Source organism: Eptesicus fuscus, chromosome 2, assembly GCF_027574615.1.
Source record: "Eptesicus fuscus isolate TK198812 chromosome 2, DD_ASM_mEF_20220401, whole genome shotgun sequence".
NCBI lineage: Eukaryota > Metazoa > Chordata > Mammalia > Chiroptera > Vespertilionidae > Eptesicus > Eptesicus fuscus.
In genome coordinates, this window is record NC_072474.1 from 92785051 (window position 1) to 92857139 (window position 72089).

The 72089-nt window shown below is 43.5% G+C and overlaps 1 protein-coding gene across 1 annotated transcript; it reads left to right on the forward strand.

Moving 5' to 3' along the window:
• Positions 1 to 3679: 3679 nt before the first annotated feature.
• On the forward strand, positions 3680 to 38907 carry RBM47 (RNA binding motif protein 47). The gene is made up of 5 exons (XM_028143702.2): positions 3680 to 3736; positions 27060 to 28231; positions 29131 to 29337; positions 32011 to 32210; positions 36124 to 38907. The coding sequence occupies exons 2-5, from the start codon at positions 27091 to 27093 to the stop codon at positions 36361 to 36363; spliced, it is 1788 nt and encodes a 595-aa protein (XP_027999503.2). The 5' UTR covers positions 3680 to 3736; positions 27060 to 27090; the 3' UTR covers positions 36364 to 38907.
• The last annotated feature ends 33182 nt before the right edge of the window (positions 38908 to 72089 follow it).

Consider the following 72089-nt stretch of genomic DNA (forward strand, 5'->3'; position numbering starts at 1 on the left):
GAATTAGTAATTTGTATTTATTTTTAAAATTCTGTTTCTATAGTGTGAATGTTAGTATGTTCCTTTCCTTTGCAACTAAAAGAGGTAGGTGATTTTTTAAAATGTAGCAAGAAAGAATAGTCTGATTAGAAATTACTGACTGAGCGGTAGAAAGTGAAATTGCGGGCTCTGCTCACTCCTTTCGTGGGTCTCTGTGATTTCTCAAACGCTTTCCAAAAGGTGACAGGTTTTGCAAGAAGCTGGGGAACAAATGGGATAACCAGGGATTTCTGAATCTGTGATATTACGAGTCTCCGACATTCTCTACTCTTCAACCAAAAAGTTGAACTCCTACATTTCTAACCCAGGTTGAGAATATCTTTTACTGCTTAAAGGTGAATTCTGGGACTCTTGAAAAAAATTCTTAGACGGTAGACCTTGAGTCATAAATGACTCCGAAGCTGCCATATAAATTCATAAAAACTCACCATTTTTGTTACAGCACGACTTCTACTCTTCCAGACTCGGGTGCAGCAGCAAATGGATTCTTCCAAAGAGCAGAATAGCTAAAAGCATAGAGTCTGGCCTCAGAACTCCTGGGTTTGAATCCCAGCTTTGTCACTTACAATGAAGGGACCTTAGCCAATGCGCAGCCTCCAGAATGAAAACAGCCTTAGAATTTGCTTCATGGGGCTGTGGAAGTGTTTAGATAAGACAGTGTACGAGAAAAGCATAATAAGCACTCACTGAATGCCGGCTGACATGAACACTATTAATATCATTAAAGTGCGTAGCTTGTGAAGAAGCCTAACCTACCACATACATCAACCCAACTTGGTTTAGACTTGGTCTTTGTTCTGTCCATTTCATGGGGGACGCTAAATATGGCATAGTTGGATAAGTTTTAGGATGCATTCCTTTTGAATATCATGGGGAAGTGTACTTTAAAACTCCTGTTGCAAGTCTAGCACTCTTTTAGATGCTATCTTTTCCCCACTAACTGATTTGCTGTTGCACGAAAAAGCTGTAAAAAGAGAGACATCCAAACCATCTGGTTGCCTTTCTGAGTTGTTTTCATTCTGCCCTTCAGTGAGAAACATTTGAGTTTTAAAAAATTCATGAGTGATACCACACGAGTGGGCTAATTTTATCCCTAATGATGTGTATTATACTTACTAGGATTCATGCTTTCTAGAAATGCCAGAAATGAAAATCCTAAAAAGTTATTTTTTTCATTCCATTTCTTCATTTTTATTCCTTGACACTTAGAAGTAGCATTTGAATAAAAACATAATTTTTACTACCAATGACAATATAAAAGTTACATTGCTTAGCATTAAAAAGGTAGTATAACATCACACATTAATTTAAAAATTAAGCACCTACTGGGTGCTAGGAAGGGCGGTGGGACACAGGGTTTATAGTAGTGAGTCGGAACTAGATTTTGCCCTAGTAAAGTTTACAATTGACTGGAAGGGACCACTATTATACCAATTATTGTAAGGTTAAACCACATAAAATTGCCAATAGGCTAGCATTTCTTTCCTCCAAAATGGCAATTTCACGTGATTCAACCTAGTGTGTAATGAGTGCTATGAGGGATTACATGACGTTACAGGAACGTGTCTCGGGGACTCCAGGGATGACTTCTGAGGTTAAGGATGAGTGTAAGCTGGGTAGGTAAGGGGAGGAGGGGAAGGTATGGGGACTAGCAAGGGTTTGAAGAGTTGGGAACAGCATGTGCAAGATGAGGCTGACAAAAGGAGCCAACGTCTTCCTTATAAGAATATTGGACTTAATGCTACGTCAGTAGGAATATTGTTTAGAGGTTTGAGCAGGAAGGTGAGATGACCCACATTATAGATTCAGAAAGTGAGGCTCAGAAAAGTTAAATAAATGTGTCTGAAGTCACTTAGCTAGTAGATGAATAGTGCGGGTGTCTAAATTTTATTTTGTTGCCTCAGCAGGGTAGGATTAATTTCAGGAGCAGCTTGTGATTTGCACGTTTATTTTGACTTATCAAACACTGATGTTGATCATTAGGTGTTATCCAGGATACAGACGGGGGTGTAGGTCATATAGTTTAAGCAGTAGCTTAACAGCTGTTACTCTATGATTTATTTGAGGGTGTGGTAGTTCCTCCCCCCCCCCCCCAGTAAATCATTGATAATAAGGATTAAAATCAGCTCCTCATTTTGTTTTATTGCATGTGTTCCCATCAAGGTATGAGTCCCACTGAATGCTTGGCCAGCCATTGCAATATAAAGATAGGGCAGAATCATTTTGGAGCGCGAATGTCTTCAGAGGCCATTTAATCGGCAGGTTCCAAACTGTGCTCTCTGCAGTCCTAAAGGTCCTGCGGGGTCCCCTCAGGGCTCCCGTGGATGATGGAGCAGAATCGGTGATGAGCTGGAGGGGCCTCCCCATATCACTCCTGCCTCCACTTCAGCCAGCCCCTGCTTTCTCGGTTTTGTTCCTGCATCTAGGCACATGTTTGATGGAAGAAAGGGTGCTATATCTAAAGAAATACAACAAAACAAAAGCTAAAAACAAGTTTGAAAACTACTGGTCACCCAACTCCTTATTTTCTTTAAGGGAACGAACTTTGGCTCAAATAGGTGAAATGATTGACCTAAGGACACAGAAAAAGTCATGGCAGAGCTCAAATTAAAACTGTCAGACCATCATGTTCTACATTGATATACAATTATATTTATATACCATTATATTTGTCAATGAAGTTGGGAAAATAAAAAAAAAATAAACATTAAAAAAAACTAGCCCTTTAGTTCCCAGTCTGGTGCTGCAGCCGCTGTGCCATATTGAATCTTATGCAGCTCAAGGAGGGCTCTCAGTTGTTGGAGGGAACATTCTTAAGGTTGGGCTGATTATGTGTCCAGATGTGGAATAAAGGGAAAAGTTTTGTGCTTAAGATATATTTTAATGTCTCACCCGAAATAACCCTTATCTTGAACTTAAGTCTCCTAAATTTGAATATTTTCTGTATCGTGACTTTAAAGTCGTTTTTCTTCAGATCCCAAATCCTGTGGGACTCTCCATGCAAAGAACATAGTCAGCAGCGTCTCAACTACACATTTAGGGCAGAATACCAAGTCACTTTCACAGCAACTCTCATCAGTTGGCAGTGATGGTGGTTCTTGCTTCAGTGGTTCTGAGATCCTCCCTGGATTCAACAGGAAAGAGTGTGATGATCTGTCAGTGATGAGTAGCAGAGCCCCCCAAAATGAGGAGGGGCAGCCCATGAGCTCGATTTACCAGCCCTGTAAAGTGAACCACCTCACTTTTTAAGGGTCTATAAGCATACAGTGTAGGCTATATCTGTATTCCTTCCTAAGCATATACTGTTCATCTTGAAGTCATGGGCGCTCTAAAGAAGGGAGAGGGGAAAATAGAAGAAATGGAAGAAATTGGTCATTTTCTTATTATGGTTCCCTATTCAAGGACAGGAAGAAGAAAAGCGTTGCATTTCTTGGTTTGTAGATAACATGATAGAAAAATGGTAGTCCATTTTCTTTTGAAAGAAAAAGGGCCCCCAATTTGTAATGCATGTATGAAAATTGTATTGACATAGAAAACATTTCTAGCAATTTTTTCTTTTTTTTTTTACCCATAGGATTTGCTCAAAGAGCACTCCAAAAATTGAACTGAGATATCCCAAGCAAGCTGCCTGAATTTGCCTGAATTCTTGTTCTACATCCTGTAAAGGACCAGACAAGTCAAATTGGTGGTGTTTTTGGTGAGTACACCAGCTGGTATCCTTTTCTTCTTAAGGAAAACCATACTTTTTCACTCCTATCAACAAAGGTATCTGCTGCTTAGACAATGTGCACCTGGTATACCGTTTTGTGGCAACACGAGTGGCTATACACAATACGTTATTTTGAACCCACTAATATAAATCCTTATTTCTCTGTTTAGTTTATATCTTTGTGGCCCAGGAGGAAAAAACTACTGCTGCTGTGTGCATGTGTGAGCATCTGAGGAGAGATGAGGAACAATTATGTATTGCTTATAATTTGTCTTTTACACCCACAAATAGAGGTCAAGGACATGTCAATCAGCATTGTCTTTCAAAAGGGTTGGGCACAAGGAAGGGCCTTGGTACAAGCTAAGGAAGATGATTGTATTTTCTTGAATAATTCTCATGCCTTTTCTCATTTGTTACCTCACCTGTCGGATGATGTCAAAGTAACTATCAGAATCCCTAACTCATGGCAATCCAATGAATTACAACATATATAAATACACTTCCACAACTATATAATTCACTACAGATAGGAGGCATTATTATTCTGTGGGTGATAATTTTATGTACGCTACTGCAGGGGTGGGAAACAAAAGAAAGAGGTAACTTGTACCTTCACCTGGAGCCTTGCACGGCCAGCCCTCCCCAGTTGCAGCCACAGCCCTCACATAGATCTGAAAGGTAGGGGCCGTAGATCCTTGTATGTCAGGGAGGAGTCCTGGTGACACTTAGGTGCCCAACAACTCCTCACCCCCCCCAACCCAACCCAAAGTCCCTTCTTCACATATCCTCTAGGCTGGACAGATCTGGACTGAATTCAGTGACTTGGAGAGCCAAATTTTTTTTTATGGTAATTTTTTTCTTTTTATAAAAGCATATTTATTAAAGGAAACCTGGAAAATAAAGAAAAAATATAAAATGACTTAAAATCCCACATTCCAAAGAAACCACAATTAACATTATGGCAAATGTATTTCTTTTTTCCTTTTTTTTTTTAAAAATTATTTCATATATATTCTAAAATATGATTTTACAAGGTAAATATAGTAGAGAACATGAAATTAATATTCTAGCCTACAACTATGGCATAATTTATTTAGCCATTTTCATACTGTTGAACATTATGTTTGATATATCACATATAAATATATACTACTAGAGGCCCAGTACATGATTGACTCATGCACGTGTAGGGTCCTCTACACGCTTTTGCTTTCGATCACGGGGGAGCTGGGTGCCTGTCCGCTGGTGCACCAGGCCTTTCAGAAGCCTCCAGCGCAGCGGAGGCTTCTGAAAGGCCTGCTGCCTGAGCGGACAGGCACCCAGCTCCCACGCTTTTGCTTTCGATTGTGGGGGAGCTGGGTGCCTGTCCGCTCAGGCACCCAGCTCCCCCGCTTTTGATGGTCTGCGGTGGGACGTGAGCTCGCTGCCCCAAAGGCCCCTTCTGTGCCGCAGCACAGCCATGGCGCAGACGCTGAGCTCAAGCCGCCGCTGGCGACGCAAGCTCAGCATCCCGCCAGCCCAATCGGCCATCCCGGCCACCCCGAGTCCCGCCCCCCGTGCCTCCTGGCCAATTGCGGGCATAGCGAAGGTACGGTCAATTTGCATATTTGTCTATTATTAGGTAGGATTACGTTCATTACATTATGTTACAAATACCACTGTAGTGAACAAATTTGACTATAAATTTTACTTGTGTCTCTTGATTATTTTCTTGGGGTAAATTACCCTAAATGGAATCATTGGGCTAATGAGAATGAACACTGTAAAGCTCTTGATATATTCAAACTGTCCTCTAGAAATGAGCAGCCCATTACCTATTATACTTGTCCTCCCAGTACATATGACTGTTCATTTCACTGCACGCATGTAATGATTGAGATCTATCATTTTAAGAAGGTTTAAAATCATAAATATTTCTACAGAAGTTCAGGAAACAAAAGCCTGTTCCCTCCCCCTGGCACACCCCAGTCTTAGCCAATATCAAGACTCTGAAGTAGAAGACAGTGTCATTTGATTGACATTGTACATCAGCATCAATCTCTCAGATCTGTTATAGGGAAAAGCATACGCGAGGCTTGCATTTATCTGGTGGGTATTATCACCACTTTTGTTCATTTCTATACCATGTGCTTCAGGGGAACAAAAGATCATCTTTTCATTGTCTCTGAGAAGCTTAATTCCGTTGGGAGTCCAAACAGCAAACTTAAAAATGCTTATCCTTGGATAGGTCACTTACATTCTCAAGGCCTGTGTCTTCTTTTACAGGAGAGACTCAATTTGTCTCTACCTAAAGCGTATCTGAAGTGGTTATTAGTAGACAGAGGTGTGTACAATTAAGGCCATTCATCATCTAGATGTCTAAACTTAACTGTGAACACCATGATGTGTTTTCTCACTTCTCGGGCAATGGAAGCACATCAGTTTAGGAGAGAAAGTTTCCCTAGGAAAATTTTTCAGTATGGCCTCTAAGGTTTCCTCTAGCTCTAACATCTGTAATTCCTAAATAGCAGATAAACTACCAAAGGATGAGAACCCCAAAGCAAAGGAATGGCCAGTGGGCTTCACAGAAAGGTTTGTAGAATCATGACCAGAATTTTAAAGGTGATAGATTCTACAGTTCTGTCTAATCTTCATCCTCATCCTGGTACCTGTTGCCTCCCGCCCCACCCCAGCACACATACACTAAAAGTCTACATTTGAAACATACCAAACAGGTTTAAAGGGTAAATAAGTTTGTGAGCCCTGGCCAAATAGTTCAGTTGGTGACAGTGTTGTACCAATACGCCAAGGTTGCAGGTTTGATCCCTGGTCGGAGCACCTATAAGAATCAACCAATGAATGCATAAGTAAGTGGGACACCAAATCAATATCTCTCTCGCCTCCCCCCCTCTTCTCTCTCTCTCTAAGAAAAAATAATAATAATTGCATGAATATTTAGCTATCCTTCACCACCTACACCTGCCAGAAATGTTAAAATTGTGTGACTAAACTATTAAGCTATACTGAGCAATTTCAGGGAGATGAGGCCAAACTTGGTGTGAAAGTCTGCCACTTGCCAACTAATCTTTCTCTCTGAGGTAGACTGTCCCTTGCATATTAACATAGAGTACATACTTCATAAATATTTTTTGGATTCCTCTCTACTCAGATTTTTTTGCCACTTTGTAATACCGGTTTGGCTTTGTACTTTAAAAATATATATTTACATATGTTGGGACAACTTCCAAAACCTAAAAGCATGAAGGAATTGTAATAGTTCCCCAACCGGCTGTAATCTCAATCTTGGAACCACACAGACACTTTTTGACTATATTTCACAGTTAAAAAGTCTCATTTGCTAATAATATATTGGTCATTTGTCCTGCTTTGCGATTTGAATTGCAAACATAAAGAAAAAGCTGTATAACCTAGAACATCATTTTTCTAATTGATTTTCCCATCTTGTAAAAATCTGCATTTTTTAAAAAAATTTCATACTAGAGGCCCAATGCATGAAATTCGTGCAAGAGTAGGCCTTCCTTCCCCCGGCTGCCGGCACCCGGCTTCCCTCTGGCACCCAGGACCCAGGCTTCCCTCATAGCCCCAGCTTCGTCCTAAAGGTCGTCCGGTCTAATTAGCATATTATGCTTTTATTACTATAGACTAGAGGCCCAGTGCACGAAATTCATGCAAGGAGATGTGGGGGTCCCTCAGCCTGGCCTGCACCCTCTCGCAATAGGGGACTGCTGGCTCCTAACCACTCTCCTGACTGCCTGCCTGATCACCCCTAAACACTCTGCCTGCCTGCCTGATCACCCCTAAACACTCTGCCTTACTGCCTTATCGCCCCTAACCACTCACCTGCCTGCCTGATTGCCCCTAACCACTCTGCCTGCCTGCCTGATCACTCCTAACTGCCTCTGTCTCTGCCCCTGCGCCGCGGCTTCGTCCGAAATGATGTCTGAAAGGTCGTTCAGCTGTCCGGTCTAATTAGCATATTACACTTTTATTATAGATAATCTCTGCTGGTTTTCCATGACTTTCTTTTTATTGTGGTAAAATATGTATAATATTAACAATTTTAACCATTTTTAGATGTACAGTTCTGAGGCATTAAATACATTCACATTATTATATAAATACCACGATCCATCTCCAGAACTTTTTCATCTTCCCAAACGGAAACTTTTCATCTTCCCAATGGCGACCACCTTTCTACTCCTTGTCTCTATGACTTTGACTATTCTAGGTTTCTCATTTAAGTAGAATTATACATTTGTCCTTTGGGGTCTGCCTTATTTCATTTACATTAATGTTTTCATGGTTCATCCATGTGTCAGAATTTTCTTCCCTGTTAAGGCAGAATAATATTGAATTGTGTTTATATTCCATATTTTGTTTATCCATTAATGCATTTTTTAAAAATATTTTTATTTCAGAAAGGAAGGGGAGGGAGAGACAGAAACATCAATGATGAGGGAGAATCATTGATTGGCTGCCTCCTGCTCACCCCACACTGGGGATTGAGCCCACAACCTGGGCATATGCCCTTGACTGAATCGAACCCAGGACTCTTCAGTCTGCAGGCCAATGCTCTGCCCACTGAGCCAAACTGGATAGGGCCATTAATGCATTGATAGACATTTGAGTTACTTCCACCTTTTGGCTATGTAGTTACTAATGCTTTTATCATGGGTGTACAAATATCTGTTTGAATCCCTACTTTCAAGTCTTTTGGGTATATACCTTGTGGTGGAATTGGTGGATCATATGATAATTCTATGTTTAAGTTCTTAAGGAACCACTGTACTGTTTTCCATACCAGCTGCACCATTTTACATTCCCACAAGCGATGCACAATTGTTCCAATTTCTCCACACCCTTGCCAGAACTTGTTATTTTGGGGTTTTTGTTTGTTGTTTTTTAAATAGTAGCCATCTTAATGGGTGTGAGGTGGTATGTCATTGTGGTTTGATTTGTGTTTCCCAAATGATTAGTGATGTTGAGCATATTTTCATTTGCCAGTTGGCTATTTGGGTATCATCTTTGGAGAAATGCCTACTCAGCACGTTGCCCATTTTTAAATTGGCTGATTTATTTTGTGAACAGCATTGTAGGAGGTCCTTGTGTATTCTGAATATTAATTCCTTAGTAAAGGTTGCCTTTTCACTCTGCTTATAGTGTTCTTTGATTCACAAAAGTTTTTCATTTGATGTAGTCCAGTTTATCTATTTTTTTTTCTTTTGTTGCCTGTGCTTTGGGTGTCATATCCAAGAAATCAAAGCCAAATCCAATGTCATGAAGCTTTTCCTCTATATTTTCTTCTAAGAATTTTATAATTTTAGCTCTTTCGTTTAGGTCTGTGAGTCAATTTTTGCATATGGTGATGGTAAGGGCTAGGATTATTATTTTTTTAAAATATATTTTATTGATTGTTTACAGAGAGGAAGGGAGAGGGATAGAGAGTTAGAAACATCGATGAGAGAGAAACATCGATCAGCTGCCTCCTGCACACCCCCCACTGGGGATGTGCCCGCAACCAAGGTACATACATGCCCTTGACCGGACTCGAACCTGGGACCCTTGAGTCCGCAGGCCGACACTCTATCCACTGAGCCAAACCGGTTAGGGCTGTTTTTAAAGAGGTACTTTTCAATCCCACTAAGTCTCAGTGAAGAAGTGTGCCAGCCAGTTAAACACATGGCACATGTTGACATCTAATGTTCAACCTATTTTTCTCTCTAGCGTTGGCTTTGGTGGTTTCCCAACAAACAGGTGAGACAAAGCTGAAGCAATCGGGGAACTAAGAGCTGTCTCAGCTCTTGTAACTAGGATACAGCAGGGAGGCCGTGGCTGGGATCGGGACGCATTTTGATGTAAACATGCTTGATGAAATCCCCAACAAAGGAACAGCAGAGGTCGATAACGTTTTAGACTAAAAAGAAAAAAAGTGTGTGTGATATGTATGCATATCTGTGAGGACACACCACACTGGATGTGGCTGTGCATTAGGGGCTACAGTCAATATTTATTTACTTTTTTGTATGAAAATAAAAATCCGTTCTGTTTTAGGGAAACAGGTCTAGATTCGCCGCAGTTACGTTTCCAAACAGTTTTTCCAAAACAGCTATCCTAGTTCTGTTTTATTGTGGACTCTAGCCTTCACTTGCAGAATCAAAGTGAGCAGGAACTACCGGGCTGTGTGAACTGCCTCTCCTAGGATCTCCAGTTCCAAGGTCTGCGCTGACTGGCTGCTCTCCGATGGGTTTGGAGATAACAGCCCAAAGAATATAACTCAGAGCTGCAGGATTCTTCCCGTGAATTAGATTCTCCACATTTGAACATGGTATTAACAGTTGGGTGTCCCAATCCCAGACGAATTAGAGTTAAATCAACTAAGACTCTGGCTTCAGGACCTATGAGAAGCACACGGGATCCAGGCCGCCCCCGCTTGGTTTTCGTGAGGACAGGCTTATGAGGGATAAACTCTCTTTGCTGCTGTAGGTCCTCATTTTCTCTTTGCCATAAAAGGGGATTTGGAGAAACAGGAAATAACGAAGCCACTTAAATTTTCTGATGCAGGTGGGATAAGATATACTGTGCTTTCTAAAAAACATTTTGCAAGACTGGCGTGGCATATTGTATTTCCCTTGAAGCATTAAAGTCATTTCACACTTTATTAACTCAAAGAATATCCATTATTTCTCTGTGAGACTGGGAATAAATGACTAGCTCAAATCAGGGACATGTTTACTGGTACGTTAGTTTTTCAACTGAAATGTTAGCTCAAATGCACACAGTGAAAGGACAGAGTACATAAGGCGTGAGCAATTGTACTCCAACCCTAGTCCCAGGAGTTCATATACCTGGAAGCTCATAAGCTTCCTGACGCTTGAACATTTCATTCTAAATGCTCTGGGTTCGGCAGGACTCTGGATATCCATTTAATTTCTAATACATTTCATGAGCATCTTCCATTAATCTCGTTGTGCTTTCTATGTAACTTTTATGTAAATTTTCAACTAACTTTAACTGTCTAATTAACTTATAGAGACTGGGAAAACTGGTTCTCCTCCCTCCTCCCTCCCTTTCTTCTTTTTAAAATAAACGTCTCACCTCTAAATAGAACAACTTGGTCTTTGCCAAATATCTGCAAATTCTACCTCAAAAATAATTATGAATTTAGCACTGAAGTAATTTGTAATTGACAAACTCTTTTCCCTTCCCTAGATTGAAACTATATTACTACTACATTTTGTTCCAATGGTGAATGCCTGTTAAAAACGGCAGTGTGTGTTTTATTTAAACAATGATTAAAGCAAACGGCTAATCAGACAGGAGCATTGCTCTATCCCTATACATTACTCTGGGTACTTATTAACCAAGGTCATTACATGAAAAAAAAAACCAGGGATACTAAACGAGAATTTAAGATGAGAAAGAGAAAGGAAAAAAAAAAAAAAGGTGGAGGAGACGAATGAGGAGGAAGGACGACAAGCAGTAATGCTTTTTTGCCCACTGAAAGGTGGGGTCTTCCCGTCTTTCCCCTCTGCACACGAGGTTGCTTCCCTGGTGGCACGCTCCCATCGAAAGCGGAACCACAGATAAATGAGTGACTATTGGATCGAGAACCTTGGATTTCATAGACAGACATTTGTGAACTTCGCTATTACGTTGTTAGTACCAGATTAATTTGTGATCTCCTTTCCACCTCATCAGGACCCACCACTGCTGGCAGAGAACTAACTGCCCAGGAGGAGAGAAATACCAGGGACAAAAGGATCCCCTCCCAACGCCAGTGAGTGTGCACAGCTCGAGCGCTATAGCACCCAGCTTCCAGAAATGCCTGCACGTAAAATGGCGTTTGGAAGATGCCTTTGGTCGCTGTGCCTCTTTCCTGTGGCCTGAAACCGCTACCAAACCCCGAGACAGGGCAGCAGAAGCTAAGCATATGGACTAAGGCCAGGGTCCTGGTGTTCTGCAGCTGCCTGGCCGGTGCCTGCTTTGCCAAGGAGGCTCCGGGGGGGTTCACATCTGCATCCAATGTAGTCCCCTCGGTGGTTGGCGTGGCTTTCCCCAGACACTGCTGGGGTCCGAGCTCAGTGTTAGGAACGCCAGCTCCCATACAGAGCTGGCCTATCCGTTCTTTAATGGGCCCCTTTTGGTCATACAGACACACTGCTGGGCAAGACTTAGAATGACGATGTGTACACAGTTCTGGATGCAGGTGAACCGCACAAGTTAAATAAAATTAGATACATGAAAAAAAATTTTTTTTCAAAGCAATTTACTGGTAGTTAAAATGATGACAACATTATTTTTGTAATTGGGTCCTACCATGTTTTTTATAAAAGACATTGCTCATTCATTGGTTCTTTCATTCCTTCCTTCCATTACTGAAACATTCTTTCCTTCAGTGCTAGCCACAGGGGATACCAAAATGAGGGTCCCTGCCTTTGAAAAGCTTCGTGCTTTCATTTTCTGATACAGTTTAAACCATGCAGAAGTGGAAATAGCCTCAAATATCTAAAATCACTTCATAATAGAAGATGAGTTTTACCTTTTCTGTTATTAAGGTACCTCTCTCAGATGGCCCCACTTCTAAGAGAGTCCTTTTCAGAAAAGACTGAAAAACAAAGATCATTGAGAAAACGTGCCAAAATATTCACAAATACCTGTCACAAGTTTCTTCTCAGACCAATGAATTTATAGTCTTCCATTCTTTTCCATGTTTTTACATTAAAGAATTAAGTTATTGGGTATTAGCCATCCTTTTGCTAGAAGGACCTACCAGTTTGTTTCTCATTAAAGTCCAAATAGCACCAGGGAACAAAGCTGGAAAGCTAGGTAAAGGGAGAACAATACTTAGACATTTAATGAATAATAAGCAAATGTACTTCCTGGATTCTTTTCAAGTTGCATCTTAATGCATATTGTCTTTGTCTCCCACTGGAGAGTAAGTTTCCTTTCACATTTTTTCTCATAAAGAGCCTATTATAGTCATATAGTCATATAGAAATATTATTGGGCTATTTGAAAATATTTTTAACTTCAAAAATACCCCACTATCAACTTAAACAGTCATAGAAGAAAGTAACCCATGAGTTATTCAATGTTGAGAGTATTCCTGACCAAATGCTCTTTCACTGTAACTACTGCCCTGAGGTGTACTTGTCAATGAAATACAAGGAAATCACATTAAATAGGATCTGTTTTTTCTATGGTAGCAGATATTGTTGTACAGTCACAACTGAAATGACTAATGTTAACCAATGCAAATCTGAAGGTCACACCTAGAACTGTAGCCAATATTTGACTGTGTCACTCTATTTCAGAGCCTTTGTTTGAGGGCAGGCAATTTGTCATTTTTCTTACAAAGAGACCTGTGATATTCTTGTATACTACTATTTGACACTGCCAGAAGGTAATAAAAGAACATATCCTGTAGAGTATGTACTCATGTATAACATGGCATAGTAATAATAGATATACTAATACTATATTACTACTTGCAAACTACCAATACAGTTTGCAATTGGGAAGAAGAGCATTTACACATCATAGAGACTGAAAACTTATCTTGGGGAAAGTTCGCTTTCCAAATCTGTTTTGGCATAAATTCAAGAAATCAAACAAATGAAAAATACCCTTTACATACAAAATTTTAGAATTTTTAAGAACCTACTTATAGGCGGATCTCTACTCTATATGGACTGTCAGAGTTTTGTTTTGTTTTGAATATAAGCAGACTCTACTGTCAAATATAAGTTAAACTAGAGACTATCACCCCAAAGATGAAGCTTCTTTATTAAATTATAATCCCAACTTTACTATTATCTAGTTGTGATTTCAGCTAAGCACACGATGATCACCTTTGTTCTCAGTTTCTCCATCAAGAAAATGGGACTGATACTTTTGCATAGTATTGTGGGTATATATAGATATACAGGCAAAGTATATACTGGAAAGATAGATAAATAAACAGAGATAGATAGATAGATAACTTGAATCATTCTAAGTGACATGCAAGATTTCCTATGTAAAGAAATCCCTTTGCAAATTAAAGAGTATTTTTATAATAAAAAGAATCACACATGAAACTGCCAGTTCATATATTCAAATGCTGGCACATAAAGTTTTTCTGAGAATATTATGCCCAGGTTTCTTTCTTAAACCTCTATTGGTAATTTTAATATCTTACAGTTAATAAACAGTATTTAGGACCTGCTATATTCAATGGGTAGGAAATAAACATCGTGTGGGTATAACAAGTAGTATTTATATAATACAGAATTGGACAAATATCAAAAGGACATGGTATTTGCTTTTTGTAGAAGCATTGGTTAAAGAATGCTTCATTATTATCACGCATTGCACATGTGCAGTGTCTTAAAGCAATTTTCCATATAAATATAGAAGGTGCTATCTATATAAGTTCCCTTCCAGTACATCCACAACTTTTTGGAAGAAAATTCTGTAACTCTTGGAATTATATTGTCAGGCAGAAAATTTGTGGTTCTAAGCTGTGACTATATAGTTCTCTACAGAGAGCAGATCCTTGAAAAACATCTACTATTTTGACCGAGATGATGGTGTTGGTGATGATGATAAAGAGATTTGAGCATTTGCTGTAGCCAAGTACTTTTCTAAGTGTCTTATATATAATCCTCACATGGTGAGGTATATTATCACCATTTTATAGATGGTGAAACTGAGGTTCGGGGAGATTAAGTGACTTGTGTGATGGCACTTGTTTCTCAAGCAGGAAAGCCAGTATATGAAGGCAGGCGGTCTGGCTCCAGAACGTGGGTGTGCAACCATCGTCCCCACTGCCTCATCATAGTCCCAAGTCTCACTTAAACATTTGAATTATGTGGGTTCTAATCCTTAAACATTTCCATTTAAGAATTTAATGCAATAAATTTTTACATCTAAAAAACATTAAATTGAGCATATTAACTACATTATAAAGGGCCAAAAATAGGTTATGGAAGAGTTTGCAGAACTCTCTGAAAGCTTAGAAGAGGGGTGGGGCGGTGCAGTGAGGCATGTGGTAGAAAGGAAAGGTTTCCCAACAACTTTACTGTGGATCTGTGCTTGGGTTTCCTTCAACTATATCCACCAGTGTCCATTTCTCAAGGATCTTTAAAACGGGGCATGGATATCTAACATTTATCAAACACTTACTAATGCACTAAGTCCTCACTTAACGTTGTCCATAGATTCTGCAATTTTAAGGAAAACAATGTATAACAAAATCAATTTTACCATAGATTAATTGATAAAAGCAAGAATTAAGTTCCTGCCTGTCTCATCAACATTGTAACAAAACGACATTGAGCAAAACGATGTTATTCAAGGACCTGCTAGACTTGGTTTTTCTAAGCTCTTGGCATATATTATCTCACTTATTTCTCACAGTGACGCCTTGTTAATAATCACAGTGATTATTAGTACCACCATTCTCATTTTACGGATGAGGATGATGAGGAACTAAAACTTTAAATAAGTTACCAACATCATACAGCTACACAGGTGAAGAGCTGGGGCTTCAGCTGAAGAAATCTGACCCGAGAGCATGGGTCTTTTGCTGTAAAAGGCCAGGCAGTAAATATTTCAGGTTTTACAGGTCTCATTGTCTCCGTTGCAACGAGACAATTTATGTTTTTATTTTTATTTTTTTAGATGTAAAACTTTACTGAATTAAATTATTAAATGGACACGTTCAAGGATTAGAATCCACATAATTCAAATGTTTAAGTGAGACTTGGGACTGTGATGAGGCAGTGGGGACGATGGTTGCACACCCACGTTGCAACTCAACTCTGCTATTGTAACAAGAAAGCAGCCACTAACAAGTGTAAACACAGGGGCATGTCTGTGCTCCAATAAAACTTTATAAGAACAGCCAGAGGGTCAAACTTGGCCCACTGGTGGTAATTTGCTGATCCCCCACTCTAGAGTCCACATATTAAACTTGAATTCAGAGGGATGTCATAAAAATCAGATAACTATCCTGTCCTCACGGTGTTTTATACATATAATAAGTGCTCAAAAATGGTAGCTGTTTAACTCAAGAGTTTTTAAACTGGACACTAAGGAAACTCTTTGAGAGATTATTTCTAGTCTATCTCCTTCCCACCAAGGAGAACTGTGTTTAACTCATCTACACTCTTAGCGCCATTCTCTTCTTAGCACATGAGTGAAGTACAGTCTGGACCTGCCGTGGGACAGTGTCCTCCTCTGTGCTGAACGACTGCAGTCAGCAGACCGGCTCCTATAGATGCTCAATTAAATGGATTTTGATTTTCATGATTTAGTTCATTCATTAAGGCATCATTGCTTATGTATTCTGTTTGCAATAATGTGACATGACATAATGCGTGCTGAAGTGCAGGAGGGTACAGAGAGCTCCACGCTTGCAGACTTTCCTTCTGTAAACATAATAAAACTAGGCACGTACAGATGTTCAGTCCTTGTCCAGCTATTACAGCTGGGTCACTCCTTGGGTTCTGTTTTGACCCATGGTCCACTGTTGCTTTGGCACTCAATAAAATGTTTGTTGAAAGAACAGATGTGACCTCCTCGGGTTGAATAACCTTATTTGTCTGCCCATCTTAGCTCATGGTGGTTCCCTCTGCACTCTCTCCCTCTCCCTCTTTCTTCATCCACTCTTGGAAGACTAGGACTGTGCAGTGGTCACCGCTGTATCCCCAAGTCCTTACTACAGCCTGCCATACAGCAACTGTTCAGTCAGTGTTTGAATGAGTGAATGAATGAACGCATACACAAATATTATCTATCTATCCTATCAGACCATTAAGGGCTAGGGAGGTTGGCTTTAGTACCAGTGAGTTGAGTATGTTCCAGGTGCACATTTTTAGTGACTATTCCTAGTATATCTAAAACAAAAACAAACAAACAAAAAACCTCTGAACCTTCAATGCGGCTTTCTACAATATTGAAGAAACCAGCAACGGCATTTGAGAGAAGTCCAAGACTTTAAAACCAGATTGTCGGCAGTTTTCATGTGTCCACGAAGCAAAGGGGTCTGAACTTAGAGGAGGCACTTCTGCCGCGTGGCCGATCCTCAGCCCGATTTCAAAAGTGTGTGACCCAGGCCTCGCAGTTTGTCTGTGATGACAAATCAATTCGACGTCGGAATCTGTCTGATCGGGCTTGATGGTGGCAGTTGTTTGGTTTGAAAAATTAAATTGGTAGGTTTTCAGCCAAATTAAATGAGTAGTTTGGCATCATAGAGACACTGCCTTGGACTTTTGAAAAGTGTTGCACATTTCTCAGTCGTGACAGTAAGAGACAGATTGAGCCCATGCTGGGGGTGGAGAGTATATGAAATAATAACTTCTCCGACTATTTAATTTAGTACCTGCCATGTGCAAGTATATAATCTGCTTATAGCTCCAGGACTTGATCGGATATTCTCAACAGTGAGCAATTTTTGGTTGTCAGAATGGGGGACAGATGGTCCTGGCATCTAGGGTAGAAGGCTGGGACGCTACAGTGCACAGGACTCTTCCCCCAAAGCATAGAGTTATCACCTGAAATGTTCCTAGGGGATGAGGTTGAGAGACCCTGGAGTACATGATACCTAAGACCCATTTGCAGCTTAAACTTTGGGATTTGATTAAATTAGATATATACGTGAAATAATTTTATGAATTGCAAAACACAGTAAACATTTAAGCTGCTTTTTCTCTTCCTTCTCCTTTCTGATATCTCCTTTCTGGTCAGCATTTCTGTTCCTTGGCAGATTCTCAAAGGTTTAGGTCAAAGGAGCCAAAATAAGGGGTGAAACTAGAAATCTCTCCTCCTGCTCGTTCAGAGTTTGGGAAAACGTTAATCCAGGAGGCAGATGTGCGCCGAATTGACGGGTTTCATTTTTTTCAGCATTACCCCATCAACCTGTTGAGAAAAAGTGTGTGTAATGCTTATTTAAAGGGAACAAGATAACAGATTCTCAACGGGTATTGGTGTGCTGCCAAACGCCCGTGGACAACCCCCGCCTCCCCTTTGGGGCGGGTGACTTTATCCCTGGGAACCCACAGCGAAAGGCCTCGTGTTCAGGGATGTGCTGATAGAAATGCCTGGGAAAAGTGAGCCCCTTGGCTCTGCATCTGCTTATCAGACACAATCGTTCATTGAAGGGTGTGCTTTGCCATCACGAAATCCATACAGGCATCGACACAGTCTAAAGCCCAGTAGGAATGAACTCTTCCCACATTAGCCAGGCGTGGACAGAGGTATGGCCCAGAATGTCATTCTTCCACCACCTCGGTATCCTCTCAGGATTTCACCCAAAGAGGAGAGTCGTGGAAGGGTTTTTATGTGTCCCGAGGGTCATGCCCTCAAATAGAAGGACGTTGCTGGCTGAGATAGAAAAAGAAAAGAGCCTGAACCACAGTCTTCAGCTTAGTGCTCGGGCCTTCAGGTGAATTCCTAGTATCCTGCCTCCTTCTTCAGCAGAACTTTTTACACTTTACCTCCGGGGTATGTCCCACTGCCGGAGGCCTGCCCGCTGGGGAGTGCCCTCTCTGCTGTTTACTCTAGTGGGTGGTGGCACCTTGGCGCAGGCAGTTAAGATAACCGCTCAGGGTGAGGCCGAATCTTGGAAACTTTTTGCAATCCCCCCCCCCCCCGCCCCCGGTTTGTGGCATTAAATGCCCTTTACTCCTGAAACTGGTCATCTCAAATGGGTGCTGTCCCTAGAGCCATCTCAGAGATGTGAGGATGGAACTGAGGTAATTCACCTTGTGTGACACGGATAGTAAGTGGCACCGTCGTGATTTGAACTTACATTTCTTTGACGCCAGAGTCTTCGCTCTTAACCAGTGTGGTATGTATTCTATTCTGTACACACGGTGTGTGTCAGGTCATGCCTAAGAAGTGACTATTAGGAAAGACAAAATATTATGGCTTGAGTAAAGGGCATGAAAATAGAAATCTAATCGCAAACAGGGATAGAATTACCTCTTGGATAAATACATTTTAAAACCTTCCATTGAATTAAAATCCAGCTAGTGCTGGAAGACCCTGCTCCCCACCGAATATAAATCTTCAAATTGCAATGTGTCTGCTGGTCAGCAAATAACCCTCCCCAAAATTCCAAATTGCAAAATTAACCCCAAACACACACACACACACACACACACACACACACACACCCCTAGAGAAGCGAACCAAAGTTAACTGGCAGTTGGGATAATTCTACAGTAAACACATGAATGTTCTGGATCCTAGGTAATGATGGGTTGACAAACATCAGACATGTTTCGCAATACAGTGGTATCCCTTGCTCCTAAAGCATCCCAGTTCAAACTTAAAATCCTACTGAAAGGTATTCTGAACCAGTACTAAGAAAGGAATTCGAACCCCTGATGATTTTTGCTTTAAGTCTGAGTTAATCCTGAAATTTTATTTTACCCTGGCAAGCTCCAACAAGGACAACAAAAATTCTAGCTAAATAGTTCAGAATAATGAGAGCTTGGTTTGAAAGGATAGGTTTCTCTGTTTGTTTTATTTGCCAAACCGTGCGTAAGTGATTGGTTTCAAATATATTGCCATGTTTGTTTAATGCTAGCAGTCTTCAGTGAACACTAATGCAGTGTTAGTGTGTGTGTGTGTGTGTGTGTGTGTGTGTGTGTGTGTGTGTGAATGGCTGTGGCTTGGGAGGGTCCTGCCTCAGGGGATTTGGCATCCCCGTGCATGACTGATTGGACCTTTTGCATCCAATTCAGCAAGTCCCTTCAGGTTCATTCTGGAAGAGCCTTCGCACAGTGCTCTGGCCAAGGGTTAGATGAGAAACAGGCTTACACCTGGATGCCTGAGCCCCACCACCAGCGGAGACTCACACTGCCAGGCAGCTCCCTGCTATGAGTGGAATCTGGGGGACTCTGGTACACCGGTCTCTACCAGAACTTACAGGCTGGACTTCTCACACTGGTTTAAAGCTGACTAAAATAACCTCTCGCCTGTTTCCTCGTAAATAGAAGCATCCGACAGAGGGGCAAGATTCCTACAAGTTCAAATAGCTTTCTTTTTTTTTTTAGTTCGAATTTCTCGTGCTAAGATTTCTTGAGCACATAGTGCAAGGCTTACACTGGGAGCTTTACATGGATCATTCCATGAAGGGTGCCTGAGGGGCCGCTGGAACAGACTATCAGGGTTTCAAGACCAGCTCTGATGCCCCTGGCCCGAAAATCTACTTAATCTCTCTGTGCCTCGGCTTCTTTATAAAGTAGAGATCCTAATGTCCCATATGGACATTGTGAGGAGTGAAGTGAATTTAATACATATAAAGAGCTTAGCACACCACCTGGTACATAATAGACATTAAGTAAACATTAGCTATTTTTGTCACCATTTTAAAGATGAGAACATTGAGGCTTGAAGTAGTTAAATGGCTTTTCCCCAAGTTCACCACTAGTAAGCAGAGGAGCCAAGATTTGGAACTAGGTCTCTCTGGAGACTGTATTCAGCCAAAATCAGACTGTCCAGTCCATTAAAAACTGTCCTATCCTGAATGGGATGAAACTGGGTAATTCTGTGCCATTTATCCAGATTTTTAAAATTATTATTCACATACAAATTTCATCTCATGAAGTCGGCTGCTTACCCATTGTGTCCACACCTCCATCCCCAGGAGAGTACTATCATTCCAGAGGCAGTATTTCTCACTGTTCCTTAGTCACACACACATTTACGCTAAGGAGGGTTTTTAAAGCGTAATTCTGACGGTGGCTGGATTTTAACTTGAGGAGCGATCGCCTGTGAGAAACAACTTGTTCAGATACTGAGGCCCAGCTCTTCTGTAGCAGCCTCTGGACACTGAGCACGGGTACGAAACGCCTTCATTCTTAACTCTTTTGTATTTGAAGCATCATTCTTTAGTGCCTTTAACTCTGAGGAAAACTCCATGAGGACAAGATGTACCAGTGCGTGACACATAGTAGGTGTGCAATAAATAAATATTTGTTGCTTTGAATGCATACGTGGACACAAACCCTTCTATTCGTGTCTCTTCTGAAATCTTAAGGAATGGTTGTTGACCCGTGTGTTAGGAGCTGTCCTTCCTTCCAGGCAGTTCAATGGAACACAGCTTAGAATGAGGGGGGAAAGGCAGGCCAGGAAGACTGTCTTTAAAATACGTTAGAATTGTAAAACTGGCCCTGAAATGAAGTCATTGCTCAGCCTAGGAAACAGAGGGGAAAGTGGCTGTAATTCTTAACAATAGGAATGTACGTTCTTTATCCTCAGTGATGTTCTCTGCACATCTCCTGGAGTAGAGGTTGGCAAACTTTTCTGTACGTGGCCAGGGAGTAAATATTTAGGCTTTGCAGGCCATGGAGTCTCTGAACTATTCAACTCTGCCATTGTGGTACAAAAGCATCTATAGATGATACTTTAAAAAAGGGGGGGGAGGGCGGGGGGGTATGTCTGTGTTCCCCAACAAAAACGAAGGGCAGGCCAAGGCCATAGTTGACCAAGGCCTGGTCTGAGGCATGTCTAATTGAGGTAAGTTACACATTCTGTTACATCTCTCAGAGAAAAGTCATGTTAGCTGTATAGTTCCCCCTTTTAAGGCATTGAATAAATTATTCTTTATATATCTAAGCCTTTGGGCTCAAATTCATTGCACAGCATACCGTATAATTTTTCAACTATGTTATATTAGCTATGAAGATAGGAGAATAGGGTTTATAAACCATAAAATTTTTCTTGAATGTGTTAAACTGACTCAATGTATCTTTTTTTATGGCTTCCAATGAAATTCTAATTTTAGGGAATCTTATTTTTGACCATTTTGCATCACTTTTTTTGTTGTTTTGTTTTTAGAAATTGTGGTAAAATATACATATAACAAAATGAACCATTTTAACCTTTTTTTAAAAGATTTTTAAAATTGATTTTTAGAGAGAGAGGAAGGAAGAGGGAGAGGAAGAAGGAGAGGGGAGAAAGAGAGAGAGAGAGTGAGAGAAACATCAATGTGAGAGCAAGACATCTATTGGCTTCCTTCTGCATGCCTCCTACTGGGGAGTGAGTCCACAACTCAGGCATGTGCCCTCACTGGTAATCGAACCGGCAACCTTTGGTGCATGGGATGGTACCCAACCAACTGAGCGACACCAGCCAGGTCACCTTTTTAACTATTTTTTTAAGTGTATAGTTCACATTGTTGTTCCCATCATCCCTAACAAAGTCAGAGAACACCAATTCTCCATTCTCCCTTTCCCCAGCTCCTGGCACCCACCATTCTACGTTCTATCTCTATGAATTTGACTATTCTAGGTACTTCATATAAGTGGAATGATACAGTATGTACTTTTGTGTCTGGCTTATTTTCACTTACATAATGTCTTCATGGTTCATCCATGTTGTAGCATGTGTCAGAATTTCCTTTCTTTTTAAAGCTTAATAATACCCCATTGTGTATACATTGAGTGGCCAGATTATTATGATCTCTGAGTGCATAATAATCTGGCCACTCAGTGTGTGTGTGTGTGTGTGTGTGTGTGTGTGTGTGTGTGTGTGTGTGTATTAGAGGCCCGGCGCATGAATTCATGCATGGGTGGGGTCCGGCCAGCCTGGCCAGGGGGAGGGGACATGGGCGGTTGGCTTGCCTGCCTGCTGGTCGAACTCCTGGTCGAGGGGACAATTTGCATATTAGCCTTTTATTATATAGGATATACACTGAGTAGCCAGATTATTATGCATTCAGAGATCATAATAATCTGGCCACTCACTGATTATGCCACATTTTGTTTATCCATTCAAGTGGCCATGGACATTTGTTTTTTCCCACCTTTTGACTATTGTGAATAATACTGTTGTGATCACTGGTATACAGATATCTGTTTGAGTTCCAGTTTCCAATTATTTTGGGTATATACCCAAAAGTGAAACTGGTAGATTATATGTTTAATTCTATGTTTAAGTTTTTGAGGAACCACCGTTTTACATTCATTGTTTTCTGAAGCTGCACCGTTTTACATTCATACCAGCAATGCTCAAGTGTTCCAATTTGTCCACATTCTTGGCAACATGTATTTTGTTTTAAATAATAGCCATGCTAATGGGCGTGAAATCGTATCTCACTGTGCTTCTCACTTGTTTTTATGTCAATGTTTGTAGTTAATGTAATAGTTTAGATACTACATTAATTAACGTCTGGTGCAAATGAGGTTTGTGTGTGTGCATTTATTCCTCTCCTAGCTCCCAAATGATGTGACATGGCTTTTAAGAACATGTAAACAATAAGATTAATAATATAAATAGCTAGCCGAAACCGGTTTGGCTCAGTGGATAGAGCGTCGGCCTGTGGACTGAAAGGTCCCAGGTTCGATTCCGGTCAAGGGCATGTACCTTGGTTGCGGGCACATCCCTAGTAGGGGGTGTGCAGGAGGCAGCTGATCGATGTTTCTCTCTCATTGATGTTTCTAACTCTCTATCCCTCTCTCTTCCTCTCTGTAAAAAATCAATAATATATATATATATATATATATATATATATATATATATATATATATAAATAATATAAATAGCTAAATTCCTGGCATTGGGAATATAGAAGGCTGAAAAAAACAACTATAGCCAAAATTAGATGAGCATGAGAGTGTGTTGTAATGTTCTATACAGTTATTAAAACTGAAGTGACAAATTCAGTCCTGGCCTTCCTAATGGCCAAAGAAAAAAAGGGAAAGAAGGCCAGTGACGTGATTCATTTATTCCAGATGATGTAAGTTCAGGAGGTCAGGGAAAGGCTTTTCTTGGCTCAAAGATGTAAGAAATAAGCTATAACTATTTTAAATAAAATGATTAGGTTACTGATACCAGCATATTTCAGACTGAAAACAAACAGAATTTGGGGTGAATTTAATGGGGTTAGAATTGAAAATAACTCCCATAGCCTGACCATTATAAGATCTTTTTTTTTTTTTTTTTTTTTTTTTTTGTAAATGGTAGTTTCAAGAACAATTAGGAAAACAAAAAGTCAACTCCACATAGCTCAGGAGAGTTATAGGGTCTATCTATTCCTTTGGACTTTAGTCAGTGTTTTAGTAATGCAACACATAAGATCTTGAATTGCCTCATACATGTTTATAATATATACTTAGAATTTCTTTTCCAGGGCAAAGATTATAAACACACATGTGTTTATACAAATAGTATTCTTAAGAATATGCCCTTTTCTTCCATTTGAAATGAGGAAAAGATCTTCATATTCAAATCTGATATTGAAATTTTTGTTTCAACTTGAAACTAGAGGAATTAACATCTCATTTTCAAATGAATACTAAAACAAAATCCTTCATGATAACTAGATATGTTGCCAAACCAGCTTTCAAGCACTTGAAGAGCAAAGAAAATTAAAAAGTAAGAATAGAAGCCTTATCAAACAGATGTTTTTAAAGAACCGGGAAAGTGTCCAAATTACTCTAAAATTAAGAGAATTGGTCTGAAGTTTTACCCAGAAGTTTGGATGAAAGATAATAATGACATTTCCTGAGCATTTGCAATGCTCTGAGCACAATTCAAAATGCTTTGTATATATTGTCACTCTTCTAAACTTAATATTAATACCATCATCAGTATCCCCAATTTATAGATGAGGAAACTGAGGCATGGAGCAGCTGTGTATGCTTGCCCCAGGTCATACAACTAGGAACTGCTAAAGCTGGGATTCACACACAAGCATGCAGTCAGTTCGGGAGGCCACCCTTCCCCCACTAAACTATACTGGATCTAGATGCTACAGCAAATAAACCAGGAAAGTATTGGTTTGGCCAACTGGCAAATAAACAGATCAGATCCCTCCCTCCCTTCCTTTCCTTCCTTCCTTCCTTCCTTCCTTCCTTCCTTCCTTCCTTCCTTCCTTCCTTTCCAGAAAGGAAGGGAGAGGAAGAGATAGAAACATTAATGATGAGAGGGAATCATTAATCAGCTGCCTCCTGCACACACCCATTGGGGATAGAGCCCGCAACTCAAGCATGTGCTCTGACAAGGAGTTGAACTGTGACCTCCTGGTTCATGGGTTGACGCTCAATCACTGAGCCATGCTGATTTCTGTTGTGTCATTATAATTTGTTTTGTTTTTTTTTCTTTAGATAAATTTAATTATCCTTCAAATTTCCCTTAATACTCTTGTTTAAGGGAATTAATTAGATAAATTTAATTATCCTCAAATTTCCCATAATTCCTTGTGGTAGATTTTTAAAAACAATTAATGATGCTCCAGGTCCTTATTAAACGATGAAACCTTAGCAGCCATTAATTTTTATGTTTTTACCAAGAGTTTTAAGACCATGGAGGAATGCTTATAAAATGCAGGATATAAATTTGCTAGAAGCCAAAACCCCCCCCACCCCAAAAAAACTATCTTAAAAAAAGATAAGTTTAATTTTAGCTATCATTGAGTAGCAAAATTAGGAATGATTTCTTATTTACTTTTCTCGATAGTCCATAAAATTGACTTGAATACTTTTATAGTCCAAGAAATGAAATAACTTCATTTTTCAAAAGGCCAATCAAAGTTTTTCATTTCAAAGGCACACTATGCAGCTCCTAGTGATAATCTTACTGTATAATTTAAAATCATTTCTACTGAGAAAAACAATAAAAAATAAAATCATGCCCTAGCCAGTTTGGCGCAGTGGATAGAGTATCAGCCCATGGACTGAAGGGTCTCAGGTTCAACTCCAGTCAAGGGCACATACCTCGGTTGCAAGCTCAATCTCAGGCCTGGTCCGGGCCCATGTAGAAGGCAAACAATCGATGTGTCTCTCTCACATCATTGTTTCTCTCTGTCTCTCTGCCCTTCCACTCTCTAAAAATCAATGGAAAAATATCCTCAGGTGAGGAATATATATAATTTCCACAGGCCCCTGAGCTGTATGAGTGCAGGTGGCACAGTTTAGACCTGTACTCTCATATATGATTCTAAATTAATTAATTCTATCTAATTCTAAATTAGTTAGAATTAAATATAATGGTAAGTTCAATCTATCAGTCATGCTAGCCCCATTTTAATTGCTCAGTAACCACAGGTGGCTAGTGGCAGCTTTTCCATCACCACAGAAAGTTGTATTCCATAGCACTGGTTTATTTTTTAAAAAATATATTTCTTTATTGATTTCAAAGAGGAAGGGAGAAGGAGAGAGAGATAGAAACATCAATGATGAGAGAGAATCATTGATCGGCTGCCTCCAGCACACCCCCTACTGGGGATCGAGCCCACAACCCAAGCATGTGCCCTCGGCTGGAATCGAACTCGGGACCCTTCAGTCTGCAGGCTGACGCTCTATCCACTGAACCAAGCCGGCCAGGGCACAGCACCAGTTTAGAAGAACGCAGATCTGAGGCCAGACAACTTGGCATCAAGTCCTGGTACTAGCTGGTACTTGCCATGTGAAATGGGCAATTTACTCAACCTCTCAGAGCTTACTTCCCCACAGACAAATTGGGACTAATGATAATATCACTTACCATGTAAGGCGATTAAGATCAAATAAGATAGTGCATGTGACACTGCTCTGAAAACTAGAGTGTGGCTTACCAGGTAGTTGCTGCTTCACAAGTCTCCCGGTTTGAGCTTAATGTCTCTGAGGACTGATTCTAAACCCAGGACTTTTGCTTGAATGGCACCATTAAAGTCACAGCTAGCCGCTCTTTTACCACAGCTCCTCAGCCACGTCCTTGGCAATGTGACTGGTCCAGTTCTTCCTTGTGAAAAGCGTCAGCGCACAGCTCTGCATCTGTCTCGTATAGCACCTCAAAGTTTTTCTTAACAGTGTACATACATTGCTCTATTTCCATTCCCAAATGAAAAAGACTTATTTTAAAATGCAAAGAAAGAGGCTTTGTCTGCCCAAGAAATAAATGTGGGTGAAGTGCTGTCCCTGAAGGGAAATCGATCTGAGTTGACAGTGCAGGAATTAAGCAAAAGATGCTGCCATTTGCTGCAAGAACGTAAGGTTTTTTTCCCTGACAATGACAGCAGGGTCTCACTTCTAAAGCTGATAAAGCGGAAGTACTTGCTCATTCATTCTGAATGTTTTCCCGAGTCACTTCTGTTTTTTTCGTGCAATGCCACTTGACTAATTAGACTATTTGCTGTGTTTCCAGAGCGGGTCTCCACGTTATTTCTCATATAACCACCCAATGGTTAAGCATGAGCCTTGTATGTCTTCAAAAAAAAGGAGGGGAGGGGGAGATGGTGGGGGGCGAGAGGGGGGGAGAAGAGGAGGAGTCAGGTTCTGGCTGCCCTCCGTGCAGATGCCACGCTCACCCCCCCCCCCCCTCCCTCTGCCTCCCCCAGGTTTCCAGCAGCCGTGGATGCCTCTGACATTATGACTGCAGAAGACTCCACCGCAGCCATGAGCAGCGACTCGGCCCCCGCGTCCTCGGCCCGGGTGCCCGAGGGCGTGGCGGGCGCGCCCAACGAGGCGGCGCTGCTGGCGCTGCTGGAGCGCACGGGCTACACGATGGTGCAGGAGAACGGGCAGCGCAAGTACGGCGGCCCGCCGCCCGGCTGGGAGGGCGCGCACCCGCAGCGCGGCTGCGAGGTCTTCGTGGGCAAGATCCCGCGCGACGTGTACGAGGACGAGCTGGTGCCGGTGTTCGAGGCGGTGGGCCGCATCTACGAGCTGCGCCTCATGATGGACTTCGACGGCAAGAACCGCGGCTACGCCTTCGTCATGTACTGCCACAAGGCCGAGGCCAAGCGCGCCGTGCGCGAGCTCAACAACTACGAGATCCGCCCGGGCCGCCTGCTCGGCGTGTGCTGCAGCGTGGACAACTGCCGCCTCTTCATCGGCGGCATCCCCAAGATGAAGAAGCGCGAGGAGATCCTGGAGGAGATCTCCAAGGTCACCGAGGGCGTGCTGGACGTGATCGTCTACGCCAGCGCCGCCGACAAGATGAAGAACCGCGGCTTCGCCTTCGTGGAGTACGAGAGCCACCGCGCGGCGGCCATGGCGCGCCGCAAGCTCATGCCGGGCCGCATCCAGCTCTGGGGCCACCAGATCGCCGTGGACTGGGCCGAGCCCGAGATCGACGTGGACGAGGACGTGATGGAGACGGTGAAGATCCTCTACGTGCGGAACCTCATGATCGAGACCACGGAGGACACCATCAAGAGGGTCTTCGGCCAGTTCAACCCGGGCTGCGTGGAGCGCGTCAAGAAGATCCGCGACTACGCCTTCGTGCACTTCGCCAGCCGCGAGGACGCCGTGCACGCCATGACCCAGCTCAATGGCACCGAGCTGGAGGGCTCGTGCCTCGAGGTGACGCTGGCCAAGCCGGTGGACAAGGAGCAGTACTCCCGCTACCAGAAGGCGGCCAAGGGCGGCGGCGGCGGCGGCGGTGCGGCCGAGGCGGCGGCCGTGCAGCAGCCCAGCTACGTGTACTCGTGCGACCCCTACACGCTGGCCTACTATGGCTACCCCTACAACGCGCTCATCGGGCCCAACAGGGAATACTTCGTGAAAGGTTAGTGGGGACTGTTCTCCTGGGTAGGCCTCCCCCCACCCCCCGAGAGCCCTGTCTGCTAGGCGGTGTTGTGGCTGCAACTGAGCTGGTGGATGCTGACCCCCTACCCACCCTCACTTGGATGTCATTCTGGGTTCTGTTCTTTGCTGGCACCTAAGGAATTCACCTCTATAGCACTGAGAGGCATGCAGAAGGATCCTGTGTATGGAGTGAGCAGTAAAATCGGGGTGGTGGTGGGGGGGCATGCAAGCTCTGGCTTGCTGCCTGTCTGGGATCTACCCAGTGGGGGTCTGTTCTCCAGGTACTCAGGTTAAAGCCTGCTTGTGAAATCCGATCTTTAGAATGTTGGGGGGTAGAGGGCACAACGTTGTTGGTTTGCTCTTTTGTTTGTTTGTTTTTCGACCATTTGACGGGGTACAGTAAAACCAAGCATTACACCGGGAAACAGAATACCGGGAAACAGAATACCAAGATTCCGGGTCCTGCCCTGGGACTGACTATAGCTCTGTGAATTCCGTCCGTCCCTCCCACCTCCCTCGGCCGGTTTTCTCACGCATAGAATGAGGAAGATGAACCAGCAGTTCTCTTCCAGTTCTCACTTTTTTTTTATTTTTTTTTTTACCATCTATGACATTTTTCTCTGTTGAAGTGACAGTGGCAGTCCTAGGAACTCGCCCTGCAAGTTCATCTCTTGCACCCGGCAGGCATCCTTAGGGGGGCAATCCAGGCTGCAGTGGAATGTTGGAAGCATCTTGACCAGCTCGTTGAACAGCGAACGGCGTAGCCCCCTTCCGCTTAGACCCGGGGCAGACATCTGAGCGCCAGGCACCTTGAGTTTAGGCCTGCCTCCTGCGCTGTCACTGTTGGTTGCTCATCATTTTTTGTGTTGTTATTATAAGCAGGCAGCATAAGAGGCCGGGGTCGAGGTGCAGCTGGCAACAGAGGCCCCGGGCCCAGGGGTTCCTACCTCGGGGGATATTCCGCTGGCCGTGGCATATATAGCCGATATCATGAAGGGAAAGGAAAGCAGCAAGAAAAAGGATTTGAACTTGTACCGAATCTGGAAATCTCTACTGTCAACCCAGTTGCCATTAAACCTGGTGCAGGTCAGTATACATGAGAGCGAGAATGCATCCATTCCGCCTAAATCCCAACCCTCTCTTTGCAGCGACCCCAGGCCTGCCTCGGGTTCATGCACATGGGTTTCTCCTCTTGTAGGCAGCCAGAGATGAGGCAAAGAATGTGGCCTCCTGACTGTTCTTAACCTGGAATTTAAGAGGCCTGTCTAGCTTGGACCATGGTCAAGTCCAGCTTCCCAACAGTGGGTTTTACAAATGTGTGTCACCCGTTGTTAGGCTTTTCCTCGATCTATGACTGAGTCGGCAGAGTTGTGGGGGCTGGAGGCGGGTAATGGAAGAATATGAGGCTGTTCTATATCTTCTATCCGCTAAAAACTGTCTTTTCCTTTACTAAATCCGATTTCAACTCCAGCCATCAGAAGCCAGAGGGTGCAGCTGGCTTATTGCCATTCTGAGAGTTGTAGAAAATTCCCCTTCTGGAGCCACTAGCACTGCTTGTCCCTTTTCCTGGACTTAACCAACCTGGACGTCCCGGAACAAGAGAACAAGGCAGTTGCTAATTGGATTCCAGTTCCCTGCACTCATTTCCTCCTCTCGCTGGATCAATAGATTGGCGTAGGGGTGCTCAAGTGATTCAGGCCAGGAACCTTGAACTTTGCCTTCACCTCCAGGCCTCTCAAGCCAGTTTGCCAGTGTTGTTGTGCCCGTTGGTGAGACAGGTCTTTCTGGCCCTTACCTGCAAGGAACTTCATGGAACCCCACTGTGTGAGCACAGCACAAAGTCCTTATTAGCACACGCCAGGGAGAAAGCCAGCAGTGGGGAATCGGGGTGGTCCTCCTCCAGACCGCTTCCTGGTTTCCCTGGGGGTAGGTTGAAGAGCTCTTAGAGAGACCCCTCACTTCCAAGTTCAGCTACTCTGATTTCCTTCTGGTCCTTCTAGCTCACAGAGCCAAGGGCTCTGCTCATTTGGGGCAGAAGGTTTGCGTAGGCCAACTAGGGCTTAAAAGCATTTTCCCAGTAGAACGTCCTTTTGAATTTAATTCAGTGCTATGATTCGGGTTTTTGTTTTGGAGTGGGGGGAATGTATGTATATTTGTTGGTTTTTGTTTGTTTGGGCCTGTGGAAAAAATTCTGCAATTTCTGCAACTAAGTGACTCCTGAGACTGGCTTTCCGTATAAATGCCACTGATGTCATAATCACTGTAAAACCGACCCCGTGTCTTTCTGTGATTCCATAAAGCAGAGCCTGGAGACAGGAGTGGCCACGTCTACTTGTTGGAGAAGGGGCTCCTGTTGGCAAGCTGCAGGAGCTTAAGGTTTAACTAGAGAAGAGAACTCTCTAAACCATCTTCCAGGGCAGAGTCGTGTCCTGGGGCCCCGGGTAGGAATTCCTGTGGGCGGATCACCAGAACAAGCCAGTTCCTCTGCACAACTCCAGTGTGGCTGACACTACAACCCTCGCCGAGCCCCCGCCCCTTCGCCTCTAGTTCTGTTCAGTCCAGACAATTAGAACTTCTCCTGGGAGGAGAACCACCCGTGCAGTGATGAAGTGTCTGGGCACAAGACCATATGGTTGGGAGGCAGATAAAAGATTTGGTTACAGCTCTAGGGAGATTTTATTGAATGGCCATGCCATTGTTTACCTACAGTCAAATCTGTTTCTTTACCTTATATGTCAAGTCAGCTTTTATTAGAATAAATGTACCTACTGTTGGAGGAAAACCATAAATGAAAGGATATTTGTGTGTGCATTTCATATGCTTGTTTATCCTTTCAACACACACACACACAACACACACACACACACACACACACCACATGCACTCGCACAAATGCCCCCAGATCAGGGATAGTATATTTTTCTTTTTACCGCTCTTTATCATACACTGACATTCAATAACTCCTATCTGTTTGAATCGCTGTGAAATGAGGTGGGCTTTACTCACGGAAACACCTCTTCGAATTGGCAGGTTCCATAAAAAAAAAAAAAAAAAAAAAAAGGTCACTACTGCTTCACTATTGAGTGGACATTAGAAAATTAGGGAATTTTTCATTTTTATGATGCCTTTTTCCTTGAGTCAGTAATATTGAAATCTGAAACACAGGGCGGGGAGGATGTACACAGAGCTCTGAGTGCTCAGAATGAAACCTCCTCAGTGCCTGCTTCATGGAACGCGGGGAAAGTGAAAGGGCAGGCGGTCTGATGAGGGGAGAAGTGAGTGAGAAAGGGGCTTACTCACCCCGGGGGGCCTCCAGCCTCTGTTCTCATTTCTTACTCTGAGCCTGTTATCTCAGTTAAAGGCCCCTTCTTGCTCTGTAGGACATCAAGAGTAAGATTCAAAATGAGATGTTTCAATCCAGAGTTACTTCCACGGCCCCCGTGCAGCTGAAGCTGACAGGGAAATGGTGCAGAAACCTAACCCTAGACGTTCCTCCCGTGATGATCTATTGGGAGCCTTCGTCCATGCCCACGTGGTTCCTTTCGAAAGACCAGCGGGGGCGGGGGCGGGGGCGGGGGTACCTGCCACCTCCTCTCTCTTCTTCTTTGCTAGCACCGCCTCACCTGTACTGAGAAAGCATAAGTTAGCAGGGAGAAGCCCATGGCTGCCAAACTTGGTTTTAAAAAAAACATCAAGAAAGTGAGGGACCTTTTAAGTAACGGAGTGATGCACCTGTTTCCCTCTTAACTTCTCTTGCAGTGGCCATCCCTGCCATTGGGGCCCAGTATTCCATGTTTCAGGCGGCTCCCGCCCCTAAAATGATTGAAGATGGCAAAATCCACGCAATGGAGCACATGATCAGCCCCATCGCCGTGCAGCCAGACCCAGCCAGCGCCGCTGCCGCCGCCGCTGCCGCCGCCGCCGTCATTCCTGCGGTGTCAACGCCGCCGCCTTTCCAGGTACGGTTCCTGCCGCGGTCATTGTACTTTGTGTGTGAGGCCTCCCTTTGCGTGGATTCCTTTCCTGTTCCGCTGGGGAGTTCACTGTGTGCCTAGCTCTCTGCTAGAGCTATGGAATCGGGTGGCAGAAAACACGTTTAACGTAAACCGTGACAGGACAGAACAAGTTTCAATAGCAATGGCATTACTCTGCTGTTACCACTGTGTGAAAGATGGGAAGCAATATACACAAATGCCGTGTAATTTTTCAGTGTCACAATAGTGTGCTTACTATTTTTTTTTTTTTTATGACACAATAACTTTTAACTCATGTTTTTTTGTTACGGTGCCAGTGTCAGAGAGATAGTTCCCAGGTTCACATTCCGAATTGCAGTTCAATGAAGAATTTTGTTTTTAAACCTCTCTGTGTATAAATATGTACATTTGTATATGTGTATACATATATAAGCATGTATGTACATGGAGAGAGAAATATCTGTAGAGGTAGAGATATGTGAAACTTTCTACAATCTGCCCGTAATCACCTCCTCCAAGCCTATCCTACTATTCCCACATCTCTCCCAATCCGCCCTCACCTTTCACCCTCCTCCCCCACCTTTGCTCACGGTGTTCTCTTATGTGCGGCTTCCTCCACCTCATCTCAGCTGCAGCATCTTCCCCATCCACCTGGCCTTGGAAGTCTCATTGCCTACAGCATTAGTTGGCATATGACTGTCAGTATGTTCCATCTCCCCAATTAAAATGAAGCTCCTCCAGCCCTGGCTGGTTTGGCTCAGTGGTTAGAGCTTCGGACTGCCTATTCCCGGTCAAGGGCATGTACCTGGGTTGCAGGTTTAATCCCTGGCCCCAGTTGGGGCACATGCAGGAGGCAACCAATCTCTCCCTCTCCCTCTCTCCTTTTTTCTCTCTTTCCCTCTCTCCCTCCTTCCTTCCCTCCCTCCCAACCCTATATCCCTCCTTCCCTCCCCACCCTACTTCCTTCCACTCTCTCTAAAAATCAATAGAATAAATATCCTTGGGCTCCTCCAGACGAGGGCTGCATCTTACATTTCTTTGTCTCTTCAGGGCATAGCACAGTGAGAGAGAGCCACTTATCCAATCAGAAAACAAAGTCTTGTTAAAGCTCTTCTTTGTGAGGCAGTGAAATGCCTTCCCAGTCAACAAGCACAAATACTCTGGCCTGGGGTCTCTTATCTAATTGGGTAGGAGTTACCCAGGGAACAGAGAGTCTTAGACTCAAACCTCAGAGGATCCCAAGTCACAGGACTGCGCTGCGGTTCTGGAATCCACGTTTTGTACCAGCTCCTCGGTGATGCTGCAACAGCCAGGCTTGTGAGCGCTGCAGTGGGAGACTGCTCGCTTGCATTTGCCCACTTGAGCACCAGTTGGGACTGCATTACTCAGAAAGGCGAAAGGGTATTCACCTACCACTATGTCACCGAGTGTTCTCTAACTCAGGCCCTCCTGCAGCCAAAAGTAGGAATAGGTGTCATCGATTCACACTGTAGAATGACAGCCAGGTGTCGTTACTTCTTGTGAACTGTGAATCTCTACAGTAACCTACAAGCGATGCTTGGTGGAATTATTGTAAAAATTTCTAATTCCTCTTTATTAAGCAACGCGTCAACTTCTGTCTTTGGCATGTAGCATCGGTTCTGGTCAGGCCCAGATTCCAGGCCTCACACGCGTGTTGACTAGCAGGCTGTTGCTATCTCTTGTCACTCTGCACTGGATGTCACCTGCAGGGTCTTTATTTGATGTCTCTGCTTAAGAATTTGCTCAATGTACAACCATCAATCAGTTGATTCCTTCGGAGGGTTTTCCCTCCTTCGGTGTATTCTGCAGAATGCCCGGTGCTACTTACTGTTTTAACCTGGCCGTGGCTCCTTTGGGCGGGCGTGGCCTTGGTGCTGTCCGTCAAACCTACGTGCTCCGTGTCCTGCCTCTCTGGCCTTTGACCTGGGTTCTCTGCCGCGCTCCATCCTCGCCCCGTCTGTGTCCTCTGCCAAACCGCAGCAGAGCAAGGAGCATTTTAAACACTCCTGGTTGGCGGATAGAACACATCTCTGAGCCCAGGTGTCGGGTTGGACTGTAGCATATGGAAAGGTTTCTCTCTGATGTCACTCTCCCTGCTTTGACGACCCCCCCTTTGTGCGTTTGTCAGTAAATGTATGTCCACACATTTGGAAAAGATTGCTTGGGTCTTGCTGTGAACCAGTCTTCCCAGTTCCAGAGTTCCTCTCCCGGGTTGTAAAATGTTGCCAAAGAGGTGTTTGTTGTTTTAGGTGACAGACAGCAAGATAATGCAGGCTTTCAAGTGCAGGCTCTGGAGTCACAGTGCCACCCCTCCAGAGCTGTTCCTCCCTGTGCAAGCCACTTAGCTCATGCTAACCTCTCCATGTAATCCCAGCACCAGCTTCATTAGTGGTCGTAATGATCCCATATGTCATACAAATAAGGCACTTAGACTAGTGTCTGGCAAACCACAATCTCTCAGTTATTATTATTAGTAATAGTAGTAGTAGTAGTATAATTATTATTTTGGTTACAGTTGGAAAAAATGACTCTTAGATTATGAAGTTCCTTTGAACATAATTTTGTCACTCTGATTTGCAGATTTTGTAAAGGAATGATATTCCTTTATTAAAAATCCAGGGGGAAATAATTTTTTAAACGTAATTCTCCATGTCATCTATCCTGAATTGTTTGTGGATGCATTAAGACACAGAGACCTTAGCAGCATTTGCTACGGAGCATCCTGTGGAAGACAAAGTGCTCCAGATATGTTGTCAAATGTGTGTCTTATTTTACCAAAAAGCCCCTTCTCTGTAGCAAACACTTGGGGAAATACTGAACCACAGTATGCCCTCTCTGCTCACATTTGCTCTGAAAACATAGTATGTTACACTTTCAGGTAGAGAGGAGGAAGTAGCAGGGACTTTTGCAGTCAGTGGTGGCAGCTACATCGAGGCAGCTGTAGTTAGCTTATTTTTCCTGATTCATGTGAAAACTCCCCTTACCCTTCAAAACCCAGCTCAATGTCTCCACTCCTGAGATACTATCTCCAACTTCCCAGGTTAGTGGGTTCCTTTTGTAAGTTTCTTCAACAATTTGTATGTATAGTGGTGTTACATCTTAGGCGGTTAAAACCATTACATTTGTTGAAAATTGTGTATGGTGGATTTTATTTATTTATTTTTTTAGGAACAGCTTACGAAGCTGCCCCTTTGGGGGAGGTCTGCATACTTTTTCCGTAAAGTTGTCAGTCCTTTCTCCTTGTTTTTGAAATATCATGTTCCTTCAGTTAAGTATGAATTGAGGCAGCTGGCACGTATCTTAGGTCCCTGTTTTAGGGGGAAAATATGTTCTTATTGACTTTTAGAGAGAGGAAGGGAGAGAGAGAAACATCGACCGGTTGCCTCCGTAGGCACCCCGGGAACCAAACCCACAACCTCAGCATGTGCCCTGACCGGGAATCTAACCAGCAACCTTTTGGTGCACAGGACAACGCTGAACCAACTGAGCCAGACCGGCCAGAGCTAAGGAAATTTTTAATGACTGTGAGATCAACGCAGTCAAGGGTGGATTCTCAACTTCCTTCTCTAGTTCCCTGGGCATATGCTGATGGAGTGAATGGTGGGCGGAAGATTCCTTCAGCATTCTGGTTCTCACTTTCACCTGTGGAATTCGAGCGAGCCTTGAGATGCAGCTCCGCCTTATCTTAATGGCTCTTTTCTCTGTTTACTCCTCTACCTCCCATCCCTGAGAGTGGGGACCTTTATTTTCACATCTGGGAGCTGAAGGAAAGAATGGAGTTGTTCAATGAATGGATGACTAAATGGGGGGGGGGGGGGGGGCGGCGGGAGAAACGTGTGCTCCTGATCAGTAAGGCTTCTTTTTCTCTCCTCCTCAGGGCCGCCCCATAACTCCAGTATACACGGTGGCCCCAAACATTCAGAGAATTCCCACTGCCGGGATCTACGGGGCCAGTTACGTTCCATTTGCTGCTCCGGCCACGGCCACGATCGCCACACTACAGAAGAACGCGGCAGCGGCCGCCGCCGTCTACGGAGGATACGCGGGCTATATACCTCAGGCCTTCCCTGCTGCTGCTATTCAGGTTCCCATTCATGACATCTACCAGACATACTGACTCTGGGGGCGAGAGCGGAGACGAACCACGAAACTACCACTGAAGGAACACTTTACTATTTATGAAGAAAGAGCATGGTGGATCAGCACACATATGAAACCTGAAAGTGAAGAATGTAGTCAAGTACCATACTGGAATATTTTATATACATGAAGTTTTCCCTAGTTTTTTTTTTAAAGACTATTTTCAACTTAGCAGGCCTGTGTTCATACATTTCTAAGAGACTTGTAATGGTTTGTGCCTTAAGACCATCTCTTAAAAAAAAATGTGTATGCTGTAGTACGTTTGTATAGAGGTTTTTGGGGTTGTTTTTTTTTTTGTATTTTTAAGGATATATTTTCAGTATGAAGGTTATTTTCTTAACTTCTGCACTCCAGAGATTTCTATTTTGTAGTACCTTCAATAATATATCAACTATATATTAAAAAGCACACTTGAGCAGCTAGGGAACTATTTTGAAAAATATATTCAATATTTAAAGATACAAACAATAGTGCTTTAAAACTATCACATAAAACCTTATTTTTAAGAACTATACTGGAAAGTGCAATTTTAAAATGAGTAAAACCTCTATTTTTGCTGGCATTAAGGGTTGACGGGGTTACCATGTGTTATCTACGATGGTTCTATTTTTTTTTTTTAAGACATTAAACACCCGGTCTCTCCTTAAGCCAACGTTGGAAAGACTTGTCACACTTCTGGGTCCAAACACTGGAAAGCTCTCCCCTGCCACCATTACCCCCGGGCTAGCTCGTTCTCTCTGGGTCTTTGCTCTTAAACTTACTATTGCCTTCTACTCCCCGGCTCATCCCTTCCTTCTACCCCCATCCCACCCCCTGTGTGGCAAGTCTAGAGCAGATGAATGACTCTGGTAGAGAAAACATGGGTGGCTTTTGTACTTCTTCCTGGGTTTTTGTTGGGGATTTTTGTTTTTGGTTGGGGACGTATTTTCAGTAGCCGAGTATGTGTAAGCACAGATTTTAATAGTTTTCATAAGACATCTTTGCATAGCTATTTAATTGCCCGATATAAAACTTCAGTTCCTTTTCTCACGCTTGTATTTTATTTGCTTTGGAAGCGTGAGTTTGTAGAGACGATGAATGTTATGGTAGCAAGGCCCCCCAGAGACTCCTGTTGCAGAAAGTGACGCTTCTAGTTGCCTTACCGTGTTTCATGCAAAATGTCTGTGTTTCATGCACAATGTCTGTGGTCGCCAGTGGCGTTAGAAATAGTATGTTTATTGGACAGGGCTTTCCTCCGTGGCTGTGCACGCCTAGGAGGAGCGGGGAGACCTGCGGGAGTGAAGACATAGTTTGTAAATATCTCCTAATGCGACTCTTTAGGTTTTTTTTTATGTTGCAGAAGTTCATGGTATAGAGTTTAATGCAAAAGGAAACCCTTTTATTTTCAATGTTAATTAAGCGCTTTGTTTTATTAGGAAGTAAATATATTGTTGCAGTGTTTTGTGCCTGTTGAAAGGCTTTTGTTTAGCAGAGTGAATGTAAAATACAGTAAAATGTTAAGATTGTCATCTACTTTATGAAATACATCGACGTGGAATTTTTTTTTTAAAGGCTCTCCCAAGGAAGTGAGGTGTGCAATAACTAGCAAGTAACACAGTTGTGTTTTTATATAATACTGGAGACCCAGCAAATCTTCCCACGCGCTGAATTTTTGCTGGTGGCTGAATTCTTATTTGTGGATTAATAATAGGATCATGCCTCTAACAAATATTTTAGTTTTGTTTTAAATTTTAAATTAAGAGATTCCCAAATCCTGCACCACCCCCCCACCCACCCCAACACCCACCACCAGTTTAGAGTGGGATGAATTTTTTATATATAAGCAATATTTATTTATTGTGTAAAATTATTGAGCGCTCACAAAGGCCTTTAAACATGCCTAGCATTTCTTTCCATCATTCCTAAATGACATAAAGTAATTGTGCAATGTTCCTGACGATGTACCCAGCAAGCTGCACCCAAACTTGAATGCCGCTTGGATCAGAGCCCCATCCCTTGGCTTCGTGTGAGAGAAGTGGCCTCCTTCCAGCGTCTGATTGTCACAGAGGTTCACTGGATGAGACTCTGACCCCGCGGTCTTACTGTATTTTACATGTGCCTGTACATTGTTTTTTGGGGAAAGAATAATAAAAAGAAAAGGAAAAAAAATGATACCTTAACATGGCAAACGCCAGACTACCTTAAAAACCAATGTTGGTGACAGCCAGTTAAGTATCAGTGAGCCTCTTATAACTGTTTCTATTTCAAACCCATTTCACATACACTACTGAGGTAAGTTTATAACTTGAAATGTGAACTCTTTCTTTTTTTTTTTTTTTTTTTTAGGGTTAAGAACAAACGATATAAATGTAAAAAAAAACTTTAGAGTTTTCTGTTTTCAAACATGCTAGCGGTTTACTTCTCTTTAGTTGCTTTGTATTTGAAAAGCTTTTAAACTTATTTAGATCTTGCTCCATTTACAATACATTCTTAGGATGTATGTAGCAAATAAAGCTTTCTTTAAAGCAATTTCAAGACCTTATTCTAAGTTGTGTGTTTTTTTATGTCATACTAGAGACCCATAACCTCTTCTCTCTCTCTCTCTCTCTCTCTCTCTCTCTCTCTCTCTCTCTCTCTCTCTCTCTCTCTCTCTCTCTCTCTCTCTCTCTTCCTAACAAAATTAGAAAAACCCTTAACACCACAGAAGGAGTGAACTAATTCTGTACTTTCAGCTGGAAAACCAGCAAGTTGCTATCATGTTTTTTCATTTGGAATTACTGTTGTAGATGGGGTAGTCATAACTGTGAATTACTACTAGGTCAGACTTGAGCTCGGGTGGTTGAGAGTTGAACTCGTGGACACTACTCAGCATCTGGATTGGAATAGGATGTGGCAGAGCCTGTGACGGCGGTCACTAAAGTGTGTTTATGATCCTGTTAGGCTTTACACTCAACTTTAAATGGAGGCAATTGGTGTGACATTGAGCTGTTCGGTGGTTTCGTGAAAGCGCTGGGGTGGCCTGAATGTTGGTCACAGCATAGGAAACCAGCACCTTCTGTTCCTCCTTTACACACGCTCAGCAAGGTTAGCAGAACGCTTCCTTCCCCTTTCTCTGAAGTTCGTCACTCACCTCGGACAGCGCCCGTCAGCAGAGCCAATCAAATGATTCAAGGGAAAGTGACGGGTTGTCAATGGAATTACTTCTAAAAATTGCCTCACATGGTTCTGCCATTGATTAAGAATTTTACCTTCTTAGTCTTGAGCTGCCTGAGTTACAGCGTCCGGATCCACATTCCTCTTAAAAAGATAAAGGCCCTTTTAGAGGCAGAAGAGACTTGGAAACTTTCCGGAGGACGGATCATTAGGCAGTGTTTTCAGGGGCAACCAGATCTGCTGATTCCTTCTTCTCCTAGGTCCTAGGAGAAGAGTCCAGATATCTTTCAAGTTACAGAATCACGGCGTTTGATCGGTCTCCTTAGAAAAAGCATGAACCATCCTACAAAATGTGAATTGCACTCTATTAGGGTCCAGGCTTTGTTCTAGGTGCTGCGGTGGCTACAGTGTGAACAAAAGCAAAAAACAAAATCTTGCACCCACAGAGCTTACACTCCTGTGGGAGAACGCAGGCAAAAGGAGCAGGTAAATAGCAGGTGGGATAAATGCTACGATTATATGATCCGTTAGGCTCCTGGGCTCAGGTGGACCTCAGTAACTCCATGAAGAAGGCAGGGCAGGCAAGGTGACTGGCCAAGGTCACACAGCTGGTAGGAGCCTGGACTGCAACCTGAGCTCAGACGCCAGTTCCCAGATTCTTTCTAACAGTACTCTGACCCTGCAAATGGGTAAAACCAGTCATGCCGACCACCTACTTCAGAGCCCAGAAAAAGGAAAGAACGGATTTTTTTTTTTTTTTACAAGGGTAGCTTTTCTATTGTTGTTGGCTAAAAGGTGTGTTTTCATATGCAACCTCTTTTCTTGGGGGATGGGAACGGAAGGTAGAATGGCTGAAAATGCATACTCGCAGCATGAAGACATAGCAGCTCTCAGTGAGGCTGCTGGCCATGTGTTCTCTGGTAGCTTTAAGGCGTTCTGTCTGTGAGGCCATCCCAGAGATGATGGAGGAGGCTAGAGAATGATCACGGGGAGATAATTCCCTCAGATCCTCCACTAAAATAGGTGCCCCACGCATGTTTTTATTCCAAAAATATCAGTCATGACAACATACACAAGCACTAATTTAGTTGACAGAACAATTAGCAAAAGAGGACCCTGTGGACAGGCCAGCAGCCATCGCTGGCATATGCTTTGCTAGGTGTAATTTGTCAGCTATAATTGACTTCACTGGCTTACCAGACCCTGTTTTAAGGATATTAGGGCCTTTGACATTTTAAAAGAAATGTATAGTATATTACTTCAAGTATTATGTGATTTTTTTAATAGTCCTGTGGGCACAAAATGTGGCATGGCTGCTTTGATGAAATGGCATTTTGACACCATGACTCTAAAAAATTACAGGGTAGGTAGGATGGTAGAGATACACCCACTTGATCCTTGCCCTACCACACCTTGACCCATTCCCCATCTGACCACTCAAGGTCAAGGGCAGGATTAGACTTAAATATAGAATGAGACTCAAGAGATCCACAAAGTGTTTGCTAATTCCAAGTACTAAGATGTTGACTGCATATAGCCTTTCCTTTGTCCTCTTTTCCCTCATTAGTTTAACCTTCCTAAGTACCCAGTATTCCTCTATTGCCTAACTCCTCACACCAGTACACCTGGAAAAAAATGTGATTGCCCAAACACTTAGCTCTGTGAGCAAACACCATGGCCTAGTGGAACAAGGTTGAGTTTTGCAGTCGGCATGCCTGGGAGGTGAAACCCCAGCTTTGCCACTTGTCAGCCACGTGACCTTGGGAAAGATGCCTCGCTTGTCTGAGCACCAGTTTCTTAACTGGCGGAGATAATAATCCTGACCTCATACGGTTATTGAAAACCAGATGAGTTAGCGAATCTTGAAAAAGTCTGGTGTGTTGTAGGCACTCAACAAACACTTCCCTTCTTTACACACCTCCCTTCCTTATGCATTCTGCTATGGTAACTCCAGTAAGCCTTTTCATTTTGTACCTCTTTATTCCTTTTGTTTCTGTTTATTCAATAAATGTTTGCTGGGTGCCAGTTGTGTGCCGGCACAGCGTGAGGCACTGGAGAGACAGTGATCCACAAAACCGACCTCTCTGCCTTCCACATACTCCCGGGCATGATAACACGGTGCTGCAAGGGCCACAGAATGCTGGGGACACCCACACAGGCCTGGCCGAGGGGTTAGGAAACATTTGGGGAAGAAGTGGCATGTGAGCCATGACTACAGGGTGAGTAGGAGTTAGGGCCGGTGAGGAGGAAAGAGAGAGGACAAAGGGTGCCAGGTCCAGAAGAAAACGCGTGGTATATTCAAATCTGCAGCCTCCAGGAGAAAGAGAAAGGGTATGAAGAAACGCAACCTTTGTTCCATTCTGTATTAAACACGGCCCATGGGCCTGTGTGAACTGTGGAGGAAAGGGAATTGGTCCCTATAACAGGGAAGTGGGAAGAACCCTAAAATCATTTCTCCTTAGGATTTTGAGTTTCTTTTAGAAAATGGCAGCGCTCAGTATTGACTAGTATCTCAACTGCAGAAGCTGAGGGGTTGATTGTCCAGCCACCAACAGCCAGGTGTATCCGAGTGCGCCCCCTAGTGGGCAACTCCCTGCCTTCAGCCTTCCTGGCCCCAGGTGATGTCCGCCCACCCTGATCTGGTGAGAGAGTCTGAAGGGGCAGCGAAGGCTCTTAGGGTTTCCCACACCTTCCTTTGGATCCAGGTTCCACCTTCTGGAGTCACGTAGCAGCTACATGCGTTGGCCAGGCTGGCTGTTCCCCCTCTCCCTCTGGTAGCCCTCCAGGAATACAGGCTTCTCAGCAAAGGTGATGGAGTCTACAGTCCCCCAGACGACTGCAAGGGCAGAGGAGGGTCCCACGTAAAACCTTCAGAGGTGCACTGGCTTCCTCAGTGGGATTATATTTCCTTGCAACTCCATTCCACACGATTATGCCCACAATCAAAAGCAGCACCAAACCCTGCATTTGCAAGAAATATGACCTTTCCTGAGCTAATTTTTAGCTACCCTTCTTTCTTGGCTTGCTCTACTTTGTTTGTCAAAAAATCTTCATTAATGATTAACCAACCACGAGATTTAAATAGGCCTTAGTCATTCTGAGGCAGGTAAGACAAGTTGCTGAAGCTCAATTGTTTCTGAAATGACCTTGCTGGGGGCGCTGGGTCAAGACATGTTGAGTGTATGGTATTACGATAACACCAGGCCATGCAATTTTGGGTTTGCTGGGATTTTTCCATTTTCTTTTCCAGAACCTTTATTCCAAAGAGTGGTGGCACCCAGAGAAGAGGATTTCTATCAGACTCACCCCCACCCCAATTCAAATATGGTCTTTTGACACTTTCTCAATCTTATACAAAGTGCTCTGCAAACTTAGCTTCCCGACAGGCCCCTGGACTTCCTTTCCTAAATGAGATGCTCCCCTAAGAAGAGAAACTCTGGAAATGTGACTGATTCTAAATGTGCTCTCGCATTTATAGAAGGAAGTGTTGTGAGCATAAGAGACAAAAACAAAAATAACTCCAGAGCTAAGGATGGACATGAGGGGTCACTCATAAGGATGGGGATAATCCACCCATTTTGTAAGGATTTAAAGTCATTTGTTTGTTCTAGAAGTTACACTGATCTCCTAAATGAGTTGCTTCACCATAAAGGTAATTGGAAAGGAGAGGGAAAAAAATCAACCGTGGCAGAACATGAGGTACAAAACCTGGAGTATCCAGCCACTGTAGGATTACAAATATATACATACATATTCCCGGTGGCTTCCAGATCTCTTGCACCCTATTGCCCCTTTCATTCAATTTTCTCTCAGGAAAGGAAGAAATGAACTAATTCACATTGAGGTGAGTTGTGTGTTTTTCACTAAGCCCCTTATTCAATAAACAGAGGAATAAAGCCCTAATTTTGGAATTTAAGGCCATATAGCCAGTCAAGTAAAGAGAATTGCTTCAAGGAGTCCTCTACCTGCCCATGACATTGTACCACAAAAGCAGCCCAGTCTAGCCCAGCCAGCATGGGTCAGTGCTTGAGCATCGACCTATGAACCAGGAAGTCATGGTTCAATTCCTGGTTAGGTCACATGCCCAGGTTGTGGGCTTGATCCCCAGTAGGGGGCGTGCAGGAGGCAGCCAATCAATGATTCTCTCATCATTGATGTTTCTATCCCTCTTCCTCTCTGAAACCAATAAAAATATTTTAAAAAAACAAGCACAAGAAAACACAGCAGCCAAGTCTAGGGAGCTCGGCTTAGGAATTACTAGTAAAGTCATTTGTTTGTTCTAGAAGTTACACTGATCTCCTAAAAGATCAATTAACATTAACTGATCTTCTAAAAGATCAATTAACCCTCTGGAGAGTTAGTTGAACAATGCTAATAATGAGGAAAATACTGGAAAGAAACTCTAATCAAGGAACTTCCCTTATTCTACAGCACTAATATCATTAGCTTATCTTTGAATAGATTTCAGTGTCCACCAAAGGCTTTCTTCATCTCTATCTCACTTGAATCTCATGATAATCCTTAAGACAATTACAGAAGGCATTGTTCTCCTTCTTTTCCTTTTCCTCCTCTTCATTTATTCACTCATTTGTTTATTCAACAAATGTCTTTCTGAGCCTCTACTGTGTGTCAGATGATATTGGGCTGGACTAAGGGGCTAACAAAGGAGTTAGAGATGGAATGGACTCAAGAGCTGTTAACGTCAATAAATGCTGGGGACTGGTTGGTGATGGAACAAGGGGAAATGAAGAATAACACCTGAGCATCTGGCCTGGATTATTGGGTGGATAATGGTGCAATTTTATATGGCTAATATTTATCACTGTGCTAGGCGTTTTGCATGAATTGGCCCATCTAATCCTCTTAATGACTCCATGAGATTATTCTTATCCCCATTTAATAGATAAGGAACCTGAGGAACAGAGAGGGTAAATATGTTGCCCAAGGTCACACAGCTAGGAAGTGACAGAATCCGGATTTAGACTCAGGCAGCCTGAGTACAGAATCCACATTTCTTCTTCTTCTTCTTTTTTTTTTTTTTAAATATATTTTATTGATTTTAGAGAGGAAGGGAGAGGGGGAGAGAGATAGAAACATCCATGAGGAGAGAGAATCATGGATCGGCTGCCTCCTGCACACCCCCTGCTGGGGATCGAGCCTGCAACCCGGGGCATGTGCCCTTGACCAGAATCAAACCCGGGACCCTTCTGTTCACAGGCTCTATCCACTGAGCCAAACGGGCTAGGGCCAGAATCCACATTCTTACCCAATACCAATGGACATGGACTGCAATTTATTGACATCAGTACAGAGGGAGTCATAAATTTGGTTGAGCCTAAAACAAGACCAGTTTGGGACATGTTGAGCTTAAGATGCCAAGCAAAGTTCAAAAGGTAGTTGGATATATGGGGGCGAGGGGAGGAGCTGAATCTATGGGTTTTAAAGTATTACCCTTTATAGCAAATATAAAGGGTATGACTTTTGAAAAACGTCAACAGATGTATTTTTTCATTTGCCTTAAATTGTGGTGTCCTGGGACTCCCTATAACTGGGATCAATAGGATTCAATGCTTCAGGGGAGAGTGGGATATCAGCCAAAAGTTCAAGCCATTCCTCAGCTTTGACTACCAGATTCTTTTCAGTCCATAGCAAGACATTCACAGGATGTCTTTCCATTTATTTAGGTCTTTTAAAATTTATTCCAGCAATGTTTTATTGTTTTTATTATACAAGTCTTAGTTAAATTTATTCCCAAGTAGATTATTATGTTTAATGCTACTGTACATGGGTTTATTTTTGGATTATTCATTGCTAGTGTGTAGAAAGCAACTGATTTTTGTATGTTTGTAGCATCCATTTTAACTCCTTGTTCCATTTCTCAGTTTATTCAGAACAAGGCAGGGAAAAAGAGGTGCTATTTATCGGGACCCTTTCAGAAACCAACAAATACACATACGTTTGGTGTCTAAGGACATGGAATGAAGGTCAGACAGGAGTGTGCACAATGACAAGGGAGGGGTCAAGAATGGAATTTGGTGAACACCAATGACTAGGGGACAGTCAGAAGAAGAGTCACCATAAAGGGCCTGAGAAATAGGAGGGAAACTACATGTTTCATTACTTGTTGCCATGACAAAGTCCAGCCCAAAGCTTACAGGCTTAAAACAACAACTAGGCCATGTCTGTGTTGTCATGTCCGGTACTAGGCTTCTGCCTGGTATTTGACCACATTAGTTTTGCCCACTATAAAATAAGTCTGGAGACCATGAAATTACATTGATGTGTTCCTTTAGACTGAAGGTTTAAAGGTTTGGTGTCTGTGTTGAGGAGGTAATGGGGTAAGGCAGTGGTTTGCTACTAAATGTTTACCAACTGGCTCTCCAGAAAGAAACAGCCCTGATTTGTCACCTTCGCAAGTTTCCATGATGTAAATCGTCCCACCATGGCTGATTTCAAGACACAGGTGCTACCACTGAGTGCAGAGTTGGGAAGAGAGTGCCATATCCCAGCTTTACTCAGTATTTCTCCCATACAGATAAAATAGGCATAATTAACTTTAACAGCATAAAGAACAGTGGCAAGCTTTGAGTATTTTTCCTTTTGTGTTTAATGTAATTTATTTTACTATAAGTCAATGTAATTTGGCTTTTAATAATGGCTATGTTTAACAACTGACTCACCAAATTCCTAAAAATTAAACCATCAGCTCTCACCAGCCAGCACAAGTCAGCTTCAGTCTGAGTTAGAGGCACACGCTGAGCGAAGGGACTTGACCTTGTGTCACCGGAAAGCATGGACCATGAGGACAGACAGACTTCTCTCAGACCGACATCATATGAGAATTTGGGCAAGTCACTCAATCTCAGTTTCTTCATCAATTAAGTGGATGATAATATTATTCCTTCAAGGTTGTAATAAAAACTAAAATACATGGAGTCGGATCCGTAAGAGGTGTTCAAAATGCTAGCTCAGTATTATTTTCCCATAGCTTTAAGCAAAGCTCCACTTTTCCTTTGTACACAGAAAGGCACTTGAGAGTCACCCAGGGTACAGCTGGGAGTCACCAAGTCCAACATTAGGTATGACACTCGTGTGAGGACATAGATGCAAATAAGCTTCACTTACTATACACTTTGCATGGGCAGAACCTTGGGAGTCTTGCCCCGGGGAGTTTGGCAGAAGGAGAAGCAGAGTATCAGGCTCCTGGCAACCCTAGAAATTGGGCTGTGACATAATCAGACGGTGATTATATATCCCCCCCTTACAAGGCCTTCCTGGCCCCCCAGATATATTCCCAACAGACTGTTCAAAAACTTGACAATTTTACCCTTTAAATTTCAAATGCGTTACCTAAAGGGAGTGAGGGTTTGCCCAGAGCACACCACAAGGCTCAGCTGATGAATCAGCCTGCATGGCAGAGAGCAGGCCCCCAGAGAAGTGTCACCCGGGGCAGGTGTGTGGGTGTGGGACAGGCGCAGGGGACTGGGCCAATGGTTCTGGCGTGGAGCAGGGCTTTGCTGGGGGCTGTTGGGACAGGCAGGGAGGGAAAGATACCAAGCAGCAGGGAGAAGGAAGGGTCAAAAAGAGACACAAAACCAGTTCTGCCCCACCTCCCAGAGCTGCTGGAGCCTCGGGTGTCGCACACCCCGTGAGAAAGCTACCACCCTCTCCACTGCTCTGTGTCCTCACCTGCAAGCGCCAGGGATATGGTTAATCAGGAAGTAAACCACAGTGGCTGGCACCTGATCCACCTTCAACTCGCCTGTCAACATTTTGCAGCCTCTTTGGAGAAGCCTGTGGAAAGATGAGCTAAGAGGTATAATCCTTTCGCCCTGGGGCGGCCAGGGGGGTTCCCCCACCCCCGCCCTCCCGGAATACTGGTCATTTACCAAACAGCAGTTGTAACCTGTCAATCATGTTTTAGGTATGGAAAATCCACCATTCTGGCAACCCCACACCAAAACAGGGTCTTATCTCAGAGAGTGGTGGCCAAGAGTGTGTTGGGAAACCTGGCGTTGTGCCCAGCTGGGGGTCCCTGGGCAAGTCACCCGGCTTCTCTAGACTTCCATATCCTTTCTGTAAACCTAGTACCTTGCAAGGTTGTTGTGGGGTGACACAACGCAAGTAAAATGCTTTGCCCAATCGTAGGGAATGTTGTAGCAGGTGCTCAGTAAATTGGAGCAGCTGGTGTATTCCTACTACCTATGTGACCTCAACAAGGTATTTCCTCTTTCTGGGTCTCAGTTTCCTCATTTGTGTTTTGTGGACCAGGTCAGCTCACAGGCGCCCCTAGTTCTAATGTCCTATTATTCCATGACAAACAAGACTCTTAGCCTCCGCTCTGGCCCTGCCTATCTGTGGTGAGAGATTAGGCCGTTTGCTTTTGCTGTTGCAATGCTCAGATAGCAAAGACCTTTGACAGAAGGCCTGATGACTCCTGCCCTTGCCAGAGCTCCAAGGCTCTGGGACAAAGAGCAAACCCGGGTGCTTCTCGAACCACAGGATTAGAAGAGGGACAGGGTGCTAGGCAGCAGGGCCTGAGGGCAGGGGAAACAATGCCCTCAAAATGCTGCCTAGAGGGGGATCACGACAGACATGTCAACATGTGCTGGGGGACCCAGCATCCTCTCCTGAGATCCTACCCCCAAAACAGTGGTGGTGGAGAGGGGAAGAGCCAGCTCTCCACTTCCGGAATGAAATTCCCTCTGGCCTCTGGTTGAATGAGGCAAAGGCTCTTCTTTCCCATCGAAGCCCTGTGAGCGACTCCAATAAAGTGAGAGCCAGAGAAATGGGCGGGTGAAGTCAAAGCCTGTCTCCCCAGGTTGGAGGAAACAGAGGGAAAGGTTGAATCAGGTGGAACTTTGGTCAGGCCCTTAGCCCTGCCTAACATTTCCAGTTGCCCTCACGTCCTTCACTAAGGTACGTAATGGGACGAGGATTGAGTACCTTGGACCCAGGACAGAAGGAAAGTCTTTTCCTCAGACCTGGGTCCTAACGCAGGATTCCAAGGAATTCAGGCTGGCTTATTCCCAGAATACCTTGGGTCAGCCCCGTCTACACTAAAACAACAACAGCCCTAGCCAGTTTGGCTCAGCAGATAGAGTTTTGGCCCCCAGAATGAAGGGTCCTGTGTTTGATTCTGGTCAAGGGCAGATATCTCAGTTGCAAGCTTGGTCCCTGGCCCATGCCCTGGTCAGGGCACATGAAGGAAGCAAACCAATCGATGTGTCTCTCTTACATCAATGTCTCTGTATCTCCCCCTCCCTCCCACTCTCTCTAAAAATCAAGGGGAAAAAATATCCTCGGGTGAGGATTAACAAAAATAAATAAATAAGTAAATAAATAACAGCAACTTATGATTATGTGTAGGGCAGATTTGCTCCCATCTGTGTTTTCCCAGAGCCTCATTTCTGTAGGGGCCTCCCCTAATTTCCATTAGTGACTTCCAGATGTCGGTTGAGGAGCTGGTTTCCAGCTGGCAGAGAGCATTGCTCATTAGGAACAGTCACAAGACCTCAGGCCCTTGGATGACAGCTCACAGGGTTTCTGTCACCCTCCCAGCTGGAAGGTCTCTGCTGAATGGCAGGCTCCCTGAAGTGTTCCCCTGCGTGTCTTGGACTGTGATAAACTTTCAAGGTCAAGTTTCAGTTTTTTTTTTATACTGTCCCTCATTTGATGCCACTAATTCCCAGCCCTCTCCCTCCCCCCGCCCAGCAGTGAGAAAGAAGCATCTGTCACAGAAAAGTGGCTTGAGTGGGCAAGGGACCGCCCCCACCCAGCCACAATCCAGCTGCCCTCTCTGGGTGCCTCTGTCACTCCGTTTCCTGCCCGAGTTCAGAAGAGTGGGGGCTGCAAGGGGCCCTAGGGACCAGGTGTCCCACTCAGTCCCAGCCTGCCCACTGATCATCACATCATGGCCACACTTTCATGCAAAGTAATGGCAGTCCACTCAGCATCGCCACTTAAACAGTGCGCCCAACCTGAAAATTATATCAAGGTAACCACGGTTACCCCAATACAGTTAAAATTTTTTTAAAAAAGAATGCTCACAAGGAGCTTGGGGAGGGCTCTCTTTGACCTCCTGCACAATTCTATTATCTTGGCACAAACCAACAAAGGTGAGTGTAATGGTTTCCTGAGGCTGCCATAACAAAACACCCCAGACTGTGTGGCTTAGACAACGGAATTTATTTCTCACGATTCTGGAGGCTAGAAGTTCATGACCAAGGTGTCGGCTGGTTTGGTTTCTCCTAAGGGTTTTTTCCTTGGCTTACGGGTGGCTATCTTGTGGCTGTGTCCTCACCCGGCCTTCCCACTGTGTTCCGGCATCCCTGGTGTTTCTTGGTGTGTCCAAATTCCATCTTCTTAGAAGGGCACCAGTCAGATTGGATTTAGGCGCTTCGTAATGCCTCATTTTAACTTAATCACCCCTTCAAAGGCCCTATCTCTAACTATGGTCGCATGCTGAAGTACTGAGGGCTAGGGCTTCAACATAGAATTTTAAGGGGACACATTTCAGCCCACAACAGGGAGCTTCCTGCTTTCTGTTGTTGCTGTTGCGGAGGGAAAGAGGGACACTGTAGAATTTCAAAGAGATACAAACATTCAGGAACTATCCAGGGGTTAGCAACTAGAACCAAGAATGCAAAATCAGAAGAAAAGTAAAAATAGCTCAGATCACTGGGCCTGAAATAGAAAAGGCTGTTTTTCTTTGGTTGAAACACAGGTGTCAGGCTGAAGTATGCTCACCATACAACCTGGATATGCAGGGGACATACTTTCCTTGTGTTGTCATCTTATCTGTTGTTACTTGATAGAGAAAAATAACTGGGTGCCCGATCCAGCTTCAACCTGAGTTTAAATCAGTCATTTAATTGGTCCCTTTTGGGTTCTGCTCAGGGTCTTCTACTTCTGCTGGCTTCTTCCCCGTCCTCCCTCAGCGTGTCTGAGCCTTTGGCCCGTGGCCTGCTCGTGGGGAAGAAGGCACCTTGGTTTTACGCAGACCCTATCAGAGAAACCCTATGGTCTAGACCAACCGGAAGATATTTTTAGAAAAATGTTTTCTCTCACCCCAAGCCTAGCATTCAAGTCATCGTTGTGCTGTGAACTCTATTTTGAATGTCAGAAACTGAATACTAATTCTCTTTCTCTTTGAATTCCTTCAGGAAGCATTCTGTTCACTTCTCCAGACAAAAGGGCCCCGCAGCCAGTAGGGAAAAGCAGAAGACGGAAGCACAGGAATCTCCCCTCCCGCTCGAGCAGTGTGTGCGTACTTGCCAGGCAATGGCAATTCCCTAACATGCTTGCTTAATGCTTTTTTAGGAAATGGAAGAGAAAAGGAGAAAGAAAAGTAATATATTGAAGATAATGCCCTGGCCAGTGTAGCTCAGTGGTTAGAGCGTTGGCCTGCACACCAAAGGGTCTCAGGTTCTATTCTAGGCCCAGGTCTGGGTGCATGCTGGAGACAACCAATTGATGTGTCTCTCTCACATCGATGTTTCTCTCTCTCTCTCTCTCTCTCTCCCCCTCCCTCCTTTCCACTCTCTCTAAAAATCAATGGAAAAAATATTCTCAGGTAAGGATTAACAACAACAACCATATATATGTGTGTGTTCTATATTAGTGTATGTATATATATATATATATATATATATATATATATATATATATGAACACTAATTATCCCCTGTTTTGTTAGGGTAGAAGAATGAAAATTTGAGTTGGATTGAAATGGAAACTGTTTTGAGCAGTTTGAGAGAGGCTGAGCATGTAATCGTACTTGGGATTTGGATCGGGAAGGGTAATCCCGCCGAAGACAAAGACATGAACGAAATGACGTCTGCAAATCTCATCTAGACGATCCTCCTGCTCTCCCGACCCTGAGAAGGCCCAGAGATGCTGCTGGAGCCATCTTTGTGGAGCCCAGTGTATGCGTGTGGTCAAAGAGGCCACACCCAGCATGGTGGTCTCTGTGAGAGCGGCAAAAAGATTCTGGTTCTACAGAGAGCCTATGAAATCCTTCTTAGCAAGTGGATTGAAGCTCAGTAGCTTTCAGGAGACTTGGAGGCTTTGGGAAGAAGAAAGTCAGAAAAGCAACAGAGATTCCTCTAGCCCTGGAGATTGGGAAGCCGAGGGGATTTGGGGAGAGTGAACCAACTCCACCAGGGGGCCTGCTTGGTGACTCTGTGGGGGCTGATAGGGCTTTAGAGAAGAAGGTCACTTGGCTTCTCCATGCCTCGTTTTTTTTCATTCTCAGCACGAGAGCATTGGTGCCCACCTCTGACATTTACTGAGTGGGTTACATGAGAGAATGTAGACCCTGCTCCCAGCACAGGGCCTGGCACATAGCCCATTGTTAGTAAATGACAGCTGTTTTATAATTGCCATTATTTTTAGTGAAACCCCGAAAAAAAATAATACAGGGAAGGCAGAGTGGGGAAACCTGCAGGAGGATCCTCCGGTATATAAAATAAACAAAAGATCACTTTGTATGCCGCCCCCACCCCCTCCTTTCTGGGTAAAACCAAGGAGCAAAGATATGATTCTGAGGTTGCAGTCCATGTCAAAAAGGAACATAATGTAACCAGTGTCATCTGGGTTTTTACCAAGAAAATGACAAGGATAGTTGACCCCACGCTGTAGGGTGAGGTTCACATGCTGAAGGCTCAGCCCCTCTACTGTCTCTGTGACTCTGAAAAGTCAAAGTCCTCAGGCTGAGTGATTTGGGGCAATATATGCAAGATACTGAGTGGGAGGACTCGAGTTGACTGAAGAGTGGAAAATTCCCATTTTTATGGTGGTTCCATAACTGGTGAGTTAAAAATGAACCAAAGAGATAGAAATAATGCAGACCAGAGTTAGGGGTGGGAAAACCAGGAAAGTCAGGGATCCAGGAAGTAGAATGGAGAAAAAAGGACACCCGAGTTCGCACCATGATCCCTGTGATTCAGCAGTTCAAGAGATCTTTCCAGTCAGCACGCCTCTGATTTTCCAGATAAGGAAACTGAGGCTCAGAAAGTCAAAGTACTCGCCCAAGTCCATAGTTAACTAATCTGGGTCTCCCAGCTTCCATCGGGCACTCTTTCCAAATCCACGGGTTAGAGACAAGACCCTCAGAGAGAAGAGCCAAGGAAGGAAAAAAAAAAGGTCATTTCTATCCAAGTCCCAAGATCGATGATTGGTTAGCTGGCAACTAGCAGCTTCACGAAAAGAAACTTGACTCCAAGAACTGCAGCCAGGAGAAGGCCCCGGGGATGGAGGCCCAATGTTAAAACAACACGAGGTTGGAGTTGAGCAACGGATGGCAGGACTCCAGGCACAGGAAGGGAGCAAATGCACCTGTTCAGGTACTGAAGCGAAGCGGGACTTGGGTAGCCCTGGACCCAGCAGGAGAGAAGCCACAGGAGGGGAGAGCAAAAGGCTTGGTTAAAAAAAAATTCACTTTGCAACACTGTCCACGATTCCATCACATTAGTGGGCTTTTTTTTTTTTTCCCCTTGCTGCCCAGCATCCTAATTTTGAGGAACCTCCCTTTGCAAGAAAAAGCACTCTTTTAGAACCAACACCTCAAGAGTTAACCAGAGGATATGAACCCAGGGTAACTATGCCGTATCTTCTGGTTGTTAGCCAATGCTACACAGCACAGCATGGAAAAGGCAGAAATCCTTGCCCTTTTTGCCCTCAAATGCCACAGACCACACAGGTTCTAGGTCACCACCACCAAGGACTGTGAACTATGCAAAGTCAAAGCAATAGTGATGTTGGATCCGTGGTGGCCGCTGAGGTGCTCTGTCATTAAAATCCATGTCTAGCCTAGCTGGTGTGGCTCAGTGGTTGAGGGTGGACCTATGAACCAGGAGGTCACAGTTCGATTCCCAGACAGGGCAAATACCCTGGTGTGGGCTTGATCCCCAGTAGAGGGCGTGCAGGAGGCAGCCGATTGATGGTTTTTCTTTCATCCATGTTTCTCTCTCTCTCCCTTCCTCTCTCTGAAATAAATTTAAAGAAAAACATATTTAAAAAATCAATGTCCAAGGATAGTGACCCTGGTTGACAATAATGGTGACATTCTCATCACATTTCATTCATTTATTTTCTGCCACCCTTGGCCAGCATTCACTACAGCATCCACTCCCTGGTTGGCCTGCAGGCACCATCCCTCATCTGCACCAGGAGAAGCCACGGAGTTTTAGAAGGCTGTGGCTCACTCAGTTGTGAATCTCACCAAGGCAGAAGATGTTAGCACACAATGGAAGACAAAAAGCTTCACAGTGGGACACACTGAGGAAACACATTTTATTTTCTTTTTTAAATTTCTACTTTATTTTATTATTATTACTTAATATATTTTTATTTATTTCAGAGAGGAAAAGGAGAGGGAGAGAGATAGGAACATCAATGATGAGAGAGAATCATTGATCAGCTGCCTCCTGCACGCCCCCTACTGGGGATCGATCCCACAACCCAGACATGTGCCCTGACCTGGAGTTGAACCGTGACCTCCTGGTTCATAGGTCGATGCTCACCCACTGAGCCACACCAGCTGGGCATGGAAACATTTTAAACCCATGCGTTGTTCTTGCTAAAACCACTTATAGGATGTGGAGGGAAAGACTGGACCTGCCTCTGCTGCTGTCCTGAGGGACAGACCCACAGTCCAGTTCGCGGGGATTAGAAACTTGCCCAGGGTCACACAGGTAGCCAAGTGGCAGAATGCTTGGAAGCTGTCGGGTTCCATTGAGCTTTGAAATGTCAGGAAGAAAAGAGGCTTTGCTTCCTTTTAAAAAGAAGCATTGGGTGCTAAAGGTCTGGTCGGGATTATACAAGCCGTACCAAGGACTTCCTGAGTCCCATAAACAATGAAGCATTGATTGCGGGAGAGAGGGAGTGGAGAGCTGCTTCCTGGTGGGAACAAAGAAGACAACCTGGGATTTGTAGGCCCCGCTGAGAAAGTTACAGAGCCCGCCTGTCTCCCTGCCTTTCCATGCCCGTCAGGAGAGGGGAAGAAGGAAGGAATCCACGGCAGACGTGGGGAAACACCCTCTGATCTGCCGTTTCCTAGGCCCAGGCCCGGGGCTCACCGTGCCTTCTTTGCAACAAACCCCAGGGATTCCCCTGTGTTAGGAAGGAAACCACAGGCCCAGAATGGCGTCACTCATGCTAGAGCCCAGGAGACCAGACTTAGACTTAATAGCCGATTTAATTTTAGTTTCAACCACTCCCAGAAATATAATTGTAGTTGAGCAGTCGGGGATTTTTAGTCAAGCACCAGTAAGATAATTCCTCCTGTAGGCCCTCTCCATTTCTCTTAAGAAGAGACAAGTGTATGATAAAACCCTTGAATTTCCTTCCCCCCAAAAAAGAAGATGCCCCAGTCTAAAAAATAACCCACTTTTCTTTTGCTAATGACTCTAATGACTCCCCTCCATACACTTCTGCTGATAAAAACTTTCCATGTTGTACAACCTTTTGGAGCACCCTTCTAGTTGCTGCCCAAGTCATGAATCACTTCATAAAGCCAATTAGATCTTCAGAGTTACTTGGTTTAATTTTGGTTTTTTTAATGTCGCTTTCCATTTCCTCTCCAAATTTGTTCCCACCCACTCTATCCCCTAGAGCAGTGATGGGCAACCTTTTGAGCTTGGTGTGTCAAACTTCGCCAAAAAACTGAGCATAACTCGGGTAGTGTGTCACTTTGAGGAAAAAACATTATTTCGCAAATGTTTCATCAGAAATGGCTACGTGTCATCAGAAATGGCTACGCGTGTCAGTGCTGACACGCGTGTCATAGGTTCGCCATCACTGCCCTAGAGTTCTTATTACTCCTCCACCCCACCCCAAAATGGCTAGAGTAAGAACATCTCATTCCATCTGCCCATCCCCCACCCCCAAGACAACTATAAGCCCTTGCTCTCTTAAGGATTTTCTTCCTAAGCATTCAGGAAAAAGGACAGCTAGAGAGCTTAAGAATTTTACAAGGTTCCCATTGTCCTGATTCTTGCATGTTGAACCAAGACTAACCATAGCCTATACCAGTGGTCGGCAAACTCATTAGTCAAGAGCCAAATATCAACAGTACAATGATTGAAATTTCTATTGATAGCCAAATTTTTTAAACTTAAACTTCTTCTAACGCCACTTCTTCAAAATAGACTCGCCCAGGCCGTGGTATTTTGTGGAAGAGCCACACTCAAGGGGCCAAAGAGCCGCATGTGGCTCACGAGCCGCGGTTTGCTGACCACGGGCCTGCACTCACCAGGCACTGGGCTAAGGGTTTTAGCGAGTGTTAGTTCACTTTGTATTCCCAACAACCCTATGCATTTTATTAATAGGACTGAAGCTGAGAGAGACTAAGTAACTTTTCCACAGTCAATTGGTAGTTAGCTGCAGAATTGGAACTTCAATCCAAGCATGTCTTAGTCTGTACCTGGTGCTCTACTTCTAAATTTCTTTTCTTTTTATAATGCCCACTTCCATCCTTGTCTCTTCTTCCTGTCCCTCGCCCTCTCATAAATAATTTCTGTTACTTCCTGAGTTATCTTTCTAGTATTTCTTTTTGAGAATACACATACACATGCACACACATGTGGATTTGAAATCATATTAAACCTCTGCACAAAAGACTGTCTCATAACTCCCAACCTCACCTCCAGCCAGACTGGCCTCCTCACTAGTGATCAAACACATCAAGTGAGCTCTTCCTTGGGGTCTTGACGCTGCTGTTCCCTCTGCCTAGAGAGCCTTTCCTCACACTAGTCACGTGCCTCCCTCCCCCACTTCCTTCAGGTCTTTATTCAAATTAAGAGGCCTTTCCCAAGTACTTTACCTAAAGAAACACACATATTTCACCCTCTCATTCTCCATCTCCATTATCTTGGTTAATTTTTCTTCATTGCATTACTGACTCCCATCGACGCTCAGCCCCAGGAGAATGGACGCTCCATCTAGGCAGCAATTTTTCCTGGTTTGTTCACAGCTGTATCTCCCGCATTTAGAACGGTGCTTGACACAGAGACGGAACTAATAAATAACTGTGAATAGATGGATTTCTCCTCAGCCACACTATCTTTTTGTTTTAGTGTATGAAACAAAACAGATTATCATCAACCAAGTACTATATCCACCCGAGGACACCAGGTATGACTTTTAACTTGCTAAAGTATCAGTGGATAGAAAAAAAATACTCTGTCTCCTCCCTCTTCTTCCCATTTCCCAGCCCTACTCCAGTATATCTAAAGCAAGATGAACTCTAAGCAAAGTGTGCTAATTTAAGCACCTAAATTAACCCTGACTGGCCCCCCTCACACCCCCATCCCCTGCCCCGCGAGGTGCCTTGCTCAGTCTGGCTTTGAGAAGCAGTGATGCAGGATGTAGACCAGTGCCACTGAGAGCAAATCCTGCAGAGCTCCATCCACGCTGGAGGAAGCCAGCCCAGAGCCCAGAGCAAAATCAACGAAGGAAGAGAGGGGAGTCCAGGGCAGAACCCACAACGGGCCATCCTGTGCCTGTCATACCGGAATAACCAGACTCTTGGTTTTCAAAGGAAGTAAGGCAGAGGAGGACTGCAAGGGAAGGAGTGGATTTGTGTTTCATGCATTTATTTTTAAACATATTTCTTTTTAAGTAACATGTTGGAGAAGTTTAGGAAAACCTAAAAGTAAAATGAAGCAAATAGCAATTTTTTAGAGTCACACTCCCCAGATATAACAACTGCTCAAATCCTTTGTGTGTGTGAGTGTGTGTGTGTGTGTGTGTGTGTGTGTGTGTTTACGGGCTTCTTCCTATGTGCTTTTTTGTTATTCATGTAAACAACACGATAGCCTCCTTGTGCTGGCCAGAGTCCTGATCACTTCCACAGGACACTGCTGCAAAATCTGCACTCCAATGGATGATCATTTTTAAGGCACTTTGAGATGCACTGGCTAGTCGCTTTCCGGAGAAGTCATGCTAATTTGCATTTCCTCCAGCAAGGCGTGAGAATACATACCTCACCTGGCTTCACCTCACCTCACCCAACCTCACCTCACCAATGCTGACCGAAAGCACCTTGAAAACATTTGAATCAAGACACAGTGTAATGTTGTATACCTGAAACTAATATAATATTACATGCCTACTGTAAATTAAAATTTTTTAAATCTTTTAAGAAAAAAAAAGTGTAAACATATGAAATCAACTGGCATTACCCTCTGACTACCTGAAACTTCCCAGAGAGGCCATCAAAAGGCAAAGGATAAAATTTGACAGATTGAGATGCCCTTTTAGTCTAACAAAAAGTGCTTCTCATTATCTGTGTTGGTCTTTTATAACCTCCGTTAACCGCCTCCCCAGTTCTCTTACTGGATCTGTGGCCCATCAATCCATGCCCCAGGGCTTCTCCTCTTTCCTAAAATCATATTTCTCTTTTTTTGGAATTTCCCTGCTTTAACTCTTTAGGAATATCCTGAGCTCAGAGCCCAGTGCCCTGCCCACTCGGGTTTCTTTAGAGCTCTCAAATTTGGCCCTTTCCACTCCACACTGGGAATTGAGCTCGCAACCTGGGCATGAGCCCTGACCTGGAATCGAACCGTGACCTCCCGGTTCCTAGGTCGATGCTCGACCACTGAGCCACACCAGCTGGGTTACACTGGAGTTTTCTTCTGTGGCATGTGTGTGTGCATTTAAGGACTCAAAATATTTCAGAGAACATGGTGATGGTGATGACGCCACTGCTTTATGCAGTAATACCTGGCATTGGCTGAACATTCCATTCACTGTGCTCAGCAACTAGATACATGTGTCTTCTTAATCCTCAGCCTGTGGGATGAGCACTATTATTATATCCATTTTACAGATTAAGGAGATTTAGGGAAGGAGGTTTGATTTAGGTCACTTAACCTGTAAATGGCAGAGCCACACCTAGAGAAATGTCTGGCTCCAAAGATTATGTCCCTAAACCTCCCCTTGGGTTTTCAATCCAAGCCAAGCATTCCAACATTTTCACTCAACACTTCCTTTAATAACATCATCATTATCATCATCACGTTGTCATCATCATGTCGTCATCATCATGTCATTATCATCATCATCATCGGATCTGGAAATCACACCTTATATATTCGCAGGAAGAAAATCAATTTCCCTTCCAAAGATTTCTCAAAATCTTGAGGAATGGAGAATGCTGTCCCCTCACTATAGACAGCTGCTCTGGGCTGCTTTGTGGCTTGCTCCTGCCTTCTCATAACTTTTCTGCAGGCGGTGGCTCACCCCAAACACCCAAACAATATCTGCTTCCCTATGTACACGCAGCCTCACTCTGCCTTCTCCCTTCATGACACCCCTACACCCCGAGTTGGATATAGTTCACTTTGCTGCAGACTTGCGGGGAACAGACGCTTTATTAGTGGACAGAATTGGTGGGCTTGAGGTGATCAGACTTCAGCTGGGAAGTCTGGGGATGAGGCAGTATAGCGGGGCATATGCAAAAGTACTCTGGAGCCCAAGTGTTAATAGACTGCACCTAGGCGGGGCCTGTGCCCCTGCAACTTGCACCGGGGTCCCCTTGTTTGGATCTGTGGGGATGTGGGTTGAAATCGTCCAGCCGCGGTACCAGGCTCCAGTCTGTGGCCGGGACTGCCCCTGACCCAGCTGTGCCTGCTGCTCAGTGGCAGGAAGGCCCGTGGAGCGTCATGAAGGAAGGTCCAGCTACCGGTCCTAGGCGAGGATTCCCACCGCATGCAGAACGGCAAGGAGCATAACAATGCCAACCACCAGAATGAGGAGCCCATAGACATCAGCCCACGGGAGCACCTGTAGTTCCACGTCCCCCAGGAGGGCTCAGCGCCCCACGTGCTGGCTGGGACAGCGCTTTACTGCACAAGGAGAAGGGAGGCAGCAAGATCGGCATCCGTAGTGTGTGCCGTTCTCCCTTGACCAGTTGGTCCCAAGGCCAGGGCCCTGGGCCGGGCTGGTGGACAACTTTTAATGCTTGTGTTGAGAAGGGCCCCTCGTGGGAGGTGGCTCAGAGGATGCTCAGATGGGGTCCGTGCTGTCTCCAGTGTCTGCAGAGGCCCACTAGCTGCTGTGCTTCCTCTTTATTAGAAGCCAGGGACAGGGACTTCGGTGTAACCTCCTCTGGAGTGCTCTGTTGACTCCTGTTGGCGTCCCCCTGACCACAAGCAGTGGCACTGGGCTCCTGCTGTGATGGTGTTTCGGTGGCTGCCCTGAGAAAGGCTTTCACCCGTCACTGTATCATAAAAACCAGCCTTCTTCAGCAAACTGTCCCTCTCAAGCACTCTCAGATTTCATAGCTATCTTTACCTAAAACTATAAAATTTTGCCATTACAAAACTAATAGGTTTATTATTAAAAGAAAATTTGGAAAAGGAGAAAAAAGTACATGCAAAGGTAGAATGGCTAAGATTCTAGTACATTTCCTCCTACTCTATTTTACATATTTGTTTGCTTGATTGCACAAAGCTGTGTTGATGTCAATGTTTTGCTTTTTAAACGTAATATAAAAGTACTAGAGGCCCGGTGCACAAATTCGTGCATGGGTGGGGTCCAGCCAGCCTGCTCCAATTGGGGCCGATAGGGCCGGGCCAGCCCGGGGGAGGGGACACAGGAGGTTGTCCAGCTGGCCCACTCCCCAATTGGGATGGGGGGGGGGGCGGTCAGGGGCGGGCTGGCCAGGGGAAGGGGCCGAGGGAGATTGTGTGTGTGTTGGGGGGCAATCAGGGCCTGATCGGGCTGGTTGGCCGCTGCAGTGCATGTCATAGCAACCAGTCGACTGGTCACTTGGCTTTTATATATATAGATATTTGTTAAATATATTCTTATTGATTTGAGAGAGGGAGAGAAAGATATAAACATCAATGATGAGAGAGAATCATTGATCAGCTGCCTCCTGCATGCTCCCTGCTGGGGATGGAGCCTGCAAGCCAGACACATGCCCTGACAGGGAATGAAACCGTGACCTGTTGGTTCATAGGTTGATGCTCAACCACTGAGCCAGCCCAAGCTATAAATGTTTTTATTGTTTTTTTTGTGTGTGTGTTTTTTAGGGAGAGAGGAAGGGAGCAGGAGAGAGAAATATCGATGGACTGCCTCCTGCATGACCCCGACTGGAGATGGAACCCACAACCTGGGCTAAGAATCAAACTAGGCAACCTCTTGGTGCTTGGGAGGACACTCAACCAACTGAGTCACACCGGCCAGGGGATCCATGTTTTATTTGGTTGTTTGTTTGTTTGTTTAATATATTTTATTAATGAGAGAGAAACATTGATCAGCTGCCTCCTGCACACCCCCAACTGGGGGTATGCCCGCAACCAAGGTACATGCCCTTGACCAGAATCGAACCTGGGACCTTTCAGTCCTCAGGCCAACGCTCTATCCACTGAGCCAAACCGGTTAGGGCTGTTGTTTGTTTTAAGTGTTATCAGTAGTGGGACTATTGGAGTTGTTCACAGTGACCTCTGTTTTGATTGGTTAGAATTCATGCTGGCCTCTGTTCTGATTGGTCAGTTTTTGAGAGTTTTCAATCAAAATCATGCAGGTAATTAAACGCTTTGAATATCACCCTCTACTCAGTGTGTAAGTTTTAGCCCATTATTTAAGCATTTTGGGGCCTCCATTTTCTCATCTTTTTGCAAGAGCTCACAAATCCCTTTGCTTGGAGTAGGGAAGACTATTATTGTAGTAAATGACCCTGAAGATGGGTAGGAAGAAACTTAGAAAATGAATTAGTTCAGTATATTGGTGCTGAAATAGTCCATCAACCTATAACCTAAGGCCTATCTGTTAAGCACCATAAAAAAAAATCCTAAATTCACTTGACTGTTTGCTGACCACTACAATTTCATGAGGGCAAAATCCACATGTGATTATTGCTATAAAAACTCCTCATTGTCACTTCTTGCAGTAAAACAGCTTTCTGTCACCCGTTCCAGGTGAGTGAGTTTCAGATGAATGAGCATCACAGGGTTCTCCGGAAATAAGATAAAAAGAGATTTCCTGAGAAATAGACAAGAGTTTTTAAAAGCTGCTGTTTTAAGACTAACTTTGCATCAGAGGAAGTACAACAGATTTAACTATACCAAAAAAATCTAAATTATTTTGTTTAAAAAAACACACACTTAAAATCACTAACCACAAACTAAAGACACATGTTACAAAATATCGCAAACAAATAGTTTAATCTCTTTAATATATAACTATACCAGTTCGTAATGTTTGTAGAAGAAGCAGTAGCAATACAGAGAAAACATTGTCTTTTGGACCCTAATTTTTAAAAATGGCCAAAGAACAGGAATAGGTAAGACATAGAGGAGTAAATACAAATGATGAAAAGAATTTTGGAAGAAATATTTTACATCACTGATAACTGAATAAATTTTAATTTAAGAAATCATTTGCCTGTCAAATTATTTATTCATATTTATTGCATATTTAATAATTGCTAAGAGAGTAGATCTTAAACGTTCTCATTACAAGGAAGAAAATTGTAACTGTGAGGTGGTGGATGTTACTAGACTATTGTGGTGATCATTTAGCAATATGTACAAATAACAAATTGTTATATTGTACACCTAAAACCAATATAATGTTATATGTCAATCATATCTCAATAAAATCATTTATTCATTTATTCAATAAATAACTACTATGTGCAAGGCCTTTCAGACCCTGGAGCTTCAGCATTGAACAAAGCAGACACAAATCCCACCCTCTTAGAGATTTCATGCTAGTATAGGAAGCAGACAATAAAAAAATACATAAAGGATATAATATCTTAGATAAGTGCTAAAAAGAAAAGTAAAGCCAGGGAGGGGAGGGCCTTCAGGATGGAGGGTGGGGCATGCTCTTTTAGATAAGGTGGCCAGGGGTTGGGTAAGTAGCTGACAGAGTTGAGGGAGTGAACCACCGAGGTATCTGGGGAAAGGGCTTCTCAGTAGAGGCCAGAATGTTCAAAGGCCCTGAGGCAAAAGTGCAGCCTCACGTTCAAGGAACAGCAAGGAAGTTGAGTGGCTAGAACAGAATGGGCAACAGAGAGAGTAATAGAAGTAAGGTTAGACAAAGGGGTGAAAGGTCAGATGATACAGGGCTCTGTAGGACACTGTAAGAACTTCCGCTTGAACTTGGAATAAAACAGGCAGCCAGGGGAAGACTTGGGGAGAGGATGGTTAACTTGATATATTAGTTTGCTGAGGCAGCCTTAACAAAATACCACAGACTGAGTGGCTGACCCAACAGAAATTTATTTTCTTACAGTTCTAGAGGCTACAAGTCGAAGATCAAGGTCAGCAGGCTTGGTTTCTTCTGAGGCCTCTCTCCTTTGCTTGCAGATGGCCGCCTTCTAGCTGGATCCTCTCATGGTCCGTCCCCTGTGTGCATGCACTCCTCCTGTCTCTTCCTCTTCTTACAAGGACACCAATCAGATTGGATTAGAGCCCACCTTAATGGCTCATTTTAACTTAATCACACATTGAAAGGCTCTATCTCTAAATACAGTCACATTCTGAGGTATTGGGAGTTAGGGCTTCAACACACAAATTTGGAGTGGACATATTTCACCCATAATAACTGATTTACATGTTAAGAGCATCACTTTCTGTGTCAAGTTAAGAATAGATTCTAGGTTCTCAAGGACAGAGCCAGGAGATCAGTTAGAAGGGTGTCACAACAACCCTGACAAAGGATGACAGTGGTTAACTATTTATCACTCCCACACTTTGTCCAACCTTTTTATTGTGAAATATAACACAAAGACATCCAATTACATAAATAAACAGCTCGATGGAATATTACAAAATCAGCACCTCTGTAACTAGGTGAAAGAATAGAACAGTGCCTACGCCCCAGAATCATGAGCTTCTTTTAAAAATCCTTTTGGTTTGGATATTTTCCCCCAAATCCACGTTTTAGTTTTTCTATCAATTTTTTTCATTTTTTATTGTAGTAAAATGGACATAGCATAAAATTTTCCTTTTTAATAATTTTTAAGTGCACAGTTCTATGGCATTAAGTACACTCACATTGTTGTGCATCCATTTCCAGAACTTTCTTTATTTTCCAAACTGAGACTCTGTAGCCACTGAAGTTACTCACCATTCCCCCTTCCCTCTATCCCCTGGCCACCACCATTCCACTTTCTGTCCCTACGAACTTGACTGCTCTAGGTAGGTATAAGAGGAACCATACAGTATTTGTCTTTTTTATTAATTACTTCTTAAATTCAAAAAAATTGTTAGCACTTACAAAACAAATTGAACTCATAAGAACCAGTCCCACTTGGTTACAATCCCATGATGCGCAACAATAAACAGCTCAAACATGATTTAATCAGCTCACTAAATGTCCCAACATGACAAGACATTGCAATTCCTTGGCACAGACATATTTTTTTGTATGTTCTTACCAATCCCAAGTTTCCTCAAGCCATCTGGGGTGGGGTGGGGTCGGGGGAGCAGAAGCTTCAGAACAGGGGGAAGGTTAGGGATGTCAAACCATCATCACAGTGTGCCTGCCACCTCCCCCTAAATGACCCTTGACCTGGAAGTGCTCATAAGCAGAACAAGAACTACATAGGACTATCAATAATTAATCATGCCAGCCTTTATCTATTAAACACTTACTGTGGAGTAGGTCACATTTTAAGCACTCTATATGCATTAACTCATTCAATCCTCACAGCTCTATGACACAGTGATAACCATTATCCTCATTTGCAGATGAGGAAATCGAGGCACAGAGAAGCTGAGTAACTTGCTCAAGATCACACAGATAGTAGGAAGTCGAGCTGGCTTCCAACTTAGGCAATCTGGCTCTGCACTCTTGCTTGTCATCGGTGGTTCTCCAATATGAAGGCACACCAGAATCCCAGGAGGGCCTGTTCAAACCCTGATGGCTGGGCCCTCCCCAGAGTTTCTGACTTAGTTCTTAGGTAAAACCAAAGAATTTACATTTATTTTTTCTTTAAAAAATTTATTATTATTATTATTATTATTATTATTATTATTATTATTGATTTCAGAGAGGAAGGAAAAGGGCAAGAGAGGTAGAAACATCAATAATGTGAGAGAATCATTGATCCGCTGCCCCCGACTGGGGATCAAGCCTGCCCCCATTAGGTAATTGAACCGTGACCTCCTGGTTCATAGGTTGACACGCAACCACTGAGCCACACCAGCAGGCTGCATTTCTAACACATTCCTAAGTATGCTGTGCTGCTGGTCTGGAGACCACACATTGAAAAGATCTGCTCCTGGCCAGGAGTTAAAGGTAATTACTATGTCACAAGCATCTGCCATGAATCAGGTGCTTTATAAGAACACTCTGTCAGGTTGTTTCCATTTTACAACTGAATATTTGAGAATCAACAAGATTAAGGACCTGTTCAAGTTCATAGAAGTGCAAGTGCTACAGCCTGTGTTCAACACCAGTTTTCTGAATGCCTAAGCCCTTGTCTTTAACACCCATTGCTCTCTGACAAGCTAGACTGGGGGCTCTAGGCAGGGTGATAGCTGGGTACCTCTTCAAAGTAATGTTCAGTAAGTACTTGTCTGTTGTTTGTTTTCCTGGAGGTGGGAGACATGGATTTTCTAGTAATAGAACTATACACCAACTCACACACACATATACCTTTATGTTCAAAAACAGAATTAATCCCCTGCACGGAACACAGTCTAACATTTTAACCTCCGTGGCAGTGTTTTTCATTTTATCCTACCTTTGTCATACCTGGGTAGTATGTGGTCATTCACAGTCATTAGGATGACTTAATGGATGTAGTTTCAAAGTCTTGTTCAACATTTTGTTGAGTTTGTTTCTTTTCTCTTTTTTTAAATTGTCTTGCTGGCATAATTTTTTTCCTTTGTTTCTAAAGTTCTTGTTCTCCCTTCTGTGTTCTTACACAATTTATCAACAGACAAACTCTGAGAAAAACTGGTCAAGGGTTTAATTTCAGACTTTCAGTTGGCTCTGGGAATCAACTTGCTGTTATTATTGGCTGATTGGTCTCAGAGTGGATGGGTGTGAAATTGGGCTACTTGTAACATGTATGGACCCAGATTAGAGTTTCTGCTCCTCATTCAAGGTTGCTGTCTTCTCTGGTGAGATAAGGACAAATTTATATTTTTCCTGTTACAGAAAGAGTGGTATGTAGATACGTAGGTTAACTGGTGCCATATTTTCTATTCTTTCCCAGCGTTGTGGTCCACACTGTTGGCTATCCAAACAAAATCTTTCCTGCCAACAGATCCCTACTGTTCAGGCATTGGGAGTGCAGCAATGAGGTGAGAGAAAGTGGACCCGTTCTCCAGTCCCAGGGAATAAATCTGATTGTTCTAAAACCAGCCATGCGCCCGGCTAGTGTGGCTCAGTGGTTGAGCATTGATCTATGAACCTGGAGGTCACAGTTGGAGTCCTGGTCAGGGCACATGCCTGGGTTGCAGGCTTGATCACCAGTAGGGAGCATGCAGGAGGCAGCCAATCAATGATTCTCTCTCATCATTGATGTTTCTCTCTCTCTCTCTCTCTCTCTCTCTCTCTCTCTCTCTCTCTCTCTCTTCCTCTATGAGATCAATAAAAAAAATTTTTTTTTAAATAAAATAAAATACTACCAGCCACAGAGAAGCATCGAACAGACTGTCAAATTACAACAGGAAGGTTGGGGAGGAGGGGGGAGGTAAGAGATCAACCGAAGGACTTGCATGCATGCATATAAGCATAACCAATAGACACAAGACACTGGGGGGTCAGGGCATGTATGGGAGTGGGGTGGGGGTGCAATGGGGAGATATGGACACATGTAATACCTTAATCAATAAAAAAAATACTACCAGCCATGCAACTATATACACTAACCTCTGTCAATGATTGGTCTAGGGATGTACATGTGACCAAGTTCTGGCCAATGAGATATAGAAGGAACACTGTTGGGGCTTCTGGGACAGATTTTGCTCCCTGATAAAAGTAAGAAAAGCTATTCTACTTATTCTTTCTCATTGCTAATTTTTTATAGTCCTTCTTATATTTGCAGAACTTTTTTTTTTTTTAATTTTAGAGAGAGAGAGAGACGAAGGGAGAGAAACATCTATTTGTTGTTCCACTCATTTATGTGTTCATCTGTTGATTTACGTATGTACCCTGACCAAGGATTGAACCCACAACCTTGGCATATCGTGACAACTCTCTAGCCAACTGAGCTACCCGACTCTTTTTTTAGAATAATAGAAGTTACTGCTTAATTCTCTTAAAAAAAAAAAAAAAAAGAGTTGAAACAATCGTTAGAACAGGTTCCCACAAAAAGATAGAATGCTTGGAGTTCCGTAGTTTTGACCTTTCAGTCATTGCCCAGGATGGGGCAGAAATTGGAAGGCTCAGGTCTACTCCTAGGGACAAAGAACATCTGGAGGTGTGCCATCTCCCTGCCTAGGAGCTGGGGCCTGGACCTTGACCTGGTTATCTGATGTGAGGATCTCAGTTGCTATATGCTCTACAGCTAAATTACATGTGAAGGCCCTGAGTGTGTTACAGCTTAAACAACTTCCCACCAACGCAACCATTAAGCAATTAATGTAGCTGGTGTAGAACAGGATAATTCCCTATCTATAGGATCACAGGGACACCTGTGGGCTACATCCAACTGCTTGCAAATGTTCAATTCCTACCGCAGCCATGTGCCACTTAATAATTTAATCAATTAAGAAAGTAAGGAATATATCAACTTGGGACTGGAATTTGTTTCAACCCAGCCCAGACTCAGGAGAGAGGATGAGGGAACTTGGGGTGAGTGGGGAGCACAGCCCTTGTTTCAAATCTCCAAGATCTTGAAACATGGCAATTCCTTTGCTTTGGGTTTATATATCAACCTTCTAACCTTGGGACCTGCAAGTGAATTGTTAGTAGGTAAATGACTGAAGTCAACAGGCTTCAACCACAGCCTTCAGGCCAGAGACAGGGCAAAGGAAACCTTTCCTTGGCTTATGGTCAGAAAGGGGACCTCACAGACAGAATTTGTCAAAATGCTGTTCCCCTTGAACTTAAAGAGCCAGACCTTCATTGTCTCCATGAGAACAATGAATTGTCTTAGAGTTTATGATTCTGAATTATGTTTCTTGTCTCTTCTTGCCTAGTGTCCCTCAGCTCCCCCCCCCCCACACACACACACACTCAGGCCCCCTTCAATGCTTTCTCACCTTGAATTTTTTATATCCCTACCAGCCAAGATTTAGTCAGGTTTGCTTCCTGTAGTTGGATTAAGGAAAAACACTAGCTGTATGGCACAATCTTTTCTGAACCAAAGACACTTCTGCATTTCCTGGAGGTAAGGGGCCCCTTCTCTGATTTGCGAATGTATGTTCTAGTCTTGAACAAGTCTAATCCTTGCACTTTTAACCTGTGGGGAGTCATTTATTTCTAAATCTGATGAAGGCACACACTGTGTAAAATGGAAATTTTATTATATTTGGGTTTCTCTGACTTGGATAAGGAAACATGCACAAAAGAAAGAGATCGTTTGTTACATCACTCATGATCCCTAGCACCATCCTTACTTCTCTTGTATTTATCTGTCTGATGATTACTGTGCTTGGCATGAATTATTGGCTACAAATCAATGTACACTTTGCTTTTATTACATTTCCCCTTAGATCACTAAAATTTTACTGCTTGTTCTATGAGTTTTTCTTTCTTTTTTTAAAATACATTCTTATTGGTTTTTTACAGAGAGGAAGGGAGAGGGAGAGAGAGTTAGAAACATCGATGAGAGAGAAACATCAATCAGCTGCCTCCTGCACATCCCCTACTGGGGATGTGCCCGCAACCAAGGTACATGCCCTTGACCTGAATCGAACCTGGGACCTTTCAGTCCGCAGGCCGATGCTCTATCCACTGAGCCAAACTGGTTAGGGCTGAATTTTTCTTTTAATATAAAATTAAATTTCTATGCAGAGTGTAAATTTCTATGCAGATCAAATTAAGATGAGGTCATACTGAATTAGGACCCCAAATCCAATGGCTGGGTGTCCTTGTGAGGAGAGAAATTTGGATACAGAGACAGAGACAAACAGAGAACACCATGTGAAGACAAAGGCAGAGATTGGGGTGTTCCATTGCAAGCCAAGAGATACCAAGGATTATAGGCAACCACTGGAAGCTGGAAGAGGCCAGGAAGGACTCTCCCCTGGAAACTTCAGAGAGAGCATGGCCCTGCAGACACCTGGATTTGTTACTTCTAGCCTCTGGGACTGTGGGGCAATACATTTCCCTTGTTTTAAGCCATCCAGTTTGTGGCACTTTGTAATAGCAGCCCTTGGACAGGATTATAACACCCAAATAATGACAAAATAGAAAGATAAATAAGATACAATTTTTAAGAACACAGCTGTAGATATTTTTAACTTCCAAAATTTTAGTGTGTCATAAGGTAAATAAAGAAATTTGTGCATGCTTATAGAGACAACACAAAGGAGTAATTAACAAACTGGGAGCACAAGAGAAGCACTGCAAAAATGTGAATTTTTAAAATAATTATTTTTTATATGCAAAAGCACTGGCCCTTTTGTTTGGCTTCCTTCCTTTTCTCTTTTCCTTTCGACCCATATCAATCAGCATCCTCCTACCCCAGTTAATCTTCTTAACACTCTGGTATTTATTTTTCCATATTTTCCTCCAACTTTAGGTAATTAATCATATTCCTATAGATATATATGTTGTTTTTGTTCATTTTACAAAAATGTAATCATGTTGTAGATATTTTATGTATCTTTCTTTTCTCAATAAAACCTTATAGGAACCTTTCCATTTCAGTCAGTATAACTATAAATCATTCTTTCTATTGATATTATTCCACAAGATTCCATCCTGTAAGTATACCATATTTTATCCAACCATTTCCCTGTTGATATAAGCATTGTTGCAATAGACATCTTTGGACATGTATTTTTGCCTGCTGCTTCTATTTCTATGGGCTAAATTCCCAGGAAGGGGGATTTTTTGTGGCAAAGGACATACTTTTTTTAAAAAAATAAATCTTTATTGTTCAGATTATTACAGTTGTTCCTCTTTTTTACCCCCATAACTCCCCTCCACCCGGTTCCTGCCCCGCCCCACTGTCCTAATCCATAAGTGTATGATTTTTGTCCAGTCTCTTCCTGCACCTCCCACACCCCTTTCCCCCCCGAGGATTGTCAGTCCACTCCCTTTCTATGCCCCTGATTCTATTATATTCACTAGATTATTCTGTTCATCAGATTTTTTATTCACTTGATTTTAGATTCACTTGTTGATAGATATGTATTTGTTCATAATTTTTATCTTTACCTTTTTCTTCTTCTTCCTCTTCTTAAAGAATACCTTTCAGCATTTCATATAATACTGGTTTGGCGGTGATGAACTCCTTTAGCTTTTTCTTATCTGTGAAGGTCTTTATCTGACCTTCAATTCTGAATGATAGGTTTGCTGGGTAGAGTAATCTTGGTTGTAGGTTCTTGCTATTCATCACTTTGAGTATTTCTTGCCACTCCCATCTGGCCTGTATAGTTTCTGTTGAGAAATCATGACAGTTGACAGTTGTATGGGTGCTCCCTTGTAGGTAACTAACTGTTTTTCTCTTGCTGCTTTTAATATTCTCTCTTTTTCTTTTGCTCTTGGCATTTTAATTATGATGTGTCTTGGTGTAGTCCTCTTTGGGTTCCTTTTGTTTGGGGTTCTCTGCCCTTCCTGGACTTGTAAGTCTATTTCTTTCACCAGGTGGGGGAAGTTTTCAGTCATTATTTCTTCAAATAGGTTTTCAGTATCTTGCTCTCTCTCTTCTTCTGGCACCCCCATAATTCTGATGTTGGTACACTTGAAGTTGTCCCAGAGGCTGCTTACACTATCTTCAACTTTTTGTATTCTTTTTGCATTTTGCTTTTTCAGTTGGGTATTTTTTGCTTCTTTGTATTTCAAATCTTTGACTTGATTCTTGTGATTCTCTAGTCTGCTATTGGATCTCTGTATATTATTCTTTATTTCAGTCAGTGTATGCTTAATTTCTAGTGGGTCCTTTTTCATATCCTCGAGGGTCTCGCTAAATTTATCGGCCTTTTCTAGAAAATTCTTGAAAAACCTTATAACCGTGGTTTTGAACTCGATATCCAGTAGTTTGCTTTCTTCCATTTCTTTCATTTGTGACCTGTTTCTTTGTCTCCGCATCTTGGCTGCTTCCCTGAGTTGATAGAGTGGCTTTGTGTGCTAGGTGTCCTATAGGGCCCAGTGGCTCAGCCTCCCAGTTACCTGAGGTGGACACTCTTGGTGCACCCCTTTGTGGGCTGTGTGCACAGTCTTGTTGTAGTTAAGCCTTGATTGTTGTTGGTATCACTGGGAGGAATTGATCTCCAGGCCAATCGGCTGTGAGGATTAGCTGTGTCTACAATGGGAGAACTTCTGTGCTGGAGACACCCTTATGAGGCAAAACTTGCTTCAGTGGGGCTTTGGTGCTCACTGAGTCTGCCCCCTGAGTGTGTCCCTTATGGATCTGAGGAGTTGTAATCTGGATGGTCCTGCTCTGACCCCTGGGTACACTAGCTCTTGGATCTCTAAGGAGGTGCTAATTTAGCCTCTGCCTGAGGCCACCCAGCAGAAGCTACGGAGAGATCTGCAGATTCCTCTTCTTTGTTTGGGTTTTGGAGGTGCCCAGATGAGGCCCAGCTGTGAAGCAATGCAAGCTGCTGTGGGGCTTTGGGCATTCCTTTGGATGTTCTGGGTCTCTCTGACTCAGCTGCAGTTCGTTGGATAAGTTTAGATTTTAAAGGACCAGGCCATTCATATGCAAAAGCCTCTGCGCACAGCTTGGATGGGGCGGAGTCTCAGGGCTGAGCAAACAGCAATGGCTTCCCATCAACCCTGCCCTAAGAGGCCCCTGGTTCTGAGTGTCCCTTGGTAGTCACTGCAAGCACCTCTGAGAGAAAGCTGCCCTCGAGTTCCGCCCGCTGCCAGACAGTCCAGTTTCTCCCCGTGTGAGTCTGGGTCCCCAGTGTCTCGCCCGAAACTGGAGTTCAGAGCAGTCGGGAGCTTGTGTCTCCCTCCGGATTGAAAAAGGCAGCCGCCTCCTCAGTTGCCAGCCCTCTCCACGCACCTCTGTACCTCTGTACTTTACTTCCACACCTCCTCTGAGTCTCAGTGTGCTTTTCTCTTCCCTTCTATTTGTAGAATTTACACTCAGCCAGCCTTCCTGTGGTTCTGGATGATGTCCGTTTTGTCTTTTAGTTGTAGTTTTGAAGTGGTTTGCGAGGCAGCAAGTTCAGGTGTTTACCTATGCCGCCATCTTGGTTTCTCTAGGACATACTTTTAATACTTAAAAATGTTGCTAGCATGTATTCTGAAAATATTATAATACTTCACATTTCTATTTATGTTGTATGAAAGAGTAGCCCTGCCTTCCCCTACCTATCCATAGATGTCAAGATCTTTTTTAATATTTCCTGCCAGTTGGGTGAAAAATGGCATAGCATTTTTTAAATTTGCATTTTCTGGACTATTCCTTTGTTCTGACAACTTTTTATATGTTTTTTAGTCATATTAATTTGTTTTTCTGTGAATTGCCTTTTC

Bases quoted from the DNA above. Each gene is read 5' to 3' on its own strand.
- RBM47 (XM_028143702.2), top strand. From the start codon at position 27,091: ATGACTGCAGAAGACTCCACCGCAGCCATGAGCAGCGACTCGGCCCCC. The intron at 29,338-32,010 runs GTCAGTATACAT...CTTCTCTTGCAG, and splicing joins TGCCATTAAACCTGGTGCAG to TGGCCATCCCTGCCATTGGG. The intron at 32,211-36,123 runs GTACGGTTCCTG...TCTCCTCCTCAG, and splicing joins CAACGCCGCCGCCTTTCCAG to GGCCGCCCCATAACTCCAGT.